Source organism: Bufo gargarizans, chromosome 3, assembly GCF_014858855.1.
Source record: "Bufo gargarizans isolate SCDJY-AF-19 chromosome 3, ASM1485885v1, whole genome shotgun sequence".
Classification (NCBI taxonomy): Eukaryota; Metazoa; Chordata; class Amphibia; order Anura; family Bufonidae; genus Bufo; species Bufo gargarizans.
Window position 1 is genome coordinate 177,898,913 of NC_058082.1, and position 72,089 is coordinate 177,971,001.

The 72,089-nt window shown below is 45.1% G+C and overlaps 1 pseudogene; it reads left to right on the plus strand.

Annotated features, from left to right (window-relative positions):
* The first annotated feature begins 32,522 nt into the window (after positions 1-32,522).
* On the plus strand, positions 32,523-39,792 carry LOC122931469 (annotated as a pseudogene).
* Positions 39,793-72,089: the final 32,297 nt, after the last annotated feature.

Consider the following 72,089-nt stretch of genomic DNA (forward strand, 5'->3'; position numbering starts at 1 on the left):
AAGCAGGAAGTAAACTCTGGCATGGAGCAAATATGCAACAGTTAAGCTACCTTCTGCCTACGATTGTCAACACGGCACATGGCAGTAGGAGGGGAAAGAGGGAGCCGTGCAGCCTTGCCTGTAGGTAGGGGCAGCAGCACCGGCATGAACGGCTGGGCTAACTGTACCACCCCCCCCCCCCCCCACCACCACCCCTTACACCCCCTCTCCTCTGGCCTGGCCCTAGACTAATTTTTTTTCAGAAGAAGAGAAGCATTGATGTTCTCTCTAGGTTCCCAAGATATTTCCTCAGGGCCAAACCCCTTCCAATACACAAGAAACAGGGTTTTAGTTCAACTCTTTATCCACAGAATAGCTTTTACCCCATAGACGCTTTCATCACTGACCGCAACAGGAGCTGAGACAGGTATTTTTGATACAATGATTCAGGATGATAGGTTTCAGCAGAGAGACGTGGTAGGAATTTGGTACCTGGAGAGAGGTTGGCAGCTTAAGATCATAGGAAACATCATTAATTTGCTTGAGGATCTCAAATGGACCAATGAAGCGTGGACCCAATTTGTAAGAGGGTATTTTAAACCTAATGTATTTGGAGGCAAGCCACACTTTATCACCAGGATTGAACTTAGGAGAATCTCTGTCTTTTATCAGCAGACTCCTTCATGCACACAGAAACCTCTTTCAGAGCTGCCCTAGTCTACTCCCAAATTTTAGAGAACTCTCTTGAAGTTGCATCCGCTGCAGGGATACAAGAAGTAGAAGACACCGGGAGTGGGATGTTACGTTGTTGATAGGGTTGAGTGAACCCGAACTTAGCGATAGAATGAAGATTCTATCTTCATTCAGCAGGACCTGCGGTGACGTCACCTCACTCACCACATAGTGAGCGCTGTGACGTCACCGCACATCCTTTTTAAGGGTCCTTTTGCAGGTCCTGGAGAAAGAAGACAAGCATGATCAAGGCTGCGCGATTAAGTGGATGAAGTGATTTTTTTTAAAATTATTTTTGACCCCTCAATGTCTATTTTATTTAACATTTTGTCTTAAGAATGCTATTATTTTCCGTTATTACCATGTTATAACGGAAAATATCAAAGTGAAGTTTAGGTCCCCATTGACTTTAATGTGGTCTGGGTTCGAGTTTGGGTCATTGGCCCACAAGCAACTTAATCAGGGAGGAATCATGACTTCAGATGGAAAAAAATTACGAATATTCTAAAAAACTAATCTATAGCACTATATTGAATATAGTGCTATATATTTGTTTTTTTAGAATATTTGTTATTTTTTTCCATCTGAAGTCATGATCCCTCCCTGCTTAAGTTGCTTGTGGGCCCACAAGCAAGAAGCAGGGAGGAATCATGTGTTCAGATGGAAAAAAATGACGAATATTCGTCATTACAAGTATATAGCAATCTATTCTATAGTGCTATATATTTGTTTTTGACCCACGCAAGTATTCACTGCGTAATATAGTAAAATAATAAAGTGAAGTTCGGGTCCCCATTGACTTAAATGGGGTCCGGATTCGGGGTAAAGTTCGGGTCCGAACACGAACTTTGACCTAAAGTTTGACCGAACCCGGCGAAACCGAACTTCCACGGGTTCGCTCAACCCTAGTTACCACCTTATTGGAGGAAGCTTTTTGTGAAAGCACCGCCCCAGCTCCAAGAGACGATGTATCCACCTCAAGTTAATGGCTTGTTAGCATCAGGGTGATGGAGAACCAGAGCCGAGAAAAAGGCCTGCTTCAAGGCTTGGAAGGCTGATTCAGCCTCAGCTGTCCAATTCTTAGAATTTGCTCCCTTACGAGTCAAGGCAGAGTTAAGAGCAGTCAAGGAGAAGAGAAGTGAGCACGAACTGGCCATAGTAGTTATTGAATCCCAGGAATCGCTGGATTGCTTTTAAACCTAAATCACTGCGAAAGGTGCACCACAATGATATGCAACTGACAACACTGGCTAATCCTTCAAGCTGATGTTATTGGGAACTGAGACTTTAGCCAATGTATTCCTGTCAGGAACACATCGGAGCCCTTTTGCACCACCGTCAAGGTATCTCAGTATGGCATGGGTTACTAGTAGTGTTGAGCGCAAATATTTGAATTGCAAATTTTAATCGTGAATATTGCCACTTTAAAATATTTAGAATATAGTGCTATATATTCGTATTCACGAACAGTGTTGATCGTGAATATTCTAATTGCAAATTTATTGCAAATGTATTGTGAAATAATTGCAAATATTGGGACTTAGCAACATCCCTAGCAACAAATAGGAAAGTTGCCTACCCCTTAGTGTTAATCGAGAATATTCTAATTGCGAATATATTACATTGCCAATTTTTGCACTCAAGTAAATAATGACTAGAGATCACGAATTATCAAATTTGCGAATTTATGGCAAATATTCGGCCCAAAATTCGCAAAATATCGCAAATTTGAATATTGCCTATGCCGCTCATCACTAGATCCTACCACTTGCTTTTAAACCTGAAGGACGAGGCAACTTTAAAATCACTGACAGTTTCTTGGGATCCAGCTGCAGGCCAGTATCGGATATTATGTATCCTATGAATGGAAGAGAAGACTGATCAAAGAAACACTTCTCGAACTTAGCGTACAGACAATTTTCTCTTAAAGTATAACTGTTGTATATATTTTTTTGGGAGTATTGGATTGTGGTGATTAATATCACCTTGGTGGCCCTATTTCAACTTTTCACTGTGTATTCAATTACCCCTTAATTCCACAGTTTTGTTCCCTGTAGTGCTTACTTTTACCTGTGTTTGAAATAGGGTTGCTAGGCATGGTCCGTCTATCTGTTGAAGGACGGAGGACATAGAAGCAGGCTGCATGCAAGGTCAGATTACTGACAGCCAGGGTCTGTAAGTAAATGATTAAAGCCAGGTCCTCCCCAGCAGCTGATAACAGTGCCTGGGCTGTGTGCACTTCTCCCTGTCCCTGCGCTTGGCAGATGCTCCCTCACTCAGCAGAGCTGAGGAAGTAGAGTTGAAGCAGCGCAGACCAGGGAAGGGAGATCTGCCATCTGCTTAGTGTATAAATGAAAGCAACATGAGGTAAGAGGACCCCTTTGTGCTGCAGGAGATTAACCCTTTAGGGGGGAGGGCTCTGGTTACTGACACTTTTGGGGGGCTATTGTTACTGGCTAGTGAGAGCAGGCGGGATTAGCCTCAGGGTGAGGGCAGTGGTGGCCATCTTAACTGAATAATGAAATTGCAGTTTTATGCAGACTGGTTGCTAAGGGCGGAATCTTATTAAATATGGGGTAAGTCAGCCTAATAGTAACTGATTCTGGAATATCTTGCTATTAGTAACTACATATGAAAATTGAAATTAGGGTCTGTGTGACAGTTATCCTTTAACCTTTGAAGAACCAGACAAACCTGCCTCCGGTAAGTAGCCAAATCTGGAGAAAAAACAAGGATATCATCTAGGTACACCACAGCACAGGAATATAGCAAGCCTCTGCTGATGTTGTTAAAAAATTATTGGAACACTGCAGGTGCATTGCTTAGTCCAAAGGGCATTACTAGGTATTCGGAGTGACTGTCGTGGGTGTTGAAGGCGGTCTTCCACTTATCCCCCTGGCGAATCCTGATCAGTAGTGATGAGCGGCAGGGGTCATATTCGAATTCGCGATATTTCGCGAATATTTTTAGAATATTCGTCGAATATTCGAAAATTCGCGATTTTTTTCTTGAAAAAAATCGGCAAAGTAATGATTGTGTAATATGCGAATTTTCGTAATTCGAATTTTCGGATTCGAATTTTTATTGCGAATTTTTCAACTTACAACTATTAGACAAATATTGCTATGTATTCTTGTTTTAGAATATTACAAATATTCGAAAAACGAAGTTATAGCAATATAGTGAATATTCGAAAAAAAAACGAATATAGAGCAATTTAGCTACTATAGTGCTATAATCTTCTTTGTCTAATAGTTGTAATTTTTTTCTCATCTGAAGTTCAGATTGGAAAAAAATTACAACTATAAAAAAAAGATTATAGCACTATATTAGCTAAATTGCTCTATATTCGATTTTTCGAATATTCGCTATATTGCTATAACAGTTTTTTCGAATATTCGTAATATATAGCAATATAGCGAATATTCGAAAAAACGAATATAGAGCAATTTAGCTAATATAGTGCTATAATCTTTTTTTTATAGTTGTAATTTTTTTCCAATCTGAACTTCAGATGAGAAAAAAATTACAACTATTAGACAAAGAAGATTATAGCACTATAGTAGCTAAATTGCTCTATATTCGTTTTTTTCGAATATTCACTATATTGCTATAACTTCGTTTTTCGAATATTTGTAATATTCTAAAACAAGAATACATAGCAATATAGCGAATATTCGAAAAAAACGAATATAGAGCAATTTAGCTAATATAGTGCTATAATCTTTGTCTAAAAGTTGAAAAATTCGCATACGAAAATTTGCATATTACACAATCATTACCTTGCCGATTTTTTCAAGAAAAAAAAATCGCGCATTTTCGAATATGACCCCTGCCGCTCATCACTACTCCTAAAGTCAAGTATAGTGCAGCCTTCTTATTGGCCCACAAGCTAGAAGCAGGAAGGGATCATGTGTAATGATTTTAAAAAATAAAATAAAAAAAATCGGAAAAAAATCGGAAAAAAAAGAATATTCAAAATTACGAATATATATAACTATTCGAAATATTCGCGAATTTTCGAAGTACCTATATTTGCGATAAAAATTCGAAATTCGAATATTCGTGATCAACACTACTGATCAGGTTGTGGGCCCCACGTAGGTCTAATTTGGAGAAAACTTTAGCTCCCCTGAGGCGATCAAAAAATTCAGGAATTAGGAAAAGTGGGTACTTATATCTTATGGTAATCTTGTTAAGACCCCTGTAGTCGATGCATGGATGTAGGGAGCCATATTTCTTCTTCACAAAGAAGAAACCTGCACCAGCCTAAGAGGAAGATTTGCAGATAAATCCTCTGTCGAGGTGCTACTTGATATACTCAGACATGGACTCAGTCTCTGCTGGTGACAGGGGATAGATCCATCCACGGTCGGAACCAAGTCAATAGTGCAGTCATACAGCCTGTGAGGAGGTGGCGTCTCAGCCTCTTTCTTGTCAAAGACATCCGCATAAGCATGATAGGCTGCTGGCAGACCTTGGAGATTGGGTGGCACCTGAGGTGACCGAGCCGGCTGAACAGAAGAAAGACACTTCCCAAGACAGGACTGTCCCCAACAAAGCACCTCTCTGAACTTGCAGTCAAGAATAGGTTCAATAACACAAAGCCATGGAAGTCCCAGGAGGAGAGGATGGGACAGACTTGAGAGGACCAGGAACGAAATCTCTTCAGAATGAAGCACTCCCACCTGTAATTTTGCAGGGTTCATGATAAACTGTATGGACTCAAACAGAGCCCTTCCATCGATGGACGATACCATCAGAGGACTCTGCAGGTGTCAAAAAGGTATCTGATGATGATCCACTAGGCATTGTTGCTGGAAGTTCCCTGCTGCTCCTGAATCCAGAAGCGCAGTCTCCGTAAATCAAACATCATCTAACGACAAGGTTACCAGCAGAGTCAGAGAAATTGTCTTCACTTAGGGTCACCTCCCCAACAGACCCTAGGCTCTCGCGTATTCCCGACTTCAGGGGATAGGAAGAGAGAAGATGTCCAGCTGTGCCGCAATAGAAGCAAAGCCCTCTTGTACGAGGGTGACCACGTTCTTGCTCAGTCAGCCTGACTTGGTCAACCTGCAATTGTTCTGGTGCAGCAGCAGACGTAGAAGACTGAGGGACTGAGGACCACTGGAAAGAAGATGCTGGATGATACTGTCTACTCTCACGTGCTACCTCCTTAGCACGTTCCTGAAAGTGCAGGTCAATCCAGGTGGCCAGGGAAATAAGGTCGTCCAGTGTAGAGGGAACATCCCAACCGGCCAGTTCATCCTTTTCCCAGAGAGACCCCCCAAAAGGCGGCCACTAAAGCCTCATTATTCCAGGCCAATTCATAGGCAAGGGTCCAGACACTGGACTACATATTGGCCCATGGACTGACTTCCTTGGCGCAACCACAGTATAAAAGACGTGGCTGAGGTGGTGCGTCCTGGCTCGTCAAACATCCTGCGGAAAGCCTCTAGAAAGGCAAACGACTGGATCACTCCACTCCCAGAGTTGATTCATCCAGTCCAGGGCTTCTCCTGTGCGACATTAAAAATGCGACCTTGGCTCGGTCAGAAATGAACTGATGCTGCAACAGTTCAAAGTGCAGAGTGCACTGATTAATGAATCCCCTTTAAGGTCTCTATCAAAGCGTGGTTGAGCTGGGGCTAGAACCTGGCACATAGGGTGTCGATGAAGTTGGTGCCAGGTTAGCTGCTGCAGCGGCAGAGCTGGAGGTGCAGGGTTGGTGGGCGCTGGTTCATATCGCGCATATAGGACTCAATCTGATCCTGGCCTTCTCTCTCCTGAGCCAACTCCTGGCACAGTTCGGTGAGGCTTGGTAGGTTCTGATCAGCGGGATCCATGAGCCTGAGCAAACTGTTATGCAAGCGGGTGTGGAACCACTGCACCACTGACTGGCTATACTCTAGAGGGGCGTGACTAAGCAACTACCTGGTCTTCACTAGAGCTTCTGATGGTGAGGATAGACTTGGGCCGTTAGGGTAGTTGCCAGGGTAGTTGCCAGGTGCCACTCTAGAGCAGTCCCTGAGTTAGTGGCAGCTGACCAAGGGTCAGAGATATCGGTGCAAGCACCGAGGGGATGTATGTGGTCAGAAATCAGGGCAAGCAGCAAGCAAGCAAAATCCGTAAACAAAGTCCAAGGTCATAGATGGGCAGCAAACAAGCTAAATCTGATAAATCCAAAAGCAGGCTCTGGTACACAGAAAAGCAGAAACTCCACAAACACCTTCACACTATAAAATAGACAAGCTAGTGACCGTTACATAGTTACATAGTTAAAACCGTTCGAAAAAAGACATACGTCCATTCCATCAAGTTCAACCAGGGGATAGGAGGGGATGTAAATCCCAAAATGAATTGAGGCTCAGATTTCTGCACGTTTTTATAAGCATTAATGTTTTTTTTACTTTTAAGAATTCATCTTAACCTTTTTAAAACTGTGAGTTGCTCAGGCACTTTCCTGAGGCAGAAACACCTTTAAATACTTCCTACAATCCAGCCATAGGCTGGGGAGACAGGGCGTCTACAAGTGAGGAGAGACATGCCCGTGCACACCCTAACAAACAGTGCAGGACTCAAGCAGGAAGTAAACTCTGGCATGGAGCACAGATGCAACAGTTACGTTACCTGCTGCCCGTGCTTGTCAGCATGGCTCATGGCAGCAGGAGGGAAAGAGGGAGCCCAGTGGCCGTGCCCACGGGTAGGGGCAGCAGCGCCGGCACGGACCGCTGGGCTAACCCTAGTAATCATGTTTCCAATATTCCCCCAGTTGTAATAAAGCTCACCATAATACCTCCCAGGGTTAATAATTAGTGATGAGTGGCAGGGGCTATATTTGATTTCACAGTATTTCACAAATATTTGGGTGAATATTCATCATATATTCTCAACTTCGCGAATTCAAGATAATTTGTTTCATCGCGAAAAATCAGCAATGTAATATTTGTGTAATGCGCGTAAAATACAGGCGTGGGTCACTTTTGTTACATTTCCCAAGCTGCTAGAAGTTTCCTGAGACTGGAGAAAATGATTGGCACGGCAGAACATTAAAAATGGCATTTACTGTATATGCGGTTAGAGTGCTCCAATATAGTCGCAATTGTGCAAATCGGCACTGACGATGCGAGTATTTTGGTGCAATACCTGAAATTTCACATTTTAGCAGGTCTGCATGTATGTATGGACATCAGAACCTATCATACTACCTAACACACTGCACTGCAAAGCTACACTATATCAGGATATAATCTACACTGACTATCTGTATTACCGTATTTTTCACCCTATAAGACGCACCTGCACATAAGACGGAGGAAAATAAGAAGAAAACATTTTTTTAACCAAAAGGTGTGCTTTTGGTGGGTTTTGAACTAATGGTGGTCTGTGTATGACACTATTATGGGGGGTCTGTGGATGACACTGTTATGGGGGGATCTGTTGATGACACGATTATGGGGGATCTGTGGATGGCACACTGTTATGGGGAAATCTGTGGATGACACTATTATGGAGGATCTGTGGATGGCACTGTTATGGGAGATCTGTGGATGGCACTGCTATGGGGAGGGGGATCTGTGGATGGCACTGTTATGGGGAAGGGGATCTGTGGATGATGCATATATAGCATCTTATGCTATATATGTGTCATCCACAGATCCCCCCATAACAGTGTCCCTGAATACACTGGGCCCCTTCTCTTAAAGCAGTATGCATATGTAAACTGTAATCCTTAACCTCTTCTTAACTTTAGTTAAAGTAGCGCTATCCCATGCACTACTACTTACTATCAAGCTCCCGTACAGTAGCAGCAGAACGGCCAGCAGAGTAACGTCACTCACTTACATCAAGCGCCTGCTCCCCTCCGCTTCATTAATGAAGCAGGCGGAGCAGGCACGTGAGTGAGTGATGTTATAGCTGCCGGCCGCTCTGTCTGCTACGGGAGCTTGATAGTAAGTAGTAGTACACGGGATAGCTACCGTAACTAAAGTTAATAAGAGGTTAAGCATTACAGTTTACATATGAATATTGCTGTAATCGGCGGGGCCCGCTGTAAGGGTACAGTGGGCCCCGTCGCGATTCCATCAGTTGCCGGCCTATAGCCCCTCCTCCTGATACATTTCCAGCGATGTCTCAGGGTTAGCGATGTAAAAATGGCAGTATTCACCCCATAAGACGCACTGTCATTTCACCCCCAGCGTTTTATGGGGCAAAAAATATGGTAGCTTATATATATATATATATATATAAGCTATCTCACTATCTATCTACTGTAGTTTGGAAAGCACAGACAACAGCAATGACACTGCTGTCTCTCTGAGAACTTAAAAAAAAAAAAACTGTAGAAAATGGCTGCTGGGGAAGTTCTTATATAGCAAGGGTAAGGCAACTTTCCTATTGGTTGCTAGGCATGTTGCTAAGCTCAGACAAAGACATTGCAGCCTTCTCATTGGCCCACGAGCAAGAAGGGATGTTACTGATGAAAATAAAATCTTGAATATCCGAAATTACGAATATACATCACTATATTCTAAATATTCACAAATTCTCGAAGTGCCGACATTCGCGATTAAAATGTGCAATTCAAACATTTGTGAATCGTGACCAACACTATTAATATTTCTCCATATAAAGTATGACAGTCTAAAAATCCCCCCCCCCCCAAAGTGTGCCAGTACAAAAGAATGTCCCTTTATAATGTGTGCTAATAAAAAAAAAAAATTACATTGTGCGTAGTACAAATATTACCCCTTATAATGTGTGCGAGTGCAAAAAAGTCCCCTTATAAAGTGTGCTAGTGCAACAAATGCCCCCAAATAATGTAAGCTAGTAGAAAAATGCTGCATAAGGCTACATTCACACAAGCCTATCTTGTTTCCATGTCTGTTTGTTTATATATAGAGTTGAGCAAACACCTGGATGTTCGGGTTCGAGAAGTTCGGCCGAACTTCCCGGAAATGTTCGGGTTCGAGATCCGAACCCGACCCGAACTTCGTCCCGAACCCCATTGAAGTCAATGGGGACCCAAACTTTTCGGCACTAAAAAGGCTGTAAAACAGCCCAGGAAAGGGCTAGAGGGCTGCAAAAGGCAGCAACATGTAGGTAAATCCCCTGCAAACAAATGTGGATAGGGAAATGAATAAAAATTAAAATAAAATAAATAAAAATTAACCAATATCAATTGGAGAGAGGTCCCATAGCAGAGAATCTGGCTTCACGTCACCCAACACTGGAACAGTCCATTGTCAGATATTTAGGCCCAGGCACCCAGGCAGAGGAGAGAGGTCCCGTAACAGAGAAATTGGCTTCATGTCAGCAGAGAATCAGTCTTCATATCATAGCAGAGAATCATGCTTCACGTCACCCAACACTGGAACAGTCCATTAGTCAGATATTTAGGCCCAGGCACGCAGGCAGAGGAGAGAGGTCCCGTAACAGAGAATCTGGCTTCATGTCAGCAGAGAATCAGTCTTCATATCATAGCAGAGAATCATGCTTCACGTCACCCACCACTGAAACAGTCCATTGTCATAAATTTAGGCCCCGGCACCCAGGCAGAGGAGAGAGGTCCCGTAACAGAGAATCTGGCTTCATGTCAGCAGAGAATAAGTCTTCATATCATAGCAGAGAATCATGCTTCACGTCACCCACCACTGTAACAGTCCATTGTCATAAATTTAGGCCCCGGCACCCAGGCAGAGGAGAGAGGTCTCATAACAGAGAATCTGGCTTCATGTCAGCAGAGAATCAGTCTTCATGTCATAGCAGAGAATCAGGCTTCACGTCACCCAACACTGGAACAGTCCATTGTCAGATATTTAGGCCCAGGCACCCAGGCAGAGGAGAGAGGTCCCATAACAGAGAATCTGGCTTCATGTCAGCAGAGAATCAGTCTGCATGTGATAGCAGAGAATCATGCTTTACGTCACCCAACACTGGAACAGTCCATTGTCAGATATTTAGGCCCAGGCACCCAGGCAGAGGAGAGAGGTCCCGTAACAGAGAATCTGGCTTCATGTCAGCAGAGAATCAGTCTTCATGTCATAGCAGAGAATCAGGCTTCACGTCAGGCCCCGGCACCCAGACAGAGGAGAGGTTCATTCAACTTTGGGTTGCCCCGCAATGTAATGGTAAAATGAAAATAAAAATAGGATTGAATGAGGAAGTGCCCTGGAGTACAATAATATATGGTTAAGGGGAAGTAGTTAATGTCTAATATGCACAAGGGATGGACAGGTCCTGTGGGATCCATGCCTGGTTCATTTTTATGAACGTCAGCTTGTCCACATTGGCTGTAGACAGGCGGCTGCGTTTGTCTGTAATGACGCCCCCTGCCGTGCTGAATACACGTTCAGACAAAACGCTGGCCGCCGTGCAGGCCAGCACCTCCAAGGCATAAAAGGCTAGCTCTGGCCACGTGGACAATTTAGAGACCCAGAAGTTAAATGGGGCCGAACCATCAGTCAGTACGTGGAGGGATGTGCACACGTACTGTTCTACCATGTTAGTGAAATGTTGCCTCCTGCTAACACGTTGCGTATCAGGTGGTGGTGCAGTTAGCTGTGGCGTGTTGACAAAACTTTTCCACATCTCTGCCATGCTAACCCTGCCCTCAGAGGAGCTGGCCGTGACACAGCTGCCTTGGCGACCTCTTGCTCCTCCTCTGCCTTGGCCTTGGGCTTCCACTTGTTCCCCTGTGACATTTGGGAATGCTCTCAGTAGCATGTCTACCAACGTGCGCTTGTACTCGCGCATCTTCCTATCACGCTCCAGTGCAGGAAGTAAGGTGGGCACATTGTCTTTGTACCGTGGATCCGGCAGGGTGGCAACCCAGTAGTCTGCACACGTTAAAATGTGGGCAACTCTGCTGTCGTTGCGCAGGAACTGCAGCATGTAGTCGCTCATGTGTGCCAGGCTGCCCAGAGGTAAGGACAAGCTGTCCTCTGTGGGAGGCATATCGGCATTGTCCTGCGTTTCCCTCCAGCCACGCACCAGTGATGGGCCCGAGCTGCGTTGGGTGCCACCCCGCTGTGACCATGCTTCATCCTCATCCTCCTCCACCTCCTCTTCATCCTCCAGTAGTGGGCCCTGGCTGGCCACATTTGTACCTGGCCTCTGCTGTTGCAAAAAAGTTGCGAGTCACTTCGAAGAGACTGGCCTGAAAGTGCTAAAAATGGCCCCTCTTCCTCCTCCTCCTGGGCCACCTTCTCTTCCATCATCCCCCTAAGTTTTTTCTCAAGGAGACATAGAAGTGGTATTGTAACGCTGATAACGGCGTCCTCGCTACTGGCCATGTTGGTGGAGTACTCGAAACAGCGCAACAGGGCACACAGGTCTCGCATGGAGGCCCAGTCATTGGTGGTGAAGTGGTGCTGTTCCGCAGTGCGACTGACCCGTGTGTGCTGCAGCTGAAACTCCATTATTACCTGCTGCTGCTCGCACAGTCTGTCCAGCATGTGCAAGGTGGAGTTCCACCTGGTGGGCACGTCGCATATGAGGCGGTGAGCGGGAAGGCCGAAGTTACGCTGTAGCTTCCCTTGGGAAGATGCCCTTGGGAAACCCTGCCAGCGGAGTCTTCAAACAGCATAAGAGACTGCTGCATAACTTGAGGCTCAGACAGTTTCCCTGGTATGCATGGGGGTGATGTGACAGACTGATGGGCTTGGTTTTCAGGCGCCATCTGTGCGCTTTCTGCAGAAGACTGGGTGGGAGATAATGTGAACGTGCTGGATCCACTGTCGGCCACCCAATTGACTAATGCCTGTACCTGCTCAGGCCTTACCATCCTTAGAACAGCATTGGGCCCCACCAAATATCGCTGTAAATTATGGCGGCTACTGGAACCTGAGGTAGTTGGTACACTAGGACGTGTGGCTGTGGCAGAACGGCCACGTCCTCTCCCAGCACCAGAGGGTCCACTAACACCACCACGACCATGTCCGCGTCCGCGTCCCTTACTAGATGTTTTCCTCATTGTTACCGTTTACCACAATAAGAAAAATATTATTTGGCCCAATGTATTGAATTCAAATTCAGGCCTTTTTTTACAGACACCTAACACTATCTGGCTATCTATTTAGGTACCGTATTACACTAATAAAGGCACAGCAGTAACAACAGATTTAGCTGAATATAAATTTGAGGCCTAGTATTTAGGCGCTGGATGACAGGTATACGTTTACGGACAGAATTAGACTTGGAAATGCACGGTAGCATGTGAAGTTATTGTGGAAGACCCAATCAGCACCTTGAATCTAATATACCCATTTAGGGATAGATTTAAAGTAGGTCTGATACAGCAGAAACCACTAAATTAGGAAATTGCAAAATTGGGAATTGTATTTCAACCCAGAACAAAAACTGTGCTTTGACGGACACTAAAAACCTTGACCTGCTACAGCAATAATGACAGATTTGGATGAATATAAATTTAAGGCCAATTTTTTAGGCGCTGGGTAACAGGTATACGTTTACACACAGAATTAGACTTGGAAATGCACGGTAACGTGTGAAGTTATTGTGGATGACCCTATCAGCACCTTGAATCTAATATACCCTTTTAGGGATAGATTTAAAGTAGGTCTGATACAGCAGAAACCACTAAATTAGGAAATTGCAAAATTGGGAATTGTATTTCAACCCAGAACAAAAACTGTGCTTTGACGGACACTAAATAACTTGACCAGCCACAGCAGTAATGACAGATTTGGATGAATATAAATTTAAGGCCTATTTTTTAGGCGCTGGGTGACAGGTATACGTTTACACACAGATTTAGACTTAGAATTGCACAGTAGCGTGTGTGTGAAGTTATTGAGAATAACCCTATCTGCACCTTGAATCTTATATACCCTTTTAGGGATAGATTTAAAGTAGGCCTGATACAGCAGAAACGACTAAATTAGGAAATTGCTAAATTGGGAATTGTATTTTAACCCAGAACAAAAACTGTGCTTTGACAGACACTAAATAACTTGACAGGTTAAATGCACTTGGTGACAGGCTCAGCTTGCCCCTGATGTAGTATATGACCAAAAAATAACCACACTATTGATGGTTAAATGCACTTGGTGTGACAGCTTGACCGATGTAGGATATAGCCAAAAAACAACCACACTATTGATGGTTAAATGCACTTGGTGACAGCTTGACCCTGATGTAGGATATAGCCAAAAAACAACCACACTATTGAGGGTTAAATGCACTTGGTGACAGGCTCAGCTTGCCCCTGATGTAGTATATGGCCCAAAAAATAACCACACTATTGATGGTTAAATGCACTTGGTGTGACAGCTTGACCGATGTAGGATATAGCCAAAAAATAACCACACTATTGAGGGTTAAATGTACTTGGTGGCAGCTTGTGCTGGCGCACCACAAGACACAAAATGGCCGCCGATCACCCCAGAAAAAAGTGAATGAAAAACGCTCTGGGCAGCCTAAAAACACTGAGCAATTGAATAGCAGCAGTTCAATGATCCACAGCTGCAGATCGATCACTGAATGAAGTCTTTTGGAGGAGTTAATCACTGCCTAATCTCGCCCTAACGTCGCAGCTGCAACCTCTCCCTACACTGATCAGAGCAGAGTGACGTGCGGCGCTACGTGACTCCAGCTTAAATAGAGGCTGCACATGCTGCACATGCTGCACTGGCCAATCACAGCCATGCCAATAGTAGGCATGGCTGTGACAGCCTCTTGGGGAAAGTAGTATGACGCTTGTTGATTGGCTGCTTTGCAGCCTTTCAAAAAGCGCCAAGAAAGCGATGAACACCGAACCCGAACCTGGACTTTTACGAAAATGTTCGGGTCCGTGTCACGGACACCCCAAAATTCGGTACGAACCTGAACTATATAGTTCGGGTTCGCTCATCCCTATTTATATATTTTTTCTGATTGAATGAGGACCCATTAATTTCAATGGGTCCCCAAAAAATGCAGACAGCACACTGTGTACTGTCCGCATCCATATGTCCGTTCTGTAGCCACGCAAAAATTATAGAGCATGTCTTATTCATGTCCGTTTTGCGGAAAATGACAGGCATTGTCACAATCAATCCGCAAAATACATACAGTCGTGTGAACGTTGCCTAATGTGTGCCAGTGCAATAAATACCCCATTATTATGTGTGTCAGTACAAAAATTACCCCCAATACAGTGGGTGGGGGTCGGCATCTTGTTTTGTAATGGCAGCGGGGCCCGATGCAGTCACTGTATTCTACTACACCGGGCCCCGCTCACTGAAGTAATCATATAGGCAATGTTGAACTGTAAATTCATTCATCTAAGCTGTAGTACGGTATTTACTACTAACTTCCATAGCAGGAGGAGGCCGGGCAAGCGGGTGGGAGCCGGCAACGTAACTCACTACGTTGCGCGCCTGCGCCAGAAGGGGAAGGAGAAGATGCAGGACGTGGAGCATCAGTAGTGTGTCTTTGTGGGTTCTGACGGTGTTGCTCTCACTGGGCTCGGCAATGAGAGGCCAGGTGCCTTCTTATGGCGGTCATCCCTAGGTTAGTATTGGGCTTATTGCAACTTATGTGTTGACAGCACAGGCTGCAGATGGCAACACTATTGTCAGCAGTGGATACGTCAAAAAAAAAAACACACTGCGGAGCCATGTGCCGGCATCCAGGGAGCTCCAGATGTGACTGTGCATGGTGGATGGCTCGTTCCAGATACATTAGCAGTCTGCTTTTTGCCTCCTGTGCACTATAAGTTCTGCCTGCTTCTCCTCCCTATCTGCTGCTCCATCTCTCCCTCTAAACTCCCCTCCTCTTCCTCTCTTGTAAGCACCCATGTGACTTCCATAGACACATTATTATTGTCCCCTTCACCACCACTGACATTAGAGATCTCGGAGTAGGCAGCAACAGTGGGGACCACTCTCCTTGGGCTGATGTTGGCACTGTCGTCAGACTGCTGGGTGGCGACCGTTGATAACTCCTCTTCCTGATCCGATGCCAAGAATGGCTGCGCATCGGTGAAGTCTTGTAATGGATGTGAAAATAATTCCTCTGACTCAACCAGAGGGTATATGGTGGTGGTAGTGTCTTTGGGAGTGCACACAGCAGAGAGTGAAGAGAGTGCAGATAGAGAGGATAAGGAGGGTGCAGAAGAGGAAGGCTGAGTGAGTCACTCAACCAAGTATGGTGCGTCCTTTGACGTAATTGTAACTTCCCACTTAGGCTCCGGTCTGGTGCACCTGCCCAACCACTACCACACCTGCGGAATGGCCTGCCTCCAACTCTGCCTGTCAATTTCAAAATATCCCTGTGACAAAAGTCCCAATAGAAAAAAAGTATTTGTGGAAGAAGGTATATCAAACCCCTGCTTCAATCTTTTTTTTTTTTTTTGGAGGGGGGGGCAACTTGTATATCACGCCAGTAGAAATTATTTGTTCCAATGTTGTTTGTCACTATCTGTAGCTGAGATAACGCAGCAAAACCGCAAATGCTGCACTACCCAACTGCACTATATAGAAAAATATATACTGTAATTGGTATATAACACCCCTGCTTACATCACTTTTTTTTGGGGGGGCAACTGGTATATCACACCAGTAGAAATGATTTGTTCCAATGTCTTTTGTCACTATCTGTAGTTGAGGTAACTCACTAAAACCACAAACAAATGCTGCACTACCCAACTGCACTATATATAAAAGTATTTATTGGTACATGACACCCCTGCTTAAATCAGTTTTTTCGGGGGGCAACTGGTATATCACACCAGTAGAAATGATTTGTTCCAATGTTGTTTGTCACTATCTGTAGCTAAGGAAATGCACCAAAACCACAAACAAATGCTGCACTACCCAAATGCACTATATAGAAAGTATATAATTGGTATATAATAGAGTTGAATGAGCATGCTCGGCCGAATACCTGGCTTGAGCATCGATATGCTCGGCACATGGCGGTACTCGGCCGAGTAACGCATGTGCTTGAACGCCATGCTCGAGTCTCCTTCCTGCACGTTTTGCGGCTGATAAGCAGCCAATAAACATGCAGGTAAGTACTGCCATCACTGTAATGCCAGTAGCCATGTTGGCTACTGGCGTTACAGTGATTGGCTGGCCGGACACGTCATCGGATGCTGTATAGCACCCGATGACGTGGGTTCGGATCATTGCTAGTCAGGGAGAGCTGCGCTTAGAAAGGGACAGATAGTGTAGGGAGTTTGTGATTGCAATTTATTCAATTTTAAAACTTTTCAAAGACCCAAAAATCCTTTTAAGGACTAGTGTGTCTGGTGGCAGCAATTTAATCTTGCAAAGTAGTCTTCGATTTATTTTTTTCCCATATTTTGTGATTCTTTTTCTATAGAGGGTGTCTGCAGTGACTTGTATCTGGGCAGAAATAGGAAGAATATTATTGAAAACAATTATATTTTTTCCATAATTTATCCACATTTTTCTTATAAATGGTCCCTGCAGTGAATTGTCACATCTGTGCTGCAATAGTGTCTGTGTGTAAGGGCCAGATATTGGGAAAAATATTACTGACAACAAATATATATTTTCCATAATTTATCCATAATTTTCCTATAAACGGTCCCTGGAGTGAATTGTCACATCGATGCACGCAGAGGACATGGCCCTAGGCAAACTGTGCCTACTGCCAGATCACAAGAAAAACAATCATCAAGATACCTGGCTTCATGTCCCAGTTTGCAGGGCGGCACAGGACACCACTCTTGAAGTCAGACCACTGCGAGCAGGTGGTCGGTTGGATTGCAGCAGATAGCGCTTCCAGTCAGTTAAGCACCACCCTGTCTTCCACCAAGTCCAGTCTCAGTAGCCAGGAGTCTGGTCCACACAATCCTCACCCTGATCCTCCTTCCTCCCACCATTTACAGTCTGGCCAAACAAATGATCCCGCACTCAGATATTCCAAGGACCTCTCTTCATCGCCATTAATTGATTTGGCCCTCTCGCCAAGCACGCTTGATCTTGTGCCCCGATTCCCAACCTCTTGAGCATCCAGAGTCACAAGAACATGATGGTAGGAAATGGTAATTAGTGTTTAATGGGGTAGATGATGATGAGACACAGTTGCCAATGAATGAAACACATTTATTGTCTCAAGAGGATGACACACAGTTGTCAATCAATGAGGTTGTGGTTAGGTCAACAAATCTGGAGGATGATCAGAGTGAGGAAGTAGAAGAGTAGGTGCTAGACGATGAGGTCACTGACCCAACCTGGGAAGGTGGCAGCAAGCCGAGCTAGGAGAGCAGTACAGAGGGGGAGGGATCTGCAGCACCGCAACAGGCTGGAAGAGGCAGCGGGGTGGCAAAACGGAGAAGGCAGGCACCACCAAACAGGCCCGCAACTGTTCCACAGAGTACCCCGTTGCGTAAATCTCCCTTGCAAAGGGGTAGGTGTTCTGCAGTATGGGGCTTTTATGAGGAAAGTGTGGATGACAAAAGAATAGTAGTTTGAAACCTGTGCCACACCAAAATGAGCTGGGGCATGAACACTAGCAACCTCACCACCACCATCATGATCTGCTACATGGCATCAAAGCACCCTAATAGGTGGGCCAAACGCCTGGGTCCACAATCTGTGTCTACGGGTCACACCACTGCCTCCTCTTCCCCTGTGTTACGTGCTGGCCAATACCCTGTCCAAGATGCAGGCCTCCCGCCATGCAGCTGGACCTTTGCAAGCACCATCAGCGACCGCATCCACTCTCCTGTCCCAGTGCAGCGTCCAAATGTCATTACCCCAAACATTTAAACACAAGCGCAAATACCCAGTCACCCACCCACAGGCCATAGCACTAAATGCGAAGCTTTCAAAATTACTGGCCCTGGAAATACTGCCATTTAGGTTTGTGGACACTGAGGCCTTCCACAGCCTGATGTCGGTGGCCATCCTTCGTTACGCAGTCCCCAGCTGCCACTATTTTTCAAGGAGTGCCGTGCCAGCCTTACACCAACATGTTTCCCTTAACATCACACGTGCCCTGACCAACGCAGTTACTGGGAAGTTCCACTTAACCATGGACACATGAATAAGTGCTTTTGGCCAGGGACCCTACATTTCCCTGACGGCACACTGGGTAAGTGTTGTGGAGGCCGGGAGCGATTCGTACCCTGGGATGGTTGAGGGCCCCAATTCCATCAGGGTTTCCGCCACCACCTATGTTAGTGGCTCCAACCCCCACTTCTCCTCGATCGCCTCCTGCTCCTCCACTTCCACCTCCGAATTATCGGCGTGCAGCACTAGTCAGTCATCAGTCGGTAGCTGGATGCAGTGAAGCACTGCAGTGGGGAAGCGGCAACAGGCCGTGCTGAAGCTGATCTGCCTAGGTGACAAACAGCACACCGCCGCAGAGCTATGGCAGGGGATAAGAGACCAGACTGAGCTGTGGCTCTTGCCACTCAACCTAGAACTAGGCATGGTTGTGTCTGATAATGGCCATAACTTGGTGGCGGTTTTGGAGCTGGGCAACCTTAGACACATCCCATGCCTTCCCCACATATTCAACCTTGTGGTTCAGCGGTTTCTAAAAACATACCCCAATTTTCCTGAGCTACTGGTGAAGGTGTGCTGCATGTGCACATTTCCGCAAGTCACCAACACCTTCAGACGGTCTGTTAAAGCTGGAGCAGCGGTTAAAATTGCCAGCTCCCCGGCTGTTGTGCGATGTGAGCATGCTCTGGAACTCCACGTTTCACATGTTGGCCAGGCTTTGTGAGCAGCAGAGGGCAGTTGTGGAATACCAGCTGCCACATGGTCATCGCCTTTCCAGTCAGCTTCTGCTATTCACAAGCATGGAGTGGGCATGGATGTCTGAACTCTGTGCGGTTTTACGCAACTTTGAGGAATCAACACAGATGGTGAGGGGCAATAACGCTATTATCAGCGTCACCATCCCACTTCTGTGTCTTCTCAAATGCTCGCTGCTCATAATTAAGGATGACGTTTTGCATGGGGAAGAGGTGGAAATGGGGGAAGACAATACACAGGTTGATGATAGCCAGACCCACCCTTCTCAGCGCGAATTGGAGGTTGAAGAGGAGGAGGATGAGCAGGAAAGGGTTGCCTCAGCTACAGAGGTTAGTACCCATGGAAGTTTAATTCCATCTGTTCTGCTTTGGTGGGCACAAGAGGAGGAAGAGGATGAGGAGATTGGGAGTGATTCTCCTGATGATGACAGCAAAGTCTTGCCTGTTCGTACTCTGGCACACATGGCTGACTTCATGTTAGGCTGCCTTTCCCGCGACCCGGGCGTTATATGTATTTTCCTGACGAGCAAAATGGCGCAATACCAGAAGAACCTTGTTGAATAATTGCTCCAAAAATTTCCATCTGACAACCTTGGCGGCAGAGTCCGTAGTTCCTTGGCCATCCGAGGAGGGGAGACAAGGGGAAGACACAGCAATTCCAATAGCGGCAGGGCAACACTCTCCAAAGCCTGGGACAGTTTCATGACACCCCGGCATCACCGTCACACTGATGTGCGGCCTACTGCCACAAGGAGAGAAAATTATTGGAAGATGGTGAAGGAGTACATAGCAGACTGTGTCAGCGTCCTCAATGATCCCTCAGTGCCTTACAACTACTGGGTGTCCAAGCTAGACATGTGGCACAAACTGGTGCTCTACGCTTTGAAGGTACTGGCCTGCCCTGCCGCCAGCGTTTTGTCTGAGCGTGTATTTAGTGCTGCTGGTGGCATTATAACATATAAGCGTATCCGCCTGTCAACTGAAAATGCTGACAGGTTGACTCTCAACTCCACCAGAGGAATGCTGATGAACATAAAGGCACTTTACATGTGTTGTTTTTAATGTTGGTAATAGACTGTATTCCTATGCACCCTCTCAACCACAAACAAGGATATATGGTTGAATCTTCCTTTTCTCATCCTCCTCCTCCTCTTCTGTCATATCAACATGCATTTCTTATTCTTCACATATAATGCCCTCACATATATGGTCTTCGAATATAATTTTTTAGAGGGTCCGCTAACCAGCAGGCCCTCACAAATAATTTTTTAGAGGGCCTGCTCACAAGCAGACCCTCACATCTAATTTTTTGCAGGGTCCGCTCACCAGTAGACCCTCTCATATCATTTTTTAGAGGGTCCGCTCACCAGCAAGTCCTCACATAAAATATTTTACAGGGTCCGCTCACCAGCAGGCCCTCAAATATAATTTTTTAGAGGGTCCGCTCACCAACAGGCCCCCACATATAATTTTTTAGAGGGTCCACTCACCAGCAAGTCCTCACATAAAATATTTTACAGGTTCCGCTCACCAGCAGGCCCTCAAATATAATTTTTTAGAGGGTCCGCTCACCAGCAGGCCATCACATATAATTTTTTTAGAGGGTCAACTCACCTGCAGGCCACAACTGAAATCTTTTACAGGGCCAGCTCACCTGAAGGCCCAAACCTAAAATCTTTTACAGAGTCAGCTTACCTGCAGGCCCGCACCTAAAATGTTTTACAGGGTCAGCTCACCTGCAGGCCCGCAACTCAAATCTTTTACTGGGTCAGCTCACCTGCAGGCCTGCAACTCAAATCTATTACAGGGTCATCTCACCTGCAGGCCCACAACTTAATGTGAATGAGGCATTCCTTTATACAGGTTGTATCGGAGTGCCTCTTCCTTGTAATTTTTGGCAGCACTTGTACTTTATATACAAGTAAATATACAGGAAAGAATGTTTTCAATAATTTTTTTCCTATAAAATAGATTTTTTTACTTTAGTTTTGTGTTTAAAACCTTTATTAGATTAGTTTAAGGCCTTTAAAGCAGCAGCATGGTGATAAAAATGAGTAGCAAGATGACATACTGTGGAGATGGCAGCATGAGGAGGCCACATAGTGGCACAATGAGTCTGGATAAAAGACTGAGGCCACAGATTGTTTAGAAAAATGCAGGTGGAAACAAATCTGTGAAGCTGTATGACAGTCACCTGCAGATTATTTCAGACCAGGGGCATAGCTATAGGGGAAGCAGGGGAAGCTGCAGCTTTGGGGCTCTGACCCAGAAGGGGCCCATCCAGGAAGAGGAAGACTAAAGGATTTGTTCAGGGCCCCCTCAACAGTATTACACAATTAAATTATATACAGTGACAGTACAGACAGTGTATAAAACGGATGGAACAGCTGCCGGCCCTGGTCTGAGAGAGCAATTTTTACTAGCCATGGGAATGGGGGTGGCATGAATGGAAGGGGTCACAAAAAAATTACTGTGGGATGGAGCCCCATTCAAAAATTTGCTGTGGGGCCCAGTCATTTCTAGCTATGCCACTGATGCATCCCACAGAAGCAAGTTGGGTTTATCAATTCCAAAACCTTAATTAAATTGTGGGCCTGGTGATCAGTTTAAGGCCTTTTAAGCAGCACCAGTAGCAGCATGGTGATAAAAATAAGTGGCGAGGTGACTGTCACGGATGTAGTAGGGGAGAACACCAAAAGACAATCAAGAAGGAAGGGAAAAGACACTAGGCCTCACCGATAGGGAAGGAAAAGGGTCACCACCTATAAAACCCTGCTCCTGGCCCTAACTACTATCCGTATGGGCACCTCTCGATGGTAGAGATACCCATACACGGAAGCCTAGAAAACCCTAGTGACCCTCAGATTCCCTAAAGATAATGACAGGGCAGAGACCACCTGTTCCTTCCCTGGTGAAGGAACTAGCGTCTCACTGAGGCCTAGTAAACAACCGGTGGGGGGGGGGGGATACAAAACACGACAAGCAGAACACTTAACTTCAAAGGATGAAGGATGAACAGGACTTCAACAGGAACCACACTCCAGCTCTTACAAGACCAAATAAAGCTATCCCAAGCAAGGAGTGATGGGAAAAGTCAGACTAAATAGGCGAGGTAAAGGTGACATGAACAGGAGGTGTGGACATACCAGCAACACACAGACAAAGTGAAACCAAAAGAGGCTGTCGGATCACTAATGCGTAGATAATCTTTCAGACCTTCTGGGACCTGTCGCAGATGTGACAGTGACATACTGTGGAGATGGCAGCAAGAGGAGGCCACATAGTGGCACAATGACTGAGTCTGGATAAAAGAGGCCACAGATTGTCGAGAAAGATGCAGATGGAAACAGATCTGTTGAACTGTATGATGGTCACCTACAGATTAATGTAGCCATCAAAATCAAGTTGGGTTTGTCGGTTCCACCTCAGCTCACCAGCAGGCACACAACTTAAATTTTTTAAAGGGTCAGCTCACTTGCAGGCCCTCAGCTAATTATACCTAATAGGTAATTTGCGCGCATGCTGGCTTGCTTGGTTGTGGTAGCCGTTTCTCAGGGTCCCTCTCCGGAATCAAACACTGATTCCCCATTACCCATAGTTACAATGGTTTTGAGCTGACTGTTACATCGAAAGTTGATAGGGAAGATATCCAAATGGATTGTGGATGTCAAGGGGACGTGCGATCAGGCAGGAGTTATCTAGAGTCAACAGAGTGGCAGCAGGGCCTCTCCTGTATAACGTTACCTCATCCAAAATACTGCAGTGACATTCCCTGTAATTTTTTATTATTCATTCAAATAACAGGGCATCTTAAGAGTCGTGTTTTGTTATTTATCGTCACTATCTCCGTTTCTCAGGCTCCCTCTCCAGAATCAAACACTGATTCCCCATTACCCGTAGTTTACAATGGTTTTGAGCTGACAATTACATCAAAAGTTGATAGGCTAGACATCCAAATGGATTCTCGCCGTCATGGGGACGTGCCATCGGCCCCAGGTTAACTAGAGTCACCAAAGCGGAAGCAGGCCACCGCCCATAATGTTGTAGATGGTCAGATCAGCAGGCCCTTTCTAGTAAAGTTTTTGAGAGTCATCAGCAGGCCATAAATCATAATTTTTAAAGGGTGTGTATGATGCCCTTCTTTATGTGTAACTAAGGATGTATCGGAGTGCCTCTTCCTTGTAAATTTTGGCAGCACTTTATATACAAGTAAATATTCAGAAAATAATTTTCTATAAATTTTTCCTTTAAAATGTATTTTTTTCCCCCTTGGTTTTGTGCGTATTATTGTCATTATGTTAAAGGAAACCTGTCACCAGGATTCTGCGCATAGAGCTGGGGACATGGGCTGCTAGATGGCCGCTAGCACATCTGCAGTACCCAGGTCCAATAGCTCTCTGCGCTTTTATTGTGTTAAAAAACAGTTTTGATTGATATGCAAATGACCTGATATGAGTCCTGTATCCGGAGATGAGTCAAGCGGAAAGGAGCCCAGCACCACCCCGCGTCCTCCGAATCTCCTCCTTGCTGGCTGACGTCACAGAGCTGGAGCGCCAAAATCTCGTGACGCGCGAGCTAGCGCATGCGCAGTGTGGGCATCATGTTCATTCCCTGTACTGGCATCAGCACAGGGAACGAACTACGCATGCGCTAGCTCGCACATCGCGAGATTTCGGCGCTTCAGCTCTGTGACGTCAGCCAGCAAGGAGGAGATTCGGAGGACGCGGGGAGGTGCTGGGCTCCTTTCCGCTTGACTCATCTCCGGTCTGAGAGGCTGCTCCACACAACAACCTCTCCCTACACTAGTAAAAGACTGAATGTAAAAGGGCGGCCAGATGAGGTTTATTTATAAGATAGAGGGTATGTCCATGTGCTGAAATGTCTCAATTGGCTGTCCTGTACCATCTGATGGATGTGTCATGGGTCAAAGTTCTTCACAATGTAAAAGAATATGGTGCCGGCGGACATCACCATATGTTTTCCTGTTCGACGAACTACGAACGATCAAAGTTTGTTTGCGAAACGACCGCCGAGCGAACCGCAAGGCCATCTCTAGTCATATTTATCCTGTGACCGCCTAATGTACTTCCAGCCACACAATCCAAAGTTCTTCGTTGTCAGGTGAATGCCTATTGCCTAATTTTTGGGGCCTGTACTGGCCAACAGTTACATATTTATTCTTTTTTTTTAATTTATATTTTTATTGTTTTTTCCAACAATAAACAAGGGGTAACAAGGTACCAGGGTAGAGGCACGCAGGCCTGTCTAGATACTAAAATAAGTACATTACATTTTAGCAAGAGATGCTGCATAGGATCAAATTACACATTCTGTACACCATGAGTATTACATAGTCAGATAAAGTGGAATTGTGGGGAAGAAAGGAACATGTTATTAAGCTAGATCAAAACATCTAAGAGCGAAATAAGACAATCATGCAGGCATAAGAAGGTGCATATCCCTGATCAGGACACTGTCTACAAGAGATGAGAAGCTCTATTCTTTGTGTACGTTCGCCAGACCCACAGGGTATGTACCCAGCCCCAGTGGCTGCCGAGGTAGAAGGCTGACTAGGGGGTGAACTGCTAAGGCAGAAGTTGATCCCCTGGGACAACGACCTGGTGTCATCGGATTGGAGTCCAGTTTACTTATGGGGGTTTCTGAAAACCAACCAAAGGAGCCACTTCCTGAGAAAGATTTCATGGGATCGCATTTCCCATGAAGAAAGCTCTTCGAACCTATGAATTTGGTCCATTTTTTGGATCCAGTCGTCTAAGGTTGGGACGTGGGGTTGTAGCCAATGCTTGGGGAGCAAAAGGCGCACAGCCATTAGCATTTGAGCAAATACGTATGGCGGTTTTGCCGCATGATCAGTTAGAGGGATGGATAGGAGAGCTAGCTGTGGAGAGGTTGGAATAGAGGTCCCACAGATCTTGTTTGAATGAGCAAAAATCTCTGTCCACCATTTATGAATGGGAGGACAGGTCCACCATATATGGAAAAAAGTTCCCTTCTCCCCGTGGCACCTCCAGCATACGCCTGAAGCTGAATCAGAGTACAATGATGTTTTATCAGGGGTATTATACCATCTAGTGAGGATCTTGTAGCTATTTTCCTGAATTTGTACGCAGCGGGAGGTACCATGGGGAGAACTCAGGAGACGAGGTAGATTATTAAATGGGACCACAATATTGAGATCTCTTTCCCAACTACTAACAAATGGTGGTTTAGCAAGCATAGGAGGCGAGCGAAGTTTGCTATAAATCAACAATATGAGTTTTCTAGGGGTGGAGTGGTGAGAGATAATCGACTCGAACCACACTGTGGGGCGAGACAAATCCCCTATATTTATATGTTGTTTCAGATAAGCTCTAAGATATACGATAGTGAAGATATCACAAGGATGGGGGTTTAAAAGAACGTTCGTTGTTTGATGGTCCATCCACTCTCCCGAGGGGAGTGCCAAAGTGTTAATATGTAGTGAGGAAGACTTAAGCCCTTGGGAGGTCGCAGATCTTATGGGGGAAGGAGCTGTATCAACAATATCCTTTACTGTCAGGAGGAGAGAGGGAAATGGAACAGTGCAGTGCGAGGACGAGAACAATTTTCAGGCCTCTAATGTGGCTTTTATTATTGGGTAATGGGAATATTGTCCTGGGAAAACCATTTGAGAACCAAGGAGCAGGGCCCTGGGGGATTTCTTTAAGATATCCATATCAGTTTCCACCGTGAGAGAGTGCGGGGAAGGCCGCAACCAGGCCACCACTCGGGTGAGGAGGATAGCCCTACCATAAGTTTCGGGGTTTGGCATTCCAATCCCTCCTGCATGTCTAGGCCTAGTAAGTAGGGAATACGACAGTCTCACTTTTTTGCTGTTCCAAATAAAAGTTCTAAACTTTTTGGTAATTTACTCGTAATATTGTTTGGGAACTGGGATAGGTAATACCTGTTGTAAGTAGGTTAGTCGAGGGAGGATTAGTGATGCAAGGAGATTCTTGCGGCCGAACCAAGAGAGAGTTGGATTGGATTGTGCCAGTTTGTCAATGGCCTCAAATATGGATTTTCTAAGGGGGATATAATTATGAGAAAAAAGGTCGTGTATAGTTACATATTTATTCTGTGACCGCCTAATGAACCTCCAGCTACAGAATCCAAAGTTCTTTGCTGTCAGGTGAATGCCTATTGCCTAATTTTTGGGCCTGTACTGGCCGACAGTTACATTTTTTATCTCTAGCCACATAATCACACCCTTGCCTTACTCCTCTGCCTCTCATTACTGTGCCCCTCACCCCGTACTGTGCCCCCTCATACCCTGCATTTTGCCCTTTTACCACACCCTGTGCAATGCCCCTAGTCATTCTCTGTACTGTGCCCTCTTATACCCTTTTATCCGGTCACGGTATAGCGGTGTTGTCCAGTCACTGTACACAGAGGTGTTATCCGGTCAATGTATGGCGGTGGTATAATAACTGGATGGCCATAGCTGTATCATTTTCCCTGCCCATGCAATCCTTTTTTAGACCTGGCATGAGCGGGAAAAATATACAGATTGCGGTGCTAAGGACCTATGTGCCACAATCTATGTCAGAAATACACCTAACATAGATGTATTATTATATAATAAATGACCACCTAATTGTATTATTATTCAGAGGTAGGGCTAATGTCTTTATAATATATAGACTATAGTGTATTATACTGTGCCCTGTATTTCCCAGTAGAAAATGATCCTTAGGAATCACAGTCCTCATCCCTGACCACCAGTACCAGGTAGCGCTCTGTCTGTACATGGTCTACAGTAAAATGTTTATCCAGTGACCGCCTAATGTACCTCCAACAACATAATCACAAATTATTTTCTGTCAGGTGAATGCCTAATTTTTGGGACCTGTACACCTGTGGCCTAAAATAAAAAATTTCTAGGCTCCAGACATTTTTGAAAGTTTCCCTTAAGGATGCATAAAAATGGCCCCTGATTAAAATACATTTTTTGTTGTTGGAATATTTGCAATGATCCCCCTCTGGTATGTCACTGTCCATGTTGTGGGACTATTTGTGCACATCTAGTAAGTATTTGGTGGCTGCAAATGTGACCTGAAGGTTTTTCAGGTTTGCCTGCCATTAAAGTGAATAGGGCCCACCACGAACGCGCGTTCGCCAACCATCCCGAACAATGTTTGTTCATCACTATAGATATAGGCAAAAGTATAAATCATAAGAAAAAATCTTTTTAAAGGACATTTAAGAAATATTAACAGTAAATGATAATGTAAAATGATGCTTGACATAGCGGAGAGAAAAGAAATATAATTGTATATAAAAATAAACATTATTGTTGCAGAGAGTTAATATAAGGCTAATATCATGTATATATTAGGATATCCAAGGGTGGTAGGCAGGAGACTCTCTGAGGATAAGGAAATAGGAACAGTGAGGATTCCTGTGGAATTGAACATAATACCACCATGGGTGAGTATAGTATGAACTTACACCTATATACCCAATGAGTTAATTCAGAGAGACGGATTTCTATACATGCAGCTTTTTGTGTCTTTATAACAACTTTTCTCTTAGAAGTATAACTATAGTACCAACATATACATATAGCCATACACATATATCCAGTGACTTTCTACAAGAGCAGTAGTTGTGTCTTTTTCACCTAATCAGGTACTGTGTCTGTGCAGGTACTATGTGTCTTGATTGAAATGGATAAGTTAGAAAGGAGAATTTGGCGTGGAGAGAGATATGTAGTACACTGGTAGGGAAGAAGGAGAGTTCAATATAAAACATAGGAAAAGCAACAAAATATATATACTAAAGCATAAATAGATAGGAAAGAAAGGAAAAGCGGCACTCAACGAATCTTCACAAATCGTAGCTTAAGGTTAAAACACTGAGGATGCGGGTCACAATTGCAGCAAAATCAGGCAACGGCCGTTCTGTGCTAAGATCGCGCTTTGTCAAGCCCACTATGATGTGAAAGGGGAGCGTCATAAATACCTGTCTACTCCCCACACGTCACAGCCAGACAGGCGTAGCATTAGCACTTGAATATTTTTTGTGACTATGGCATTATTGAACTTTATTTGGTTTGCAGAGTGCTGTTGCATTGTATTTTTTCTCCATAATTAAGAAAGGGCAATAGGATGATGAAGAGGATAATGGGGAAAAATTAAATAAAATAAAAGGAAATGAAATGAAAAAAAAAAAAATTAAATTAAGGAAAATGGAAAAAGTGGAAAAATAAATATGCAATCTTGTAAATATACACAATCTTATAATTGAAAACAATCTTATAGAAGTTGAATAGCCCAGGTGGCGAAGAGGTTAGTTTGGTCTATTAAGTATCTATAATATACTGTATATATAATATTCTGTTATTATCACTACGGATGAGCAAATTGAAACTGACGAAAAAAAATTTGATTTGCACCGATTGCAAATTTCCTCGCACTTTGTGGTAACGAATTGCATTTTTTTCCTAAAATGGCTGCTGCACATGTGAGGACATGGAAAAAAGAACTCTGGAAAGGCGGGATCACCCATAATGCCATGCATGCAGCCAATCAGCAGCCAGCGAGCTTTATGATGTCACAGCCCTATACATAGCACAGCCATCTTAGCTTCTGCCATTTACCAGTGTACTTAGTGCAGAGAGAGATGTCTGCAGGTGCTAGGGACAGTGATAGAAAAAATGTAATTGTGCTAAAAAAAAAAAATATATGATTTACAAGTGCAGGGAAAGATTATTCAAGGTGTAGGGAAAGGATAGGGAGGAATAATTCCATTGCATTTCTGTTGAACAGGGTTCAGTCGAGCAGGTCACAGCCTGGGTAATAGGAACATTCCTATTATACAATGCAGCACTAACTGGGGATCCAAATTGCCATTATACTGCTCTGTAATTCCATCAAACCGTTCTTATTAGGGTGTAAGGTAAGTGCTGTTTGAAACAGCCATTAAAAGGGGTTATTAGAAGGAAATATTCCTACATTTATTTGTCCTAGTGCCGTGCAGTTATATGTTCTAAAGCATTTTTTGTCTTCTATTAGTGGGGAAAAGGGATTATTAGCTGTTGTGTGGTGAAGTGCGAAAATTACAGCCCTTTTTGTTGTGTATTAGTGCCAAAAGTAAAATATATTTGCCGCTCAGCGGTGCAGTTATCTGTTCTAAAGCCTTTTTTTCCGTGCAACAGTGGAAAAAGGAAAAATATCTTTGCAGCTCAGTGGTGCAGTTATCTGTTCTAAAGCCCTTTTCCCGTGTAATAGTGGAAAAAGGAAAAATATCTTTGCCACTCAGCAGTGCAGTGACATATTTTAAAGCCAAGTTTGCCGTGTATTATTGGCAAAATTTCCGCCGTTTAGCATTGCACTTATCTGATGAAAAGCCTTTTGTGTAAAAGTAGAAACAAAAATTGGGCGTAATTGCCATTCACCGGTGCAGTGAGATATTTTACAGCCCAGTTTGGCGTGTATAACTGGCGAAATCAAAATATATTCGCCATCCAGCGTTGCACCTGTCTGTTGAAAAGCCATTTATGTTGTCTAAAAATAGAAAAAAATTAGGGCCTAATTGCCGTTCAGCAGTGCAATTATATGTGGTGACGCACTTTTTTCGGGATGGACCGAATTACGTAATGGTTAAATTTTTTATGGGAAACAGGCTTTTTGGGGGAAAATTGATGTGTTATAGTAGACTTTCTTCTGTATGAACCGAATACCATTATCCTTTCATTGGTGAAATTTTTTATTTCAACCATGTTTTCTTCGGGAAAATTGATGGGTGATTGTACACCTCCTTTTGCGCTATGGACCGAATTACAGTCAGGTCCAGAACAATTGTAAAATGTTTTGCTCTATACACCACCACAATGGATTTTAAATTAAACAAACAAGATGTGCTCTAACTGCAGACTGTCAGCTTTAATTTGAGGGTATATACATCCAAATCAGGTGAACGGTGTAGGAATTACAACAGTTTGCATATGTGTTTCCCACTCGTTAAAGAACCAAAAGTAATAGGACAATTGGCTTCTCAGCTGTTCCATGACCAGGTGTGTGTTATTCCCTCATTATTCCAATCACAATGAGCAGATAAAAGGTGCAGAGTTCATTTCAAGTGTGATATTTACATTTGGAATCTGTTGCTGTCAACTCTCAAGATGAGATCCAAAGAGCTGTCATTAGACTGAAAAAACAAAACAAACCCATCATAGAGAGAGCAAAAACATTAGGCGTGGCCAAAACAACTGTTTGGAACATTCTTAAAAAGAAGGAACGCATCGATGAGCTCAGCAACGCCAAAAGACCCTGCAGACCACGGAAAACAACTGTCGTTGATGACCAAAGAATTATTTTCCTGGTGAAGAAAACACCCTTCACAACAGTTGGCCAGATCAAGAACATTCTCCAGGAGGTAGGTGTATGTGTGTCAAAGTCAACAATCAAGAGAAGACTTAACCAGAGTGAATACAGAGGGTTCACTACAAGATGTAAACCATTGGTGAGTTTCAAAAACAGGAAGGCCAGATTAGAGTTTGTCAAACCACATCTAAAAAAGCCTTCACAGTTTTGAAACAACATCCTATGGACAGATAAGACCAAGATCAACTTGTACCAGAGTGATGGGAAGAGAAGAGTATGGAGAAGGAAATGAACTGCTCATGATCCTAAGCATGCCACCTCGTCAGTGAAGCATGGTGGTGGTAGTGTCATGGCGTGGGCATGTATGGCTGCCAATGGAACTGGTTCTCTTGTATTTATTGATGATGTGACTGCTGACAAAAGCAGCAGGATGAATTCTGAAGTTGTTTCGGGCAATATTATCTGCTTCAGAACACAAAACTGTACTTACCAATGAGTTGCTGCTATCTACAGGTAACCAGGCAAATTACACGAACAATTGTTTTTAACATAGTTATGTATGCACATTTCTGGAAGACATAATATAAATTACATCAGATGACAGTATAAAGGCTCTTAGGAGATAGTAGCGGGGTAGAGACGTGGAGTAACACAACTTTGGGGTGTTACAAATGCATGCCTCCTTTTGTGGTATGGAACAACTTACTTAGTGGTGAAATTCTTTATATGACACTGTTTTTATTTATTTATTTTTTATTTACGGGTGATTGTACACATCCTTTTGTGGTATGGGCCAAATTACGTAGTGGTGAAATTTTTAATTTCAAAGTAAACTCCGCTGCTCTGTATCTCTTGTGAAGTCAATGTCTCCAAATATGCCCCTCTTGCGATTTACATCAAATACACTATTTTCATGTAGAGATCCAAGAATTATGTTGAAGGCATGTAGTGTATGCAAGCCATGTGCGACCCCTCTCATCACTCTTACGCGGTTCTGCACCTGGTTTGCCTGGGCAAACGAAGTCACACAGGGGAGGAACTGCTCCGTGTCCTTCATCAAGAAATCAAATCCTGGCTTTCTTTGCGACAACTGAAAATTGGAACCATGGTGACCGACAACGGGAAGAACATAGTGTCGGTGCTGCGTCAAGGACGGCTGAGCCATGCACTCTGCATGGCACACGTGTTCAATCTGGTTGTCAAGCAGTTCCTGAAGTCTTTCACCCATCTGCAAGACATCCTAAAAATGGCCAGGAAACTTTGCATGCACTTCAGTCACTCGTACACCGCAAAGCCCACCCTCCATGACCTCTAGCGTCAGAACGACATCCACCAACATAGGCTGATATGCAATATTTCCAACCATTGGAATTTTACCCTCCATATGTTGGACCGAGAAAGGGCATCAACGATTTCTTGATGATCCAAGTAGTCCCCTGTGTAACTTTGATGCCAGTGGCAGCTCATGAGTGAAACCTGCCGTTTGCACATGCCATTTGAGGAGGCCACGTTATTTGTCAGTCGCCAGGACTACGGAATGAATGATGTCATTCCACTGCTTCATGTCCAGGAACAGATGCTGGTAAATCTGGCTGGTCAGGGGACTGGAGACATGGCGCCTAGAAAGATGGCAGCAGAGTTTGATACTTTTGTCTGTCAATATCTATGTTTACAGTCAGTGAACGGGAACATCATTTATCACAAGGATGCAAACACCAACCAATGGGGTGTTAACCGCCAGAAGAAGGTCATCGGCACGAAGGATCAGTCATTTTCATAGCTCGAGGTATCCTCCCAGAAGCTTGACCTCTGCACGTCTACGGTCTGCATTGCAAAGCTTGTCTAAAAGAAAAAACCCGCAGCGCACCCCCTTGTAGGAAACTCTTGAGCCTACACAGGCTGCTTTGCTCCTTCAAAAACAATGGACTCTGTACAGCGTGACACCAATGTGTAGTTTCTCATACACTAGACTGAAAGAGTATTCCAGCACCTCTCTGCCCACATAGCTGCCAAGAAGCAGAAGGGGTTTTCCATTGAAGTTGGCTCAGAGCTGAACCTAAAAGCCAAATATTCCTGTTTACCTGGACTCAAAGGAAAGGACAGAGGTCCACTGGCTGTGCTCATACAGATTTCATCAAAGCCTCCACTCACTAAGGCAAGCACAAAGGACCGGATTGTGTGGACAAGTTGGTTCTGTCCGACGCACACAGAGGATGATCTATTGGAGGTGTTACCAAAGACATTTACTTGCCTTCTGCTCTTCCTGTATAATGGCTCCAAGACGCTCATGGCTATAGTAGGGACGTGGTTCCAAAGAAACTTTTACTGTTTGGGTAAGCTGGTGATTAGAGTTGAGCGAACCCGAACTGTAAAGTTCAGGTTTGTACCAAACTTTAGGGTTTTCGCACCCGGACCAGAACCCAAAATTTACGTAAAAGTTTGGGTTCTGCGATTTTTATGGCGGTTTTTGAAAGGCTGCAAAGCAGCCAATCAACAGGCGTCATACTACTTGCCCCAGAAGGCCATCTGTGATTGGCCAACTGCAGCATGTGACCCAGCCTCTATTTAAGCTGGAGTCACGTAGCGCCGCTCGTCACTCTGCTCGGATTAGAGTAGGGAGAGGCTACAGCTGCTGTGAGGGAGAGATGAAGGAGAAATCTTATCAATAACTGTTTTTTGTTCTTAGCGATCTACAGCAAATGTGTTTTGTGGGTGCAGTGCACAAGTTTTTAAGCCTGTCCTGAGCCAACTACTACTGAAAACAAACTTGTTTTCCTTCAGTTAGTCAATATCAGTACATAATTGGCAGCCATTTTATGCAACGATAGTGCACCAGCACAGGCTATCTGCATGTCTCCAAGTCCAGAAATACAACTTTTTGCTTACTGGGGTTAAAACAATACATCTGTTAAATATAGTTCACATCTGGGATTACACGTGCATAAGTGATTGTCACATTTAGGCCAGAAATACAGCTTTGGCATACTGGGGTGAAAAAAGCCTCAGATATACTGCACATATGGGATTACACTTGCATAAGTGATTGTCACATTTAGGCCAGAAATACGGCTTTGGCATACTGTGGTGAAAAAAGCCTCTGATATACTGCACATCTAGGATTACATGTGCATAAGTGATTGTCACATTTAGGCCAGAAATATGGCTTTGGCATACTGTGGTGAAAATAGCCTCTAATATATTGCACATGTGGGATAAGACATGCATAAGTGACTGTCACATTTAGGCCAGAAATACATCTTTTTGGTTACTAGGGTGAAAAAACCCTCTAATATACTGCACATCTGGGATAAGACATGCATAAGTGGCTGTCACATTTAGTCCAGAAATACGGCTTTTTGGTTACTGGGGTGAAAAAACCCTCTAATATACTGCACAGCTGGGATTACTCAGATACTGCACATCTGGGATTAGACAAACATAAGTGACTGTCACATTTAGGCCAGAAATATGTTTTTTTGGTTACTGGGGTGAAAAAACCCTCTAATATACTGCACATCTGGGATAAGACATGCATAAGTGAGTGTCACATTTAGGCCAAAAATAAGGCTTTTTGGTTACTAAGGTGAAAAAACCCTCTAATATACTGCACATCTAGGATTAGACAAGCATAAGTGGCTGTCACATTTAGTCCAGAAATACGGCTTTTTGGTTAATGGGGTGAAAAAACCCTCTAATATACTGCACATCTGGGATTACACATGCATAACTGATTGTCACATTTAGGCCATAAATACAGCTTTGGCATTCTGTGGTGAAAATGCCCTCTAATATATTGCACATCTGGGATTACACATGCATAAGTGACTGTCACATTTAGGCCAGAAATATGGCTTTTTGGTTACTGGGGTGAAAAAACCCTTTAATATACAGCACATCTGGGATTAGACAAGCATACGTGACTGTCACATTTAGGCCAGAAATACGGCTTTTTGGTTACTGGGGTGAAAAATCCCTCTAATATACTGCACATCTGGGATAACACATGCACGAGTGTCACATTTAGGCCAGAAATACATTTTTCTGCTTACTGGGGTGAAAAAACCCTCTAATATAATGCATATCTGGGATTAGTCGTGCATAAGTGACTGTCACATTTAGGCCAGAAATTCAGCTTTTTGGTTACTGGGGTAAAAAAAACTCTAATATACTGCACATCTGGGATTAGACAAGCATAAGTGACTGTCACATTTAGGCCAGAAATACGGCTTTTTGGTTACTGGGGTGAAAAAACCCTCTAATATACGGCACATCTGGGATAAGACATGCATAAGTGAGTGTCACATTTAGGCCAAAAATAAGGCTTTTTGGTTACTAAGGTGAAAAAACCCTCTAATATACTGCACATCTAGGATTAGACAAGCATAAGTGGCTGTCACATTTAGTCCAGAAATACGGCTTTTTTGTTACTGGGGTGAAAAAACCCTCTAATATACTGCACATCTGGGATTACACATGCATAACGGATTGTCACATTTAGGCCAGAAATACAGCTTTGGCATACTGTGGTGAAAATGCCCTCTAATATATTGCACATCTGGGATTACACATGCATAAGTGACTGTCACATTTAGGCCAGAAATATGGCTTTTTGGTTACTGGGGTGAAAAAACCCTTTAATATACAGCACATCTGGGATTAGACAAGCATAAGTGACTGTCACATTTAGGCCAGAAATACGGCTTTTTGGTTACAGGGGTGAAAAAACCCTCTAATATACTGCACATCTGAAATACATCTTTTTGCTTACTGGGGTTAAAAAACCCTCTAATAAACTGCATATCTGGGATTAGTCGTGCACAAGTGACTGTCACATTTAGGCCAGAAATACTGCTTTTTGGTTACTGGGGTGAAAAAACCCTCTAATATACTGCACATCTGGGATAAGACATGCATAAGTGAGTGTCACATTTAGGCCAGAAATACATCTTTTTGCTTACTGGGGTGAAAAAACCCTCTAATATACTGCACATCTGAAATACATATTTTTGCTTACTGGGGTTAAAAAACCCTCTAATATACTGCATATCTGGGATTAGTCGTGCACAAGTGACTGTCACATTTAGGCCAGAAATACTGCTTTTTGGTTACTGGGGTGAAAAAACCCTCTAATATACTGCACATCTGGGATAAGACATGCATAAGTGAGTGTCACATTTAGGCCAGAAATTCGGCTTTTTGGTTACTGGGGTGAAAAAACCCTCTGATATACTGCACATCTGGGATAAGACGTGCATAAGTGATTGTCACATTTAGGCCTCAAATACAGCTATCATATAGAGTTTAAAAAAAATTTGTGCAATACCCTACATCAGGGTTTTTGTTGGCGGTAATTATTTTTAACAGACTTAACCACTTTTTTACTTTGCTTTGTAAAAGCTAAATATGAGGCAAACATCTAATAAGGGAAGCAGTCATGGTCGTGGTGGTGGTGTTAGTGGAGCCTCTGGTGCAGGGAGAGGACGTGGCCGTTCTGCCACAGCTACACGTCCTACTGAACCTACTACCTCAGGTCCCAGTAGAATCTACAGCAATATTTGGTCAGGCCTAATGCCGTTCTAAGGATGGTAAGGACTGAGCAAGTACAGGCGCTAGTCAATTGGATGGCCGACAGTGGATCCAGCACGTTCACATTATCTCCCACCCAGTCTTCTGCAGAAAGCGCACAGGTGGCACCTGAAACCAATGCCCATAAGTCTGTCACATCACCCCCGTGCATATCAGGGAACCTGTCTGAGCTTAAAGTCATGCAGCAGTCTCTTATGCTGTTTGAAGACTCTACTGGCAGGGTTTCCCAAGGGCATCCACCTAGCCCTTCCCCAGGGGTGGAAGACATAGAATGCACTGACGCACAACCACTTATGTTTCCTGATGAGGACATGGGAATACCACCTCAGCACGACTCTGATGATGATGAAACACAGGTGCCAACTGCTGCGTCTTTCTGCAGTGTGCAGACCGAAAAGGAGGTCAGGGAGGAAGACTGGGGAGAAGCCGATGCAGGGGACAATGAGGTCCTAGACCCCACATGGAATGAAGGTCGTGCCACTGACTTTCAGAGTTCGGAGGAAGAGGCAGTGGTGAGACCGATCCAACAGCGTAGCAAAAGCGGGAGAAGGGTGCAAAAGCTGAGCAGCCATCGCCAAAACAGTTTGCCTGCTACTGGCCACCGTCACCAGGGACCGAGCACACCAAAGGCAGCTTCAAGGAGTTCCCTGGCATGGCACTTCTTCACACAATGTGCTGACGACAAGAACCAAGTGGTTTGCACGCTGTGCCATCAGAGCCTGAAGCGAGGCATTAACGTTCTGAACCTTAGCATAACCTGCATGACCAGGCATCTACATGCGAGACACAGGCTGCAGTGGAGTAAGCACCTTCAAAAGGGCTATATCTCCCTAACTGCACACTGGGTAAATGTAGTGGTGGTTGGGCCCTAGGCGGAGAGCTGTTTGACGCACGTCCTTCCGCCACCAAGGATCGCAGGGCATCATTCTTTGCCTCCTGTTGCCTCCTCTTCCTACTCAGCTTCCTCATCCTCTTCTACCACCTCCTCATCCGGTCAGTGACAGACCTTCACTAGCAACTTCATCACAGCCAGGGGTAAACGTCAGCAGGTTGTTCTGAAACTAATGTGTTTGGGGGACAGGCCCCACACCGCTCAGGAGTTGTGGCGGGGTATAGAACAACAGACCGACGAGTGGTTGCTGCCAGTGAGCCTCAAGCCCGGCCTGGTGGTGTTCGATAATGAGCAAAATCTCGTTGCAGCTCTGGGACTAGCTGGTTTGATGCACCTCTTTTGCCTGGTGCATGTGCTGAATTTGGTGGTGCAGAAATTCATTCACAACTACCCCGACATGTCTGAGCTGCTGCATAAAGTGCGGACCATCTGTGCGTGCTTACGGCATTCTCATCCTGCCGCCGCTCGGCTCTCTGCTCTACAGCACAACTTCGGCCTTCCCGCTCACTGCCTCATATGCGATGTGCCTACCAGGTGGAACTCCACCTTGCACATGCTGGAGAGACTTTGCGAGCAGCAGCAGGCCATAGTGTAGTTTCAGTTGCAGCACGCATGGGTGAGTCACACTGTGGACCAGCACCACTTCACCACCAATGACTGGGCCTCCATGCAAGACCTGTGTGCCCTGTTGCGCTGTTTCGAGTACTCCACCAACATGGCCAGTAGCGATGACGCCGTTATCAGCATTACAATACCACTTCTATGTCTCCTTGAGTAAACACTTAGGGCGATGATGGAAGAGGATGTGGCCCAGGACGAGGAGGAGGAAGAGGGGTCATCTCTAACACTTTCAGGCCAGTCTTTTAGAAGTGGCTCAGAAAGAGGATTTTTGCAACAGCAGAGGCCAGGTACAAATTTGGCCAGCCGGGGCCCACTACTGGAGGAGGAGGAGGATGAGGAGGAGGATGGGGATGAAGTATGTTTACAGCTGCGTGGCATCCAACGCAGCTCGGGCCCATCACTGGTGAGTGGCTGGGGGGATACGGAGGACGCAGACGATACGCCTTCCACAGAGGACAGCTTGTCCTTTCCTCTGGGCAGCCTGGCACACATGAGCGACTACATGCTGCAGTGCCTGCGCAATGACTGCAGAGTTGCCCGCATTTTAACGTGTGCTGACTACTGGGTGGCCACCCTGCTGGATCCCCATTACAAAGACAATGTGCCATCCTTAATTCCCTCACTGGAGCGTGATCGGAAGATGCGCGACTACAGGCGCACACTGGTAGACGTGCTCCTGAGAGCATTCCCGACCGACATGTGGAAAATCTTTGTCACCTCGCCGCAACAACCGTCCACAACTGTTGATATGAAGCATGTTAGCAGGAGGCAGCATTTGAACAACATGGTAGAACAGTACCTGTGCACACAACTACACGTACTGACTAATGGTTCTGCCCCATTCAACTTCTGGGTCTCCAAATTGTCCACATGGCCAGAGCTTGCACTATATGCCTTGGAGGTGCTGGCCTGCCCTGCAGCAAGTGTACTCACTGAACGTGTATTTATCACGGCAGGAGGCGTCATTACAGACAAACACAGCTGCCTGTCCACAGCCAACGTGGACAAGCTCACGTTCATTAAAATGAACCAGGCTTGGATCCCTCAGGACTTGTCTGTATCTTGTGCAGAATAGACAGTTCTAACAGCCTCAACCATCCATCCTTGTACTCAAGTGCACTTATTCCTTAATTTTTTTATATGTCCCAATATTTTGGGGGATACCGATATGTAAAAATGCAAAATAACACACATCTGTGTTGGCTAACTATTCCTCCTTCGCCGCCGCTTCCACCTAGACCGCCACGTGAGCCTACACGGCCACATCCACCCATTCACCACCTCCTCAACCTCTTCCTCCTACATCATTCCTAATTTTTATTTTTTTAAGGTCTTTTATGTTTTTTTTATTCATTTCCCTATATACATTTGTTTGCAGAGTATTTGCCATGCTCTTAAGCACATTTTGCTGCCTTTTGGAGCCCTCTAGCTCTTTCCATGACATTTTTACAGCAATTTTAGTGCTCAAAAGTTTGGGTCCCCATTGACTTCAATGGGGTTCGGGGTCAAGTTCGGGTCCCGAATCCGATTCTTTTTTTCAAGATCGGCCGAACCTGCCGAACCCGAAATCCAGGTGTCTGCTCAACTCTACTGGTGATCAGTTCTCAGGACCTTACTTGGCTAGCAGCGATGTGTACCAGGTATGACGTGTCTGAATCAGTGTCGGCCTCGGAGCTTGTTTTCTCTGTGCCCTTCGAAACTTGCATGGACATTTCTTATGCCACCCACACAGAGGACTTCAAGACTTTATGGAATGATATTCATAAATCAAGGACGAGGTCACGGAGGAAGTGGACAATTTATTCCAATGTCTTTACTCACATTTCTTCAGACACTTCAGAATCCACTTATCAGCAACCCAGCTCGTCACAGAATGAGCTGGAGTCGGCTTGTTTGCTGGACTGTCCTCCAGTTATCAGCCATAACCCCATACATTTCTTTTTTTTTTATGTATACATTTTTATTTACCAAAATAGTTAACAGAGTAACACATTACTAGGTTTGTACACAGCCAGGATCAACCTGAGATACATAAAGTCAGATTTCTTATGCACAGGAAATGTTAATGACAGAGCGTGAATCATCTTCAAACAATTATAGAGCATATTATCGCGTGGTTAATACTACATAGACAAGACTTCTTTGCTTAATTGGAACGAAAGCAAAATCCCATAAAGCCTCAGAGAGAAAGACTTTGGGTTTGACTGACAGGGGATTTAGGGTGTAGGTGGAGCGTTCAAGTATGAAATATCAGCTAATTAGTGAAAGGGGAGAATCTGTGAGCAGACCACAGACACAAATGTTTCATGAATTGAGCATGAGTACAGGATTCCCATGCAGACATTTCCTCGAAACAATAGAGCTGGTCTATCTTCTGTTTCCATTGCTCAATTGATGAGAGGGAAGTCTGGAACCAAAACTTTAGAATGAGTAGCCGAGCCGCGTCAAGCAGCTGTTTGAAGCTGTAAGGGAGAAGGGGTGGTTCCTCCTCTTCAAAATGAGAAAGTAGGGCCTTGGAGGGCAAAGCTTGTATGGAGGTGTGGCAGACTTGGTTACTAAAACGAAAAATATCACTCCATACATTTCTTGATCCGTATGCATTACCATTGTGGTCACCCCGACACTGGTCGTCAATCCATTCTTGTTGATGAAGCACTTTGTTTTTCTAGTTTGTCTTTTAAATCATTTGGTTTTGCCCCTTCTGTGTTCTATTTTGTGTGTGTTAATATCCTGATTGTTAAATAAACGTTTTTTCTCCCCCATTCAAAAAAATAAAAGAATTGGCTTGTGATTTGGTAGCCAAAAGCAGGAGTGGGTACAAAACACAGAAGACATGCAACTATTCCGTTCACGTGTCATCTCTGTTTTGGATCCCCTCGTGGTTTTTTTTTGGCATTAGCAATACTGATGGATTACTGACCAAATGCTAACCGAGTGAAGGAGGATGCTCCACAGACAGGATCCTCTTTTTATGGGATATTGTTCTGACGGATCAGAGGAAGGGCAAAATAATCAGTGACGGCAACACAAACTTACTGCTGACACCCTGTCTACTTTGTCGGGGGGCTCTACTTGTATAAGCGATTAATAGAACAGGTTCTGTAGACATCTATGTGGAATCAGCTGATGACAGTGTAAAAGGAGTTAGCTTCTTCTTGGCGCTAACATTGACCTGTAAGGCTGAGTTCATTATCTGGTCAGTTTTGGCCCTGTGACTGCCCAAAAAAGTGAAGTGTGCAGTGATTCATCTGCATGTCATACGGAATCACAGTTTTATTTCACTACCAAAGTAGACTCAATATGCCTGTTACTGCAGGGCACAGTGTTTTACACCACTATAAAGGCTCTCTTCAGCCATGAAATTGCAGTTTTTTTACGTAATTTATTTGGATCGACCCAAATTTTTCAAAAAAAAATTGGCGAACCGGCGAATCGAATTTTTGAAAAATTCGCTCATCTCTAATTACCATTACTTAGACATATACTACCTGGCTGAGTGGGGTCACTACGTCTGTAGAGAGATAAGGGTAAAAAGATGGGGGTTAATAACAAAGAATACATTTTTGTATTACAATCATTATCATATGGTGCAATACACATAGTGCCCAAAACAGGAAGAATCATAGAATACAAAAATCAAAATCTTTATTTAGACCTTGTGGCGCGAGAGTGTTGAGTTAAAATTTCCAGTACACTTCCCGTTGTTTCAAGCATGCAGTCCTGCTGCCTCCTTGTCTTGCGGTAGCTACCTGTACCAAAATTTGGAATTTAAAAGGGTATTCCAATCTTAATGATCACTGTTAAATCTGTTAATGATTTGACAATGATAATTTTTCTAAATACATTTTATTACGCAATTCCCACCCTTTTTCAGAAAATAAGTCCCCTCTTACCTGATGTTGTCTTTTTGTCTCCCCTGGTTACAGCCACCTCCCCTGTCGAATCCCGCTGAGCCGCGCTTGCACAGAAGACTGAAGATTCTCTCCCGGCGGGGCCGTGCAATGTCCTGAACGCGCACGCCACCGCGCATGCGCCATGATGACTTCTTCCAGGAATAAGTCACCATGGTGCATGCCCGGCGTGCGTGCACGTTCAGGACATTGCGCATAATGGGACTGAAATATTTCCGGGAATCCAAGATGTTCAATGTGGTAGGAGTCTTTAGAGACAATGTGGGATTCCTGAGCAAAAAAAATATCACATTTTAAGTTTAGGGCTTCAGACCACATTTGTGTTCATTTGTGTTCAAGGAGGCAATATATAGTACCATGGTAGCTCATTCGGGAAGTGATAAGATATTGCGGTTTCCTTTGTTTCCAGTCCCACGCTGTCTTCCAAGTGTCGACCTGTGAGACTACCATGAGTGTACTTGAAAGCCTAGCTAAACAATAAACCTGTGGTTGAAATGTTAAAAAGGAACAATTGCAATACAAACAATAGGTCAAACACAAAATAATCCCCCTCCATAGAGATAAGAGGTTGTCGAGACTTGTAAGCCGGATGGCATGTATCTCTTTTTCCAGTAATCATCCTGAAGGAGTGGGGGGTAAAGTTCAGCTTGAGCTAGAACATACGTGCACCATGCAGCACCTGAAAAAAAAACAACAAAAAAAAAAAACTTACTGTGCCAGTTAATGCCAATCCAAGGCAGTATGTGCAGGAGGAGAACCTCATTGTGAATCCGAAGAGATATTGATCTACAATTTTGGGAAGAGAGTGGCTCTCTCTGCTTGTGTTTTGATCACATTCAGGGCATTGTCATGCTTGATAATTAAGCGTGTAGGGAACCCCCAACGGTACATGATGTGATGTTCCTTCAATGTAGCAGTAATGGGGGCAAATCCTCTGTGCAGCTGTAGAATGGCCACTGACAGGTCAGAATAAAGTGTGACCATTTGGTGCGGTTCAGGTAGAGGAGTATATTTCCTTGCTGCCTGTAGTAGTTGTTCTTTGACATGAAAAAAGTGCACTCGGGTGAGAACATCGTGTCCGCAAGGTATTTAGCCTATGTCACTCTATGAATCCTGTCTATGATGAGGTCCACTGGTGTGCAGTGTGGCAGAAAAGCCTGGAGATAGGCTGGAAGGTCTGGTGGTAGTACAGATTCAGGGAATCCCCTTAGCTTAACATTGTCGCGGCGTGGCCTGTCTTCTAGGTCGGCCATCTTTCTTTGTAGTAGTTTAATCTCACTCATAAGGCCATAGTGTGCGTCTATTAAGTCCTTATATGAAGAGACCAGTTCCCCCATCTTGTTTTCCACATGATTAACCCGGATTTCCACCTCTCTTATGGCAGCATTAACTGGCAATATGAGTTGCCTTATTGTGTCATGTAGGGTGGGTCTGAGGGCCTGTAGCATCAATTTAAGTGAGAATTTGGTTACTGCCTTATTGGACACAGGCAGGTCATCAAATACCACAGAGGGATCTGAGTCAGTAGAAGAAAAATATAAAGTCTCACCCTCCGATCTTTCATCTGGGTGCGCAGTGGATTGCGAGCCATGGGGCCTGGGTGTTGTGACAGAGCACACTCTGTATTCCGGGTTCAGGCTCAATATGGCCACTGCCTCATAGTAAGAGGTCTCTGAGCGGGCTCGACAGTAGACCTCTCGGGTCTTCTGGCCCTGCCACCTCGATCCTGTCGTAACTTGGAGGCACTGACCCACTGTAGCGTTGTGGTGGAAGATGAGCGTCTCCTCTATCTGCCGGCGGGGCCGGTTCAGATGCCAGGGAGGAAGGAGGTGAGTCCAGTATTTTCTTCAGACCTGTCATGTTTTTCCTTCTCTTGGGCATCTTAGGGAGTTGTAGAGCCACTGATTGTGAAGTGTAGACAGTTGTATGCTAGGGTTCAGTCACTATATAGGCTCTGGTCTGGCGGAGCTGCAAACTCAAGCGGCCATCTTCCTCGCGTGCAGGCCCAATATGTCTATTTTTTTTCATTTTTTTTTATTTTTACACAGTAAACATGTGGAAGGCTGAAAAGTCAGCCTGAATTTGTGGGAGGGGCATATTACCTTCTTAAGCCCCAGCCTCCAGCTCCTCAGGGCGCTTCTGTTCACATTCTGGATAGGGAGTCGCCTGCTCTGGTGCTGCATCTGTGCATGTTGTGAGTAGCTTTCATCTGGTTCGGTTCGGTTCGTTTGGTTTCGTTTTCATACGCTGCCGTCACGTCTTCAGGAGAGGTAATTTTGCGCAAACAATGCGCCACAAGGGCTCCATCAGCCGCGGTCACGTACTCCCGGCTCCCCGAGTTGGCATGCGTTCCAGCGTGGAACGCGTGCCAATTCTCATGTCCGCACCAAATTGCTTCTTGTCTCCTTCCTTGGTTCCCTCCCTGTGTTCCCCTCCAACTTCCTCCCGAGATAGCAGGGGGGGCAGGGTCTGGCCGGCAGATCCCCCTCTCCACACGGCCTCCCCGTCCTCACCTCAGGCCCCACTGCAAGCCGGCGTGCGTTCCAGCGTGGAGCGCACGCCGGAAATCCGCCGCAAGGCATGGGCCGGGTCACGTGGTCGGCGTGCGTTCCGGCTTGGAGCGCACGCCGGAGTCCCTCGGCCGGGTCTGGGCCTGGTCGCGTGTGCGGCGTGCGTTCCAGCTTGGAATACTTCCGTCAGGCCTGGGCCCATAAATGTACATCAGAAACCCTGTCAAAGTAAAAATCACTATGCACCATGACTCTTTTGTTAAGGGAATTAAGCTCTAATTGTTGGGTCATTTTTCCTGTGGATCCTTCTTCATGATAGACAGGCTATCAGCAGATGTTTGTTTATAGTATATATATTCATAGTGTAGCATGATGTCACAGAAGCTTGTGTCTATACTGCTGAAATCTGGATCCTGGTGAATATATTTTATTGTATTTAGTGTTCCCATTAGGTCTACGGCCAAAGCAGGGGTATCTAGCCCCCGGGCAACGTCAGGCCATGCCCTCCAAAAAAAAAAAAAAAAAAAAAAAAAAAAAAATTATATATATATATATATATATATATATATATATATATATATATATTGTGGGGGTTTGCTCTGGTAGGCAGATGATAGCGGTGGCAGTATAGAGGCTCAGGAGACAGGCTTTGTGTCCAAACCGTGCTCTTTTATTCACTCCAGTGCATCACATCAAAACTGTGCAATTCAACACAACAGCAATGTCCATAAACCCCCACCTCCCACAAAGGATCCCCAAACGCTGCAGGTGTCTTGGTGCCTGTTCACACAGTCTCTCACATCCGTGGTCAGTACTACACCTTGTCATGGGGTGGGTTTGTCCAAGTTCATGCAAGTTAGACAGGCCACGTGTCGGCCTGGACAAGGGATTGGCTCCGGCCACAGGATCCCCTTCTTTTGGTCCTTCGCTGAGCCTGCAGCAATTGGGCAGTCCTTGGTAGACGAGCGGACTACAGCGCTCAGCCCGACCGAGCGATCAGCCTCCCATACAGCTTCCTGCAGTGAGACAGGAGACCACACTTCATCAGCAGCCCCACAGTCAGTGAGCATCAAACCTATATTCACAGCCCTGGGTGTAGCAGGCAGACCACACCCAGCAAGCATAGTGAAGGATTAACTCCTTCCCTACCCAACTAAGGCCAGAGATAACCAACCTGCCAGGATCAGTGTAGACTGACACCAACAACTCAAACCTGTCCACCCGTGGTGGTCCGTGGGGAACAGACACCCACCCTGCTCTTACTCCACCAGGGCCACGACCCCCGGTGGTACGTATCTTCCATCCACTACCACTCCAGACATTCTCTTACAATATATTTAAAAAAAAAAAAAAAAAATTTATATAATAAAATTTTATTTTATTGTATAAAGAAATTTAAATAGATCTACAAGTTAATCGGTAGGTTCCAATCTCCAGCCATTTCATACGCACTCCCGCCGTGCGGGAGCGAGGCAGTCATCCTTGGTTCCTCATTCCGCTGGGCTGGAAGGGACCAGGTTAGCACGGGTTAAAAAAAAAAAAAAAAAAAAATCGGGGGTCTCACCACAAGTAGTCCAGGCCATCATTACTCGCCATACCCATTCAGCGGTCACCATACGCTCACCGCAGTCTTCTACTCTATGGGCGACAGTGCCACATGTTATATATCTATGCTTCACGTGATATACTGCTGTCTCATCTACTACCTACTTCTGCCTCCTGGATCGCCCAGGCACGCACCTACCTCTGCCTCCTGGATCGCCCAGGCACGCACCTACCTCTGCCTCCTGGATCGCCCAGGCACGCACCTACCTCTGCCTCCTGGATCGCCCAGGCACGCACCTACCTCTGCCTCCTGGATCGCCCAGGCACGCATCTACCTCTGCCTCTTGGATCGCCCAGGCACGCACCTACCTCTGCCTCCTGGTTCGTCCAGGCTCATACCTACCTCTGTCTCCTGGTTCGTCCAGGCTCATACCTACCTCTGTCTCCTGGTTCGTCCAGGCCCATACCTACCTCTGTCTCCTGGTTCGTCCAGGCCCATACCTACCTCTGTCTCCTGGTTCGTCCAGGCCCATACCTACCTCTGTCTCCTGGTTCGTCCAGGCCCATACCTACCTCTGTCTCCTGGTTCGTCCAGGCCCATACCTACCTCTGTCTCCTGGTTCGTCCAGGCCCATACCTACCTCTGTCTCCTGGTTCGTCCAGGCCCATACCTACCTCTGTCTCCTGGTTCGTCCAGGCCCATACCTACCTCTGTCTCCTGGTTCGTCCAGGCTCATACCTACCTCTGTCTCCTGGTTCGTCCAGGCTCATACCTACCTCTGTCTCCTGGTTCGTCCAGGCTCATACCTACCTCTGTCTCCTGGTTCGTCCAGGCTCATACCTACCTCTGTCTCCTGGTTCGTCCAGGCTCATACCTACCTCTGTCTCCTGGTTCGTCCAGGCTCATACCTACCTCTGTCTCCTGGTTCGTCCAGGCTCATACCTACCTCTGTCTCCTGGTTCGTCCAGGCTCATACCTACCTCTGTCTCCTGGTTCGTCCAGGCTCATACCTACCTCTGTCTCCTGGTTCGTCCAGGCTCATACCTACCTCTGTCTCCTGGTTCGTCCAGGCTCATACCTACCTCTGTCTCCTGGTTCGTCCAGGCTCATACCTACCTCTGTCTCCTGGTTCGTCCAGGCTCATACCTACCTCTGCCTCCTGGTTCGTCCAGGCTCATACCTACCTCTGCCTCCTGGTTCGTCCAGGCTCATACCTACCTCTGCCTCCTGGTTCGTCCAGGCACGCACCTTCTTCTGCCTCCTGGTTCGTCCAGGCACGCACCTTCTTCTGTCTCCTGGTTCGCCCAGGCTCATTCCTACCTCTGCCTCCTGGTTCACCCAGGCCTGTCATCCTCCCCGAAAGGTGTAGGTAAGCTCAGGATTCAATGTATTTGCCTGAATCGCTCAGGTTCCATGCGTCTGCCTGGAACGCTCGGGGGTTTCTCAGCAGGGTCCGGCTGGTTCCTGGTTACCCGGTTCGTGTCCGGCACGTCTGGATTTCTGTTTCCCACAGGTCTTGTTGCATGCAGCGCGACTTCAGGCCCTGATTCTGGCAGTTCAGGGTCATCCAGCAGTTGGCCATGATGCCCAGGCTGCATCCTGGTTCTCCGTCGCTTCATTCCAGTGCCACCAGATCACACCTCTCTCCGGGTCTCGTACCAACGCTAGTTTATTTCAGGTAAGCAGGGCCTCAGGCCACCGGAATTTCGATCCTTCCTCAATTGTGTCACAGGGCGTCTCCGTGTCTGGTTATTCCACGGTGCCAGGTTTCAGGTAAGGTCGAGCCGGGTGGCGGCTTTACGCACCTCCATAAAAAAAAAAAAAAAAAATATATATATAAAAAAAAAGGGGGGAAATATGTATATATTTTTGGGGGGGTTTCCGGGGAGGGGGGGGGGGGGTTTCTGACGCACCCCAGGTCTCATTTCCCTGAATCGCTTGGGTTTTATGTATTCCCCTGAATCGCTCAGGTTTTACGTATTTTCCCTGAAATCACTCAGGTCATGTATTTCCCTGAATCGCTCAGGTTTGTATTTTCCTGTCTCTTCAGGTTGTCGGTATTTCCAGGGTGTATGTATTAATTTTACAGGCTATAGCTACTAGAGAGATCGTTGATCCAGGGAGTTATTCTGATTGCCTGATTGGAGTCGGGAAGGAATTTTATATTCCCCTGAAATGAGGAAAATTGGCTTCTACCTCACAGGGGTTTTTTGCCTTCCTCTGGATCAACTTGCAGGATGACAGGCCGAACTGGATGGACAAATGTCTTTTTCGGCCTTATGTACTATGTTATTATGTTACTATGTATTTTCCTGATTCACTCAGGTCACGTATTTCCCTGAAATCGCTCAGGTCTTATTTCCCACAGGTTGTTCGCATTTGCCTGAATCGGTCAGGATCCAATATATTTGCCTGAAACGCTCAGAGGTTTTCCCGTACCATCAGGAAACTACCAAGCCGGCGTCAAGGTTTCCAAAGTTTTTCAAGGTCCCACCCGCAGGTGGCTTGAACGATGTCTCCTACACCCTGGCGTTCATAGCCCACTGTCACTGCAAATCTCAGGCTGTCATTTAACACCATCAAGCTGTACCTAGCGGGGAGACAGCACTGCGCCATGCGGGTAGGTGGCGCGCAGCCTGTCTCCGGTGAGATGTTTGGGCGACTCTCGTCCGCGCTGGATGGATTTCCTTTTTGGCCACTCTCCTAGTTTGATTGTTAGGGCAGCCGTGTATCTCGGGTTTTGCGGGTTCCTCGGGCCAGGTGAGTTCACCAGCACCTCCCCTAAACGTTAGGGGTTGCCGGTGCGACAGTTGTCCTGGGCCCATGACCTTTGTGGCCTCTGGCTCCCTTCCACGAAGGCCAATCAGCATGGACCATCCTCGGAGGTCAGGTTTTAAAACCTCCAACGATTGGTGCCCAGTCATGGTCCCCCGTCAATTGCTGGCCCCGTTGCAATGGCCTCCCCAGAGGCCCCGCTGCTTCCTTGGCGTTGGGGGCCCCTGTCATCAATCCAGTTTTGTGGCCCACATCATAACGCTGGCCTCAGGTCTCGGTCGTAACCCGCTGGCCACCACGGGACACTCGCTCTGAACTGGAGCTGCGCCCTCAGCATCGAAAACGGGGTCTCGGCGCACGGGTTAAATGCTTGGGTAGGTGGCGCTCTTCTTGCTTCACGAGATACATCCCGAACCCGCATGTTGAGATTTCCCAGGCATTTTGTAATCTTGCTCTCTGGGTGGTTTTGAAGGCTTTTGGTCACTACTCTGCTCTCCTCGTTTATTTTTGCCCACTACTAGGCTTACCCTCGCTCCTGGCTTCCGGCACAACACAGCCAGCTAGGTCAGGGGAAGCGCTTCACCCACTCATCACAGTTAAGCCTCTCCCATAAGTGGAAGGCTGAAAAGTCAGCCTGAATTTGTGGGAGGGGCATATTACCTTCTTAAGCCCCAGCCTCCAGCTCCTCAGGGCGCTTCTGTTCACACCCACCCACCCCCCCTGTTCTCAAACACTCCCTTTTAGGGTATGCCCACTACTAGGCTTACCCTCGCTCCTGGCTTCCGGCACAACACAGCCAGCTAGGTCAGGGGAAGCGCTTCACCCACTCATCACAGTTAAGCCTCTCCCATAAATATTTTTTTAAATGTTTTTGTGTTGGCATTTTCTGAGAGCCATTTTTTTTCTGATAATAGCCTTAAGTGAGGGCTACATTTGTTTTCCTTTTTATTTTTTCCCACTATGGGACTTTAAATTTTGAGGGTATGATCTCTTTTTTAATGCAGTACAAAGCCTGCTGTATTGAATTGCATTGAACTGTCAGTTTTAGGCCTCTTGCATGCGATCGCATTCCCTCCGAGACATACGGTCCATTAGCGGGCCATATGTCCCAGAGCGGCATTGATCATGCACACGGGAGCACACAGCATCATAGATTACAATGATTCTGTGCACCTCGGGACGTCCACGGGACTATTGTCCCACACTGATAAGATCATATAAGTGCAGGACAATAGTCCCGCGGGCCGCCCGAAGTGCACAGCATCATTGTAATCTATGATGCTATGTGCTCCTGTGTGCACAATCAATGCCACTCCGGGACATATTACCCGCTCACAGACCATATGTCTCGGAGGGCATACAGTCGTGTGCAAGAGGCCTTACACTAAGAGTTCACCTATGAGACCTAGCCTAGGGGCCATAGCAGCCATCAGCACCCCACATTCGTATAGTGGAGAACCTATGGAGTGAGAGAGGGAGTCCCCCCTCTGTAAACTCCTTAGATGTAGCAGTCTGAATTGACCATGGCATGTAAGGGGCTAACCTGCCGGCATTGCAGTTTTCACGGATAAGTTACAGCCAGGCCCCTGACACTGATCGAGCAATCACAACTACTGTGCCCACTGGATCACCGAGCTATAATAGTATGGTGCTGGTCCTTATTACCCTTCTAGGATGTTGATTAGGGGTTAATTTCACTAAATTTTGAAGCCGAAATTTGTTTCAAGCATCTACTTCTCTTTCAGTAAAATTATACTTTCTGAGATTGCTTCTTATATTTCCCCTAAATAATTTAAGATTGCACCCACAATACTCTCAAGTTTAGTTAGTAAACACACATTCCTCCTTAGCCTTTTTTAAAACTTATGTTTGTGCCCCTTTAGAGAGTTTACTGCCTATTTTTTGAGGCAGGGGAGCATTAAATTTTTGGATGCAATGATTAAAATTGAGGAAAGAATATTCGGACTAGTGGGTATAAGGGAGCAACAGCTACAAATGCTCTACTCCATTCTGAAAGTTACCATACTTCCCCATGTAAAAAAGGTTATTGCCCTATGGGATTAGGGAGAATAACCAGTGAATATTATATGTTCCTTAAGCAGTGATTTCAACATATGGATCACTTGAGAAATAGAGAAATAGATGGAACAGTGACATCAGAAACATTTACTAGAGCCATTGATCAGTACAGAAATCATGTGCTAGCTATAAAAGTTTGCAAAAACAAAGAAGACAGATGAGCATTTAAAAGATAGGGTTGCACAGGCACTGATAAAAGACTTTCATTGTAAAAATGTAGAAGATGAATTGGTGAGAAAAACAAATTGGTTACATGACTTGGGCCCAATTAGTTATCAGAAGTGTGGCCGAATGTAAACTGGTAGGAACATACAATTAGTTGGAATACTATACATCATACGGTAACACAAATAATCCGTCTCTGTTCTGATTTAACTTGTTTATCCAATCTTTTATCCTTTTAAAGAGGTCCTGTCACCACAAAATGCTATGCAATTTGAAAACACCATGTTATAGAGCGAAAGAAGCTGAGCAGGTTGATATATATTTTTGTGGGAAAAGAACTTTCTATACAGCAGAAGTCTAATATATATATTTTTATTTTATTTTTTAGTAACTGGCCATGCAGCTCTATATTGTAGTAGTTAACATTCTTGGCTATAATGTAGAAGGTTGTGAGTTTGAATCCCGTCAGAAACAGAGGATAAATTAGTTTTTAATACACTGACTCAAGCATCGCGCTCAAGCCGAACTGACACCAAAAAAAAATGGAGGTGGATTAACAGCCAAGTAAGCCTCAATATTTAACCCCCTAAGGACTCAGCCCTATTTCACCTTAAGGACTTGGCCATTTTTTGCAAATCTGACCAGTGTCACTTTAATGTTTAATGCTGATAACTTTAAAATGCTTTGACTTACCCAGGCCGTTCTGAGATAGTTTTTTTTTTTTTGTCACATATTGTACTTCATGACACTGCTAAAATTGGCTCAAAAAAGTAAATTTTTTTGCATAAAAAAATACCAAATTTACCACAAATTTGGAAAAATTAGAAAATTTCAAAGTTTCAGTTTCTCTACCTCTCTAATACATAGTAATACCCCCAAAAAGATGACTTTATATTCCCCATATGTCTACTATTTAGCTTTGTGGAACACCTAAAGGGTTAACAAAGTTTGTAAAGTAACTTTTGAATACTTTGAGGGGTGTAGTTTCTTAGATGGGGTCACTTTTTTGGAGTTTCTAGTCTAGGCTATATCAAGGGGGCTTTTAGTGGGACATGGTGTAAATAAACCAGTCCATCAAAATCTGCCTTCCAGAAACCATATGGTGTTCCCTTCGTTCTATGCCCTGCCGTGCGGCTATATAGCCATTTACAACCACATATGGGGTGTTTCTGCAAACTACAGAATCAGGGCAATAAATATTTAGTTTTGTTTGGCTGTTAACCCTTGCTTTATTACCGGAAAAAAAAAGGATTCAATGGAAATTTTGCCCAAAAATTGGTGTTTTGGCACTGTTTTTATTTTATATTTTTAACGCTGTTCATCCAAGGGGTTTGGTCAAAGTGTAATTTTTATAGGTCAGATTCTTACAGACGCGGCAATACCTAATATGTCTACATTTTAAAATGTATTTCAATTTTAAACTATATTATCATTTTAGTTACAAAAAAACTGAAAAACTGGGTACCATAGTACATTTTTAACCGCCTCCGGACCACCTAACGCAGGATCGCGGTCCGGAGGCGGCAGCTCTGCGCAGAGTGACGCATATACGCGTCATCTCGCGTGAGCCGAGATTTCCTGTGAACGCGCGCGTTCACAGGATCGTAAGGTTAGAGACAGGATCTCCAGCCTGCCAGCGGCGATCATTCGCTGGCAGGCTGGAGATGCGATTTTTTTAACCCCTAACAGGTATATTAGACGCTGTTTTGATAACAGTGTCTAATATACCTGCTACCTGGTCCTCTGGTGGTCCCTTTTGTTTGGATCGACCACCAGAGGACACAGGTAGCTCAGTAAAGTAGCACCAATCACCACTACACTACACTACACCCCCCTGTCACTTAATAACCCCTTATGAACCCCTGATCACCCCATATAGACTCCCTGATCACCCCCCTGTCATTGATCACCCCCTTGTCATTGATCACCCCCCTGTAAGGCTCCATTCAGACGTCCGTATGTTTTTTACGGATCCACGGATACACGGATCGGATCCGCAAAACACCTCCGGCCGTCTGAATGGAGCCTTACAGGGGGGTTTTCAATGACAGGGGGGTGATCACCCATATAGACTCCCTGATCACCCCCCTGTCATTGATCACCCCCCTGTCATTAATCACCCCCCTGTCATTAATCACCCCACTGTAAGGCTCCATTCAGACGTCCGTATGTTTTTTACGGATCCACGGATACATGGATCGGATCCGCAAAACACATACAGACGTCTGAATGGAGCCTTACAGGGGGCTGATCAATGACAGGGGGGTGATCACCCATATAGACTCCCTGATCACCCCCCTGTCATTGATCACCCCCCTGTAAGGCTCCATTCAGACGTCCGTATGTTTTTTACGGATCCACGGATGCATGGATCGGATCCGCAAAACACATACGGACGTCTGAATGGAGCCTAACAGGGGGGTGATCAGGGAGTCTATATGGGGTGATCACCCCCCTGTCATTGGTCACCCCCCTGTAAGGCTCCATTCAGACGTCCATATGTGTTTTGCGGATCCGTGGATCCGCAAAACACAGACACCGTGGATCTGCAAAACACATATCGACGTCTGAATGGAGCCTTACAGGGGGGTGATCAATGACAGGGTGGTGATCACCCCATACAGACTCCCTGATCACCCCCCTGTCATTGATCACCCCCTGTAAGGCTCCATTTAGACATTTTTTGGGCACAAGTTAGCGGAAATAGATATTTAATTTTTATTTTATTTTTCTTACAAAGTATCATATTCCACTAACTTGTGTCAAAAAATAAAATCTCACATGAACTCACCATACCCCTCACGGAATCCAAATGCGTGAAATTTGTGACACTTTTTTTCTGCCTAGGTGGGCAAAGGGGCCCACATTCCAAAGAGCACCTTTCGGATTTCACAGGGCATTGTTTACACATTTTGATTTCAAACTACTTACCACACATTAGGGCCCCTAGAATGCCAGGGCAGTATAACTACCCCACAAGTGACCCCATTTTGGAAAGAAGACACCCCAAGGTATTCCGTGAGGGGCATGGCAAGTTCCTAGAATTTTTTTATTTTTTGTCACAAGTTAGCGGAAAATGATGATTTTTTTTCTTTTTTCTTATTAAAAGTCTCATATTCCACTAACTTGTGACAAAAAATAAAAAAAATTCTAGGAACTCGCCATGCCCCTCACGGAATACCTTGGGGTGTCTTCTTTCGAAAATGGGGTCACTTGTGGGGTAATTATACTGCCCTGGCAATTTAGGGGCCCTAATGTGTGCGAAGTAGTTTGAAATTAAAATCTATAAAAAATGGCTGGTGAAATCCTAAAGGTGCTCTTTGGAATGTGGGCCCCTTTGCCCACCTAGGCTGCAAAAAAGTGTCACACATTTGGTATCACCGTACTCAGGAGAGGTTGGGCAATGTGTTTTGGGGTGTCATTTTACATATACCCATGCTGGGTGAGATAAATATCTTGGTCAAATGCCAACTTTGTATAAAAAAATGGGAAAAGTTGTCTTTTGCCAAAATATTTATCTCACCCAGCATGGGTATATGTAAAAAGACACCCCAAAACTCATTGCCCTACTTCTTCTGAGTACGGCGATACCAGATGTGTGACACTTTTTTGCCGCCTAGGTGGGCAAAGGGGCCCACATTCCAAAGAGCACCTTTTGGATTTCACAGGCCATTTTTTACAGATTTTGATTTCAAACTACTTCCCACAAATTTGGGCCCCTAAAATGCCAGGGCAGTATAACTACCCCACAAGTGACCCTATTTTGGAAATAAGACACTCCAAGGTATTTCATTATGGGCATAGTGAGTTCATGGAAGTTTTTATTTTTTGTCGCAAGTTAGTGGAATATGAGACTTTGTAAGAAAAAAAAAAAATCATCATTTTCCGCTAACTTGTGACAAAAAATAAAAAGTTCTATAAACTCACTATGCCCATCAGTGTATACCTTAGGGTGTCTACTTTCCGAAATGGGGTCATTTGTGGGGTTTTTATACTGTCTGGGCATTGTAGAACCTCAGGAAACATGACAGGTGCTCAGAAAGTCAGAGCTGCTTCAAAAAGTGGAAATTCACACTTTTGTACCATAGTTTGTAAACACTATAACTTTTACCCAAACCTTTTTTTTTACCCCAAATTTTTTTTTTAATCAAAGACATGTAGAACAATAAATTTAGCGAAAAATTTATATATGGATGTCGTTTTTTATGCAAAATTTTACAACTGAAAGTGAAAAATGTCATTTTTTTGCAAAAAAATCATTAAATTTTGATTAATGACAAAAAAAGTTAAAATGTCAGCAGCAATGAAATACCACCAAATGAAAGCTCTATTAGTGAGAAGAAAAGGAGGTAAAATTAATTTGGGTGGTAAGTTGCATGACCGAGCAATGCAAGTGTAAAAACTGGCCTGGTCATTAAGGGTGTTTCAGCTAGGGGGGTTGAAGTGATTAAACAGGTCTCCGCAAACCCCCTTCTAAGACTGCTGAATTTCGCCTTACCATCCCCCCACAGAGCTTACTAGAGCTGGAGAGTAGAAGGAATCAAGAGTTTACTTTTAGTGATGAGCGACAGGGACGATATTCAAATTTGCGATATTTCATGAATATTTGGGCAATATTCGTCATATGTTCGCAAATTCGAGAATTTTACGATTATTTTCTTGATTGTGAAAATCGACAATGTAATATGCGCGTATTGTGCGTGCAATGCAGACGTGGGCCACTGTTGCTACATTTTTAAAGCTGCTAGAAAATTCCTGAGACTGGAGAAAATAGTTGGCATGGAAGAACATCACAATAGCTTTATATGCAGATAGAGTGCTCCAATATATTTGTGATTGCGCAAATCGGCAATTAATGATGTGCATATTTTTGAGCAATACGTGCAACTTCACATTTTAGCGGGTCTGACTACATATTACTGATTGGTGCACTAAGTATTGTTGTAAACTTGTGACATCACAGCACTATGTCTGTAGCATGCATGTATGGACAGCAGAACTTATCAGTTACACTATATCATGATCTAACCTACACTGACTATCTCCTACTAACTATCTGTATTATATATAAGCTAACTATCTAATGTAATTAAAAAGTAACGCATAGAGTGCTGCTGTCTCTTTCAGAACTCCATAAAACTACAGAAAATAGCTGCTGGGGAGGTTCTTATATAGTAAGGGGGTAGGCAATTTTCCTATTGGTTGCTAGGGATATTGATAAGCTCAAAGACATTGCAGCCTTCTCATTGGCCCACAAGCAAGAAGGGAGGTTACTCATGAAAAAAATAATCTAGAATATTTGAGAATATGAATATATAGCACTATATTCTAAATCTTAGCGAATTCTCAAAGTGGCGATATTCGCAATTAAAATCTGTGATTTGAATATTTGCGTCCAAAACCATTAACTTTACAGTATGCCACCTGGGCCATGTACTTTATGCCTTAGTAGCCCCACACAGTGGTCAAACCCCCTTAGTGCCCTTATAAGAGAATGCTCCCTTAGTGATGCTTTCACGGTAGCGGTGCCCCCTTTGTGCCCACACCCAGCAGAATGCCCCATTAGTACCACGACACAGCAGTCATTCTTCCTTTATGCCCCCACAAAATAGTCATGCCCCTTTAGATCCCCACATACAGTAGTGATTACCCCTTATTACCCCCTTACAGTAATGAAGACCCTGTGATAAATAAATAATTAATAATAAAATGCAAATATTCGAATTTCAAATTTTTTGTTATATATTCGTAATTTCGAATATTTTAAAAAAAAATCTTTTCATTTTTTTTCATTCGTTTTTTTTATCTGTACACATGATCCCTCCCTGCTTCTAGCAAGTGGGCCAATAAGAAGGCTGCAATATACTTGACTTTAGGAGTAGTAGTGTTTGCGAATTTTGCTCTATATTTGTTTTTTCGAATATTCGCTATATTGCTATATTTTCTTGTTTTAAAATATTACAAATATTCGAAAAAACGAAGTTATAGCAATATAGCGAATATTCGAAAAAAAACAAATATAGAGCAATTTAGCTAATATAGTGCTATAATCTTCTTTGTCTAATAGTTGTAATTTTTTTCTCATCTGAAGTTCAGATTGGAAAAAAATGACAACTATAAAAAAAAATTATAGCACTATATTAGTTAAATTGCTCTATATTCATTTTTTCAAATATTTGCTATATTGCTATATATTCTTGTTTTAGAATATTACAAATATTCAAAAAAACTAAGTTCTAGCAATATAGCGAATATTCGAAAAAAATCGAATATAGAGCAATTTAGCTAATATAGTGCTATAATCTTCTTTGTCTAATAGTTGTAAGTGGAAAAATTTGCAATAAAAATTTGAATCCGAAAATTTGCATATCACACAATCATTACTTTGCCGATTTTTTGAGCAAAAAAAAAAATCTTGAATATTCGACAAATATTCTAAAAAATATTCGTGAAATATCGTGAATTAGAATATGACCCCTGCCGCTCATCACTATTACCCATTACAACTAGAGATGAGCAAATTTTAAAAAGATTTGATTTGGCTGGATCGCCGAATTTTCTGAAAAAAATTGATTTAATCTGAATTTATTCATGGCGAATTGTGTTAAAAAACAGGCTATTTCCAGGCTGCAGAAAGCCTTTATAGTGGTGTAGAACACTGTGCCTTGCAGTAACACGCATAAGGAGTCTGCTGTGGTAGTGAAACAATACTGTGAGTCAGAAGACATGCAGATGACAGGCGTTGCTCTTAGAATCACTGCACACTTCACGTATTTGGGAAGTTATGGGGCCAAAACTGACCAAACAACTCAAGTGTGAACTCAGCCTTACAGGTCAATGTTACTGCCATGTAGAGGCCCAATATCCTACTATAGGATGAAAGAGCACACTCCTTTCACACCAATTCACTGATTCCACATAGATTTCTACAGAACCTGTTCTATTAAAAGCTTATACAAGTAGAGCCCCCCCCCCCCCCCGACAGAGTGAAATGGGTGTCAGCAGTAAGTTTATGTTGATGTCACAGATTATTTTGCCCTTCCTCTGATCCGTCAGAACACTAACCCCCAAAAAACGGATCCTGTCTGTTAAGCATCCGCCTTCACTCGGTCAGTATTTGGTCAGTAATCCATCAGTATTGTTAAAGCCCCCCCCCCAAAAAAAAAAACAGGAGTGGATACAAAACAGAGATGGCATGAATGGAATATTTGCATGTCTCCTGTGTTTTGTACCCACTCCTGCATTTGGCTACCAAAATCATAAGCCAATTATGATGCAAATAGGGGCGTAGATAAAGGCTCATGGGCCCTGATGCAAGAGTTTAGCTTTGGCCCCCCATCCCTCATTGCTTCGTGGCCAGGGGCAGGAAAGCACATTGGCACAATGAAAGAGTATGGCGCTGGCAGCAGCAGCATCAGGAGGAGGCCACTGAGTGGCTCAATGACAGTGTGGAGGTGGCTGCAGCAGCATCAGGAGGACACAGAGTGGCACAATGACAGTGTGGAAGTGGTGGCAGCAGCATCAGGAGGAGGTTACAGGGTGGCACAATGACAGTGTGGAGGTGACAGAACCATCAGGCAGCCTCAGAGTTGCACAATGACAGAGTGTGGAGGTGGCAGCAGCAGCATCAGGAGGAGGCCACAGTGTGGCACAATGACAGTGTGGAGGTGGCTGCAGCAGCATCAGGAGGACACAGAGTGGCACAATGACAGTGTGGAAGTGGTGGCAGCAGCATTAGGAGGAGGTTACAGGGTGGCACAATGGCAGTGTGGAGATGACAGAACCATCAGGCAGTCTCAGAGTGGTACAATGACAGAGCATGGAGGTGGCAGCATCAGGAAGAGGCCACAGGATGGCACAATGACAGTGTGGATGTGGCAGCAACATCAGGAAGCCACTGAGTGGTACAATGACATTGTGGAGGTGGCTGCAGCAGCATCAGGAGGCCACAGAGTGGCACAATGACAGAGTTTGGAAGTGGTGGCAGCCACAGCATCAGGAGGTTGTGGAGGTGACAGAACCATCAGGCAGTCTCAGAGTGGCACAATGACAGAGCATGGAGGTGGCAGCATCAGGAAGAGGTTACAGGGTGGCAAAATGACAGGGTGGAGGTGGCAGAAGCATCAGGAGGCCTCAGAGTGGCACAAAGACAGAGCGCGGAGGTGGCAGCAACAGCAGCACCAGGAAGAGGCCACAGGGTGGCACAATGACAGTGTGGAGGTAGCAGCAGCATCAGTAGGCCACAGGGTGGCACAATGACAGTGTGGAGGAGGCATCACCAGCACCAGGAGACCACAGAGTGGCACAATGACAGTGTGTGGAGGTGGCGGCAGAGTCAGCATCAGGAGGAGGTCACAGCATGGCACAATGACAGTGTGGAGGTGGCAGCAGCATCAGGAATCCACAGAGTGGCACAATGACACAGTGTGGAGGTGGCGGCAGCAGCATCAGGAGACAACAGAGTGACCCATTGACATAGAGCAATACTAGTGCAAGCTGAAGATGGTGGGTGAACGAAGGAGCACTTGGCATCAGATGTGTGGCATCAAGCAGGTAGAAGCATCAAAATAGTAGCTGAGGCAAGTAACCAGAAGAAACCGGTCTCTTTTGTCAAAGTGTTGGTTTGGCACCATGGATGATCTAGTCTGATGCATCAGGCATTGATAGGTGCAAATCCTGGCTGATCCACGCCTGATTAATCTTGACAAAGGTCAGTCTCTCCACATTTTGGGAGGCCAGACGAGTGCTTCTTGGGGTAACTTTGGCCCCTGTCGCACTAAACACCTGCTCTGATGCCACACTAATGGGCAGGCAGAACAGCTTTTCCAGGGAAAACTGCCAGTTTCGGCCACAAATCCAGTTTGGTTGCCCAGCAGTGAAGCAGATCTTCAATGTGGGGTGTCAGGGTGCTGTCCAAGTATGCGACCACCTGCTGGTTCAGGTCCTGCTCCAGGTCTAGCTGCTGCTGCTGCTGGTGAGTAGTTTTTTCACTAGGCGGGTAAAGAAAGCTGCTAATCAGCTACTCTAGATTCAAGTTGCTGCTGATGGAGCTGGAACTGCTCCTACCCCCCTACCATGCCACAGCAGCCATGGCAGTGGAACGTGAGCGCAGAGGGCCCCCCCGTCAGACCTGCGAGAGGTTGGACGATGGCACAGATAGGCAGCGGCCAACTGACTACATAGGAAGTCTCTATAGTCCTAAAGTCCTCCATTTTGGACCGATAGGGAGGGTCCAACAAGGTGGAGAGCCAGAATTCATCCCTATATCGAATGCTGACAATTCGGCTGTCACTACGCAAGCGAGTATGCATCGGGCCATTTGTGCAAGTGGCTCGGAAGGACTCCCTGCCTCCATCTCTACTGCATACTGCATACTGCCAAAATGTTTCCCTCCTTGTACCACTAGGCCACGCTTCAGAGTGAGGTTGCTGGCGGGGTGTCATGAAAGTGTCCCATGCCTTGGAGAGTGTTTCCATGCCTTTGTTCAAACTGCTGTGTGTTCCTCTTGTCTCCCTTCCTCGGTTGCCCAAGGAAGTACGGACTCTGCCGCCAGCATTGTCAGATGGAAAATTTTGGAGCAATCTCTCAACAAGTACCTTCTGGTATTGCACCGTTTTACTCGTCCACCACAGGAATTAGAGATGAGAAGTTCTCTTTGTAGCGGGGGTTGAGAAGGGTGAACACCCAGTAATCTGTGTTATCTAAAATGTGTATAACGCGAGGGTCGCTGGAAAGGCAGCCTAACATGAAGTCAGCCATGTGTGCAAGAGTACCAACAGGCAAGACGTCAATGTCGACATCAGGATGACTGTCCGTCTCCTCATATTGCTCCTTCTCCTCCTATTCTGCCCATCCATGCTGAACAGATGTAATTAAAGTTCCATGGGTACTACTCTCTGTAGCAGAGGCAACTGTCTCCAGCTTCTCCTCCTCCTCCTTCTCCTCCTCATCCTCCTACTCTTTATGGTCCAATTTGCGCTGAGATGACAAGCTTAAGGTGGGCTGGCTATCACCCTGTGTAATGTCCTCCCCCATTTCCTGGTCTGCCACATTCATAGCGTTGTCCTTAATTGTGAGCAGCAATCATTTGAGTAGACACAGCAGTGGGATGGTTAGGCTGATTATAGCGTTATCACCGCTAACCATCTGTGTGGATTCATAAAAGTTTTTAAAACCTCACAGAGGTCTGACATCAATGCCCACTCCTCGCTTATGAATAGTGGCAGTTGACTCGAAAGGCGACGACCATGTTGCAGCTGGTATTCCACAATTGCCCTCTGCTGCTCACAAAGCCTGGCCAACATGTGGAACGTACAACAGTCAGTGAGCTGGAAGCCGCAAGTGCTGCTGCAGCATTGGCAGACCGGCTGAAGCTGTGGACGACTTGCAGAAATGGGCACACACGCGGAACGCCTTTACTGGTATCTCTGGCAAATTGGGGTAGGTTTTGATAAACCGCTGAACCACTAAGTTTAACACGTGGGCTAGGCATGGGATGTGTGTCAGGTTGCCAAGCTCAAAAGCCGCCACCAAGTAATGGCCATTGTCAGACACAACCATGCCTGGTTGTAGGTTGAGTGGCGAAAGCCACAGCTCCGTCTGGTCTATTATACCATGCCACTGCTCTGCGGCAGTGTGCTGCTTGTCCGCTAAACAGATCAAGTTCAGCACGGCCTGTTGACGATTACCCACAGCAGTGCTACATTGCTTCCAGCTAGATGGATGACTGCTGCTGGATGTGGAAGTGGAGGAGGAGGCGGCAGGGGAGGAAAAGTTGGGGTTGGAGCCAGTAACATAACTGCTGGTGGAGACCCTGATAGATGTAGGGCCCGCAATCCTGGGCGTGGGTATCACCTGTGCCATCCCAGGGTACGACTCACTCCCGGCCTCCACAACATTCACCAAGTGTGCAGTCAGGGAAATGTCCCTGGCCACCAGCACTTGACCATGTGTACATGGTTAATTGGATCTTCCCAGTAACTGCGTTGGTCAGGGCACGGGTTATGTCCTGGGACACATGCTGGTGTAAGGCGGGCATGGCACACCGTGAAAAATCGTGGCGCTGGGGACTGCGCACCAAGGGACGGCCGCTGATATCAGGCTGCAAAAGGCCTCAGTGTCCACAAGACTCAATGAAAACATTTCCATGGCCAGTAATTTTGAAAGTTGCACATTTAGTGCTATGGCCTATGGGTGGGTATTTGCGCTTGCATTCAAATGACTGTGTTATAGACATTTGAACGCTGCACTGGGACAGGGAAGTGGATGTTGTTGCTGATGCTTCGTGCGAAGGTCCAGGTGCAGGGTGAGGGGCATCCAGGCCTGCACCTTTGACAGGGGATTGGCCAGCAGTGCGTAACACAGAGGAAGAGGAGGCAGTAGTGTGACCCGCAGACCCAGATTGTGGACAAAGGTGTTTGACCCACTTATTAGGGTGCTTGGTTGCCATGTGGCGGATTATGCAGGTGGTGGTGAGGTTGCTATTGTTCATGCTCCGGCTCATTTTGGTACGGCACAGGTTGCAAACTACCACTCTTTTGTCTTATGCACTTTCCTTAAAAAAGCGCCATACTGCAGAACACCTACCCCTTGGCAAGGTAGATTTATGCATAGGGGTGCTTGGTGTAACGGTTGCCGGCCTGTTTGATGTGGGCCGACTTCTCACTTTTGCAACGCCACTGCCTCTTCCAGCCTGTTGCGGTGCTGCGGATCCCTCCCCCTCTTTACTGCTGTCCTCACTTGGCTTTTCACCTTCCCATGTTGGGTCAGTGACCTCATCGTCCATCACCTCCTCTTCCACTTCCTCACTCTGCTCATTCTCCTGACTTGACCTAACCACAACCTCAGTGATTGACAACTGTGTCTCATCATCATCGACCTCGTGAACGAATGATTGCCGTTCACCACCGTAATCTTCTTGAGACTGTGAAGGCTCAAGAGGTTGGGAATCAGGGCACAATATCTCAGGTTCCTCTTCAAGCGTGCTGGGCATGAGTGCCAAATGTAATAGTGGCACTAGAAAGAGCTCCTCGGAATATCAGAGTGTGGGATCACTCGTTTGGCAAGCCTCTCCATGGTAAGAGGAAGGATGATCAGAGAGAGTATTTGGTTGACCGGACTCTTGGCTACAGAGACTGGACTTGGTGGAAGAGAGGGTGGTGCTTAACCGACTGGAAGCATTATCTTCAGCAATCCAACCGACCAACGGTTCGCACTGGTCCGACTTGGAAAGTGTTGTCCTGCGCCGCCCAGCTAAGTTGGACATGAAGCTGGGTACAGTGGATGTTTTTTTTTTTCTGGTGCACTGGCAGTAGGCACAGTTTCATTGCGCCCAGGGCCATGTCCTCTGCATGCACCATCAGCATCACTCCCACTTCCCTGTCCCTTAGTGCTCGCCTTCTTCATATTAATGGTTTTGCCACTAGACGTGGCGCAGATTGTTTTACAGTCCGCTAAAGACACCATTTTCTGATACAGGACAGTATATGTCACAGAAACCCACAGAATATGGACACTAGATTAGGCCCAGATTAGTTAAATTTGACCTAAAGAAACCGTTTTTGGATGGCATACTGTATATGTCACAGAAAGCCACACACTATGGACCGTAGATTAGGCCCAGATTAATGAAATTTGTAATACAAACTCAGTTTTTGGATGCAGGACAGTATATGTCACAGAAACACACAAAATATATGGACGCTAGATTAGGCCCAGATTAGTTAAATTTGACCTAAAGAAACTGTTTTCGGATGGTGTGCTGTATATGTCACAGAAAGCCACACACTATGGACTGTAGATTACACCCAGATTATTGGAATTTGCAATACAAACTCAGTTTTCGGATGCAGGACAGTATATGTCACTGAAACCCACAAAATATGGACACTAGATTAGGCCCAGATTATTAAAGTTTACGCTAAAGAAACAGTTTTCGGATGGACTATTGTATATGTCATGGATGTGTATTACACGCACACACTACAGAGACAGTAGATGAGGACTGGCCCCTGATTATTTACATTTACGCTAAAGAAACAGTTTTCGGATGGCGTACTGTATATGTCACAGAACACGACAAAATATGGACACTATTTTAGGCCCAGATTATTAGAATCTGCGGTACAGACACTGTTTTCTGATGTAGTTTATATTTTTCACTATATCTGGGCCTGACAACCACACAAGGTGTTAAAGCACAGATAACACAATTCACAGATTTCACAGTTGACAGTAAAAATGAGGACAGATTATGGGAGAATTATTTTTTCCGTATTTTACATTTTTCCCTATATATAGGCCTGACAACAACACAAGGTATTGAAGCGCAGATCACACAATTGACGGATTACACCGTTGACAGCAAAAAATGTGGATTATGGGGGAAAAAAAATATTGTTTTCACTAATATTCTTCCTATTTCTGCCCCTGACACACAGAAGGTATTGCTGCACAGATGTCACAAGTCACTGCAGACACCTTCTTTATAGCAAAAGAATCACTATTTCACAAAGTATAAAAAAAAATTTGAGTACTACTTTGCACAATTAAATTGCTGCCACCACACACAATAGTCCTTAAAAGGACTTTTGGATCTTTGAAACGTTATTCACTGGAATATATTGCAATCACATTCTACCTACGCTATCTGTCCTTTCCTAAGTGCAGCTCTCCCTGACTGGCACCCAATGACGCGTTTCGGCCAGCCAATCACTGTAATGCCAGTAGCCAACATGGCTACTGGCATTACAGTGATGGCAGTACTTACCCGCACATTTATTGGCTGCTCAGCAGCCACAAAACGTGTGGGGAGGAGACTCGAGCATGGCGCTCGAGCACATGTGGTACTCGGCCGAGTATCGCCATGTGCCGATCATAGCGATGCTCGAGCCGAACAGGTATTCGACCAAGCATGCTTGCTCATTACTAATAGTAATTAATGTGTTGATGCATATGTTGATGCAGGGCCGTGGTGCCAACTTTTGCACCCTGGCCACGGTTCACCTTCTGCCTACAGATTCGGCAAATGGCCATGTTCTCCTCCTCCGGCAGATTAACAAAAAACTGCCACACTGCCAAGTAGGTGATTTTACCCCCAACACTCCGCACTGACTGACTGCTATCGCCGCTGCACCACTAATCTCTGGGCACATAGGCTCCTGCAAAGCAGGTGGTCTACCCTGCAAACGTTTGGCTCCCGACCTCCCACTGCTGCCACCCTGCTGACTCCTGGCCACGCTAGCGACTTGCTGGCTCCGCCGCTGCCTCACGGGCAAGCTGCCATCTTCTTCTCCCGATGATGAACAAGCCCCTAATTCACTTGGCTTCCAAGTGCGATCAGCTACATCATCATCATTGAGCACTGTCTGCACGTCACTGATGTCCTCCTCAACAGTCTCTGGGTCAGGAGCCTGGCCGCTCGCAACACCAGTTCCCACGCCACTTTCCTCATTACTACTTGCCCGCCTACCCAAGGAAGTGGTGGATGTCTCCTCGACATCTTGGCTGGCCAGTAGCTGCTGACTGTCCTAGCTGTAAAGTGAAGCTGAGCCCACAGCATACAATACTTCTCTTGCTGAGGGACCAGAAAAGGACACAGGCAGGTTAGGTACAGATGAGGGCACAGGGCCTGCTCCTGGGCCACGCCAACTAAGGGTTGTGTCTGACGAACCCACTGACTCTGGGCTGGGGGTGTCTGATGTCACTTGGCACGAAAGGGGACTGAGTCAACCATACAAGAACCGCCTTGAGAAAGGCTCAATTGTAGAGCCGAAACATCACCACACTATAGGTGAATAAATCTTTTGGATTTTGTTTTATGCTATGCTGGAGTGCTGCTCTCCTTTTTACATATATGTGTTTGCTGGCAGGCGAACCCATGCCTCCCTGCTACTGCAGATCTACTGTTGAAATAGTCCCTCTTACGTTGAAAATTTGGGGGTTACTATCTCTCCTTGGGAGAGTGCCTTAGTCGGTGTGAGGAGACGTATAGGCCATACATGATCTTCTGGAATTCTATGAAGGAAGGGATGCAAATGAGCTCTTAAAGGGAACCTGTCATCAACTTTATGCTGCCCATACTAACGGCAGAATAAAGTTGAGACAGGTGAGTTGATTTCAACGGTCTTTCATTTAAAAGTTAAAAGTAAGTGGTTGCCGAGAACCAACATCAAAATCATTGCAGATTAGGCTTGGAAAAGAGTCACAGCCACCTGAGAAGAGTCCTGGTTATTCATGAATTCTTGCTCTCCCTGCCCACCTGCTGATGACTGACAGTCTCCTACCTAGTTTTCATCCTTTCTATCTAGGAGAGAACTGCCAGTCATCAACAGATGGATGGGAAGTGCAGGAGATAATGAATAACCATGACTCTTCTCAGGTAGATTTGACTCTTTTCTAGGCCCGGGTGGCAATGGTTATGATGCTGGTTCTCGGCAACCACTTTTTTTTTAGCTCATGAGTGACACACCACTGAAATCAGCATTTCTGTCACTAATTTATGCTGCCCTCAGTGAGGACAGCATACAATTGATGACAGGTTCCCTTTAACAAGCTCTGCCTTACATCTGGTGGCATTAGAGGCAGACCTTATTTGCATCCCTTTCTTACATTGAATAATAAGAAATGTAGATGAATGTTTCCACTCAGCACAGCCCTAGTTGTAGTTACCCTTGCAAGAAAGCGGTGTCTCAGATCTCCATGTCGGCTCTGGTTCATCCACTTATACACAACATACAGTACTTCCAGCACTTCTCTCCAAAAAAATGCATACTTTTATTCATCCATATTAAAAATATCATCCACAGCTACAAAAGATATGATTAAAGTGGGCCAATAGTCTCTACTTCCATTTACTGTGAACTACTTAATCGCCGTTAATACGCATGTTTATAGTGTTAAAATAGCTAGAAATTGAGTTACAGCCAACACATAACACAAACACACAGGAGATATGTAAAACAATGAGATAAAAGCAGATTAGGACAAATGAGGATGCAGCAATCCAGCTACCCATACATTAAGAGGACAAGGACGTGAAGGAACCGTCAGTAGACAGCAGAAGCCGACAGTCCTCTTTGTTTGCTGTAAGGAACAAGGAAAATCCTTTGTGTCTGCACAGATTAAACAGGAAGGTAATTTTAAAGGTACAATGAGATGCTATTGTCTTTACAGAATAGAAATTATTTTAAAATAGGCCTGCTAGTAGAGATTGTCCGTTCAATGGAAAAATCTCATAAACTAAATATGAATATACTGTAAGTAAAATTGTAAAATATCCTTATCAGAGTATAATAACACTAAATAAAATAAAAAAAAAAAAAATAAAAAATAACATTCTGTGGACTATCATGACCAGGCCAATTTTCATATACTAACTCCCCTGCCTCACTTTTTTTTTTTAGCTTTATGACAGCTTGTTTTTGCAGCGCAGGTTGTGTCTTTTAACCCTTTCACGACATGTGACCTAATAGTATGCCACATGTCGGGTCTTTAAAGATGGCACCTGCTCCAGAGTGGAGTGAGCTCCATAGCTGTTGGGTGCCTGCTCTTTCACACAACAGACACCTGGGACTAATGTCCGCGGTTGGCTTTAATGCCAATCACAGACATTTAATCCTCAGATGCCGCAGGAACGCCTCCAATTGGTGGAGATTGGGGAAAGGCATTCCATAGGAGTAAGGAGCCAGAGCCTGTAGTAGGCTTTTAGGCCCACTATTGGTTTACTCCAATTCAGGCCGGCAGGTGGCAGCACTGTATTGTAATACACAGATTTTTGTAAATGGTAATGAATAATATGTTATTACTTTGTACAAATTACGATTTTATGATTGCACGTTCAGGTCCAGCTAAAATGGTATCAATAAAAACTATAGATTGTACCGCAAAAAAATAAGCACTTCCACAGCTCCATCAATGTATCTATAGAAACGTTATGAAGGATGGGTCAGAATATGGAGATGAAAAGAAAAAAATAATTCTGAAAGCTTTTTTTTTTTCCCCAGTATTAATACACACATTTTTTTTTTTCCACTACATTTTTTTTTTCCACTACATACTATGCAATATAAAATGGTGCTATTGGAAATTATATGTTTTCCCGCAAAAAAAGTCATCATATGGCTATGTGAATGAAAAAAAAAAAAGTTATACCTCCAAGAATGCAGAAAGTAAAAAACGAAAACACAAAAATGGAAAATTCCTCCGTCAGGAAGGGGTTAAAGAGGTTTTCCAAATGTTTTGTACTGATGGCCTGCAGTATCCTTAGGATAAGTCATCAGTACCTGATCAGTGGGGGTTGAAAAACCCAGGACCCCCTCAGATCAGCTGCTTGAGGAGGCAGCAGCCCTCCTGATAGTGCAGCAGCCTTCTTGCAGCCAGTGAAGTCCCATTCATAGGTGCAGCTCAGTCCCATTCAAGTGAGTGGGCTGAGCTGTGATATCAAGCACAGTTGCTATACAAGGAACAGCGCTCTGCTTGGTATGCTGTGAGGAGGCCACAGAGCTCACCAGAATGCCACACCTTAAACAGCAGATTGAAGGGTGTCCCGGGTGTTGGACACCCACTAATCAGATACTAATGGCCTATCTTGAGGATATGTAATCAGTGAAAAAACCCTTTAATAACAACAATTTAATTGTATTTTAACCTTGCCTCTGACGTAGATAGCATTGTGTAACACAGGGATGCTCAACCTGCGGCCCTCCAGCTGTTGTAAAACTACAATTCCCACCATGCCCTTTTGTAGGCTGATAGCTGTAGGCTGTCCGGGAATGATGGGAGTTGAAGTTTTGCAACAGCTGGAGGGCCACAGGTTGAGCATGCCTGGTGTAACATATAGATAGATGTCACAATCTGCTATGAAGCTAAATCTTGCTGATGGCAGGGCATCTAAAAAACAAATCTATCAGCCATTATAAATGCAGTTTTAATCTATATATCAATAGTAATAACCAATAGCCATCACAATGCATTAACCCATGGATCACCAACTGTACAGAATCGTGCATGGTAAGGGTCCACTGTTTATTCTCACCTGTGTAAACAGAAAAGAGAAGCACATCCAAGGGAAACCAAGGAAGAGAAAGGGCAGAAAATATGAGGAAAGTCATTTTGGATTTAAGACATGTGATTCTGAATCCACAGATGAATGCACTCAATTCACTTTTTTAGGAGTACAAAAACAAAACAAAGATGGAAATCCAGACGGGTTAGAAGGAAACATCACTAGACCCAGAAGAAATGTACAATCGCAGGCGTATCCAGGATGAATGAGAGAGACACGGGGGAGAACAACGAGGCGCAATCCGAAGAATTAGATCAACTGGTGGTGAATATTTCTTCTGTTGAACTTACTATTGATCAGATAAATGCATTAGGCCCTGGATTGACTTTTTGTCCATCATCCTCAATTGACTGGTTTGATATGGAACTATATTTACAACGGTTCTTTAGTAGACTGCGGTTGAAGGGCTTTTTCGCTTTAAAAATTGAAGGTGAAACTACTTTCACATTAGCGTTCGGGGCTCCGCTTGTGAGTTCCGTTTGAAGGTTCTCACAAGCGGCCCCGAACGCATCGGTACTGCCCTAATGCATTCTGAGTGGATGCGGTCTGGACGGATGTCATCACACACAAGACATAAAGCAACAGGAAAAATATACATTAAAGTCCCTTGAGATGAATAAAGAAAAAACTGTGAAGCCAGCAGATAAGGGGGGTGTGGTGGTCGTAATGGACATGGATAAATATGTAGGCGAGATACAGAAACAATTAGAGGATGGGTAAGTGTATGTAAATGCTGAGAGGTGATCCTACAGTTTGAGATTATGCATGAGTTGGGAATTATTATAGATAGAGTGGTGATTGAAGGGACTATCGATAGGGATGAGCGAACCTGAACTGCAAAGTTCGGGTCCGTACCGAACTTTGCGAGTTCGGGTGCCCGGACCCGAACCCGGACTTTTCCACTGAAGTTCGGGTTTGGGGTTTCGGTGATTTAATTATTTTCCGTTATAACATGGTTTTAATGGAAAATAATAGCATACTTAAGACAGAATGCTAAATAAAATGGACATTGAGGAGTTAAAAATAATTGTAAAAAAATTGTAAAAAAACAGCGAGAGGGATATCTTGGGGGAGGTGATGCAGGAGAGTGGGCTAGAGTTTTGTCCGGATGCTCAGGACCTTTTGGAAGGGATGGAGGAGGGGGTACCGCCCATCAGAACCCCAGTGACATCCGCAACTGTGCGCACCGAGCCTGAACAGGCGCAAGCCAGCACCAACCTATCTGACAGGAGGTCGGTGTATAAGTCGCCTGCTCCGGCTTACTTTACCCTGGCATCAGACGATCATTCAATTTCCATCTGTCAGCTGTGCCATGCCAGGGTGAGGAGAGGGAGTTCTGTTGCTTGGCTGGGTACCACTGCCCTTACCCAGCACCAGAGAGTCAATCTCTGGCGGGAGTGGGACCAGATGTAGGATGGTCTTAGCAGCGCCAGCTGTAGTGGGCAGGGGACAGCAGCTCCTGCCACTGTCCTGCAGCCACACCACCCCCTTCCAACAATGCATTCCCACTCCACCTAGAGGTACTGGTACTGGCAGCCAGACCTCTGCCTCCTCTGCACCCTCCTCTATCACCTCCACTGCCGTCTAGTGCCGTCCGTCGGTTGCCGATGCATTTGAACGTACCGTGGCCCCCACCCCTGGGTGAGTTCACTCAATTGGTTTCTCGCCCAACATCTACTGCCCTTCAATATACTGGACTTAATCGATTCCAGCAGATGTTGGAGCAGGCCCAACCCAGATGGCGTGACCCCATTCGCCATTTCTTTGCCAGGACCGGCGTCCCTGCCCTACACCAGCACATTGTGCATAATGTATCCCTGTCTCTGGATCACACTGTCAGCAACAGGGTGCATGTGACAATGGATGCCTGGACCAGCAGACATGGGCAGGGATGATACATCAGCTCCATAGCCCATCGGGTGTCCCTTCGAGGCGCCAGGGAGGGATCATCAGATGTGGTGCTGCCCGGGATGTCCAAGGGAGAACTGCTCATCAAGATTGAGGGACATCGTGCAAAGGGTACGGAGGATTGTCAGCCACTTCCAATGGTCCCAAACTGCCACTTTGTCATTGTCCAAACTGCAGCAGGACAACAGCCTGCCACCTCACAGGCTGATTGTGGAGAGTGTGACACAGTGGAACGCCACCCTCCTCATGCTGGAGAGGTTGTGGGAGCAGTGACGGGCAGTTAAAGAGTACCTGCTGGACCAAGGCACTTCCGGGCCATCACATCCACTCCCCTACCTCACCAATGCGAAGTGGGGGCAGATACACCAGGTCTGCCACGTGTTGACCCCATTCGAGCAGGCAAGCAAGATGGTCAGCGGGAGCATGTCTTCCTCAATGACGTGCTCGCCATAGTGTTCCTGCTGGACAGGACACTTGAACGCCTGCTCAATGCTGGGGAGAGTGCCTTGGTGGAGCAAGAATGCTCGACTAAGGCCAGGCCCAGGATGAGGAGGAAGAATTTGTTGAGGAGTTTGCTGACGTCCAGGAGTCTACGCCTGGTTTTGCGCTAATTTTGTACAAATTTATTGTGGACTTTACAAATTTAAAATACCTTTGAAAAGAAGATTGTCAAAGGAAAATATAGCATTTTTGTATGCATGGGAGCACATTCTTGCTGTAGACAAAGAACCTGCTGCTGTCAGAGGTGTCTACATTTATTTTAAGTGTTGCTCCGGTTTGGTGGGGGCCCATTCCTGGGAACAAATTCCTGCTGCAACTAAAGAACCTGCTGCTGTCTGTTCCTGCTGAGATTGGCCAAGCTATATGTACGCCTTAAACTTGACCGTTACCATGTACCTGCTACTGCTGTCTGTTCTGATAATGCTGAGTTATGTTTAGGCCTTATACTACAACATTACCTTTACCTGCTGCTGCTATGTGTCCTGATCCCAATGAGATATGTGTAGGCCTTATACTTCAGCAGTACCATTTCCCTGTTGCTGTTTGTTTTGTTCCTTCTGAGTTAGGCCCAGCTATGTATATGCCTTACACTATAGCGTTACCATTTTCCAGCTGCTGCTGTCTGTCCTGATATTACTGAGTTAGGCCCAGCTATGTGTATGGCTTTAACTACAGGCTTACCATTTCCCTGCTGCTGCCTGTTCTGTTCCTGCTG